The 72,089-nt window shown below is 41.7% G+C and overlaps 1 protein-coding gene across 1 annotated transcript; it reads right to left on the bottom strand.

The window, feature by feature from the left end:
- Positions 1 to 14,115: 14,115 nt before the first annotated feature.
- On the bottom strand, positions 14,116 to 49,088 carry TESPA1 (thymocyte expressed, positive selection associated 1). The gene is made up of 11 exons (XM_014834303.3): positions 48,552 to 49,088; positions 38,959 to 39,166; positions 37,974 to 38,016; positions 31,097 to 31,146; positions 30,457 to 30,510; positions 29,675 to 29,711; positions 29,303 to 29,401; positions 27,465 to 27,673; positions 25,093 to 25,901; positions 23,875 to 23,968; positions 14,116 to 14,899 (listed from the first exon to the last, which is right to left on the bottom strand). Exons 2-11 carry the CDS (start codon positions 39,119 to 39,121, stop codon positions 14,655 to 14,657), a joined length of 1,803 nt encoding a protein of 600 aa, XP_014689789.2. The 5' UTR covers positions 39,122 to 39,166; positions 48,552 to 49,088; the 3' UTR covers positions 14,116 to 14,654.
- Positions 49,089 to 72,089: the final 23,001 nt, after the last annotated feature.

Raw genomic sequence — 72,089 nt, forward strand, 5'->3', positions numbered from 1 at the left:
ATACAAATTCCCTTAGCTTTTGTTTATCTGAGAAAGTTTTTATTTTTCTGTCATAGCCAAAGGATATTTTTGCTGGATAGAGAATTCTTGGCTGAAATTTTTTGTCTTTCCAAGATTTAAATATGTCATTCCTGTCTCTCCTAGCCTGTAATGCTTCTGCAGAGAAATCCACTGAAAGCCTGACGGAGGTTCCTCTTGTTTTCTTCTGCCTTGCTGCCCTTAGTATTTTTTTTGTCATTCACTTTTGCCAGTTTCACTACAATATGCCTTGCAGTAGGTCTTTTTACATTGATATATTTAGGAGATCTAGTGGCTTCCTTCACGTGAATTTCCATCTCCTTCCCTAGGTTTTGGAAGTTCTCTGCTATTATTTCTTTGAACAAGCTTTCTGTCCCATTCTCCTTCTCTTCTCCCTCTGGAATACCTATAATTCTTATGTTGCATTTCCTCATTCAGTTGGATATTTCTCAGAGTCTTTCTTCATTTCTTTTTCGTCTTAGTTCTCTCTCCTCCTCTATCTAGAGCATGGCAATATGTCTATCCTCAATTATGCTGATTTGCTCCTCTATGATGTCTGCTTGAGCATTCAGGGAATCTATATTTTGTTTTATCTCATCCATTGTGTGTTTCATCTCTAATATTTCTGATTGGTTCTTCTTTATGGTTTCAATCTATTTTGTGAAGTAGCTCCTGAACTCGTTGAATTGTTTCTCTACAATCTCTTTTAACTTGTTGAGTTTTTTGATGATAGCTATTTTGAATTCTCTATCATTTAGATTACATATTTCCATGCCTTCAGGACTGATTTCTGGGTACTTGTCATTTTCTCTCTGGTCTGGAGAGTTAATATAATTTTTGATACTGCTAGAGGGAGTGGCTTTGTTCTTTCACATGGTGGTATTATTTGGTCATAGTTACCACCTATTGCCACTGGGTGGGGGTCAAAAGCCACTTATTCTGAGCCCTCTGCATTCTGCTGGATCCCAGGTGCTGGAACTGGTACAGGGCGGGTAGGGGGAGGGGTGCTTTCTTCTGTGTACTCTCAGGATTACTTGCTTGCCCCTGCTATCTGCTCTCCTGGGGTGTTGGCTTGATGACATCCCCACAATAGCTTTCACTTCATTAGGGGACTTTCCTTTAGGCTGTGAGGGACCTCAGGGATCTTTGATGTTCCTGAGAATGGGTGCATCCTCCCCCATTCCCTCCCTCTCAGAGGCTGCATGCAGTCCCAGATAGCAGTCTTTTGCAGAGGGAGTGAACTTTTCTCTTACCCTGTTCCACCTCCTCTGAAGGGTGTTTAAGCCTTTCCACCCTCCAACATATGGCTGTGTGGGTCTCTCAGACATCTTTTGTGTTGTGTTGTCCTCTGTTGGAGTATGAACATCTTTTTTGTTGTATCCTGGAGAGGAGAGATCACTGGGAGAGGTCACTCCACCAGGATGCTGACATCCTCTTCCACACCAAGGTGTGATAGACTTTTTTGTAAAAGTTTTTATAGCACCAATGACAGGATTTTATGGACATTTCTTCCTGGGGAGTAAATTGAATTAGGGCAGTTACTATTCCCTGCTCATCATGTTCAATCAGCATGATATCATCCTAATGAACTAGCATGATGTCATTGAAATGGAGAGAAAATTAAGGTTTTCTGTAGACTAGATTAAGATATAAGCCAGAGGAGCTGATAATGCCCTGAGGTAGGATATGGAAGGTATATTGCTAGTCCTGCCAGTTAAAAGCAAACTGTTTCCAATGGTCTTATTTAACATGTAGAGAGAAAGAGAAAATTATTTTTCCAGATTAATTCCTGCATACTAGGTATTCATTTCTGCTGCAGAAATGAAAACGTATCTGGTAAGGCAGCTGCAATTGAGTTTATACTAATTAAGTTTATAATAATCCACTATCATGCTTCAATATCTATCTTCTGCACAGGCCAAAGAGACAAATTGAATGAGGATGTGTTAAAACTCACCGGGTTTTTTAAGTTCTTGGTGGCATTAATCTCTACAATCTCTTGAAGGATGTGGTATTTCTTTAGTTAACTATTTTGATAGATTCAATTAACATACACACACGATTACATTTTCTTCTATTGCTGATAACCTCTATTTTAATAAGTTGGTGAGAGTTTAGATGAGGGAGTGATGGAGAGAGGAGTAGGCAAAGAGGGGAAGAGGCAATAAACCAATTATCATCTTCTATTTTTCCAGAAAATATACTTTGTTTTGCTAAATTTCTTATATAATGAATAATAAACTTAATAAGAAAAAATATGTATTAGTAAACAGATCCCTGAATAAATTGCAGTGTACTCTCAAAGAAGTACTTGAAATTGAGAAGAAGTGTGAAGTTAGGTCCTTCAAGTGAAGTGGATGACAATCTGATTCTGCTCCCAAGGTAGCAAAAATCTATGTTATATTTACTCACCCCTGAACAACCAGGTAGGAAGCCCAGGTATGAATCAAGATTTATTTGACTGTAATATTCAAACCTGGTTATGAAAAAGAACTTACATATTCATTCAACTAATATTTATTGAGTGCCTGCTACATGTAGGCCCTGGAGACTAGAATCAGAAATTCATTGTTAAATTGTCAACTCTGGTCTTCAAGTGGAAATTGTGGGGAAAGAAGTGGACTTGATATATAGATCAGAGAGACCTCCTTCTTTTCTAAATAGGCAGAGAAGAACTCATCTGTGCCCCTACCAGGTTTGAAGACATTAAATGAAGCACAGAGATAAAATGAACATCAAAGTACAGTTTGAACATATCACAACACATATAGCTCTCCAGGAAAAAGGATTGGAAATCTTTGTAAAAACTTGAGGTCATAGTGATGTTTTCTCACAAGACTGAAGTGTCTTCCTCTTATTTAAACTACAGGCAGACACTATAGACAATTCCCTATGGTCAAGATAGAGCAAGGTGTTAGTTTAAAATTGGAAAAAGTAAATGTAAAAGCAATGAAGCTGAAGAGATAGGAAAAGCTGAATCAGGAGAAAGGCTTTTGTGCCTCATAAAGGACTTTTTGACTTTATCATGAGGACAATAGAGGCCTATTGAAGAATTGAAAAATACATTTAAATATTTGGTTTGTTGTGGAGTTTAGATTGCAGGGAGTGCACATGAAACACCCTTCAGGCCTCTGCTATGTTAATTTAAGAATTGAAGGAGAGAAATGGATGGATTTGAATAAAATTAAAAATGAGATTACTTATGGAATGTGTAAATAAGTGTAAATGTAAACATGATGCTCTACGAGTCTGTTTCCTTTCTATTAAAAACTCTTGGCTACACTAGAGCACAGTCCTGAGACCCACAAAAAGCTTCATATTTCTGTAAGTAAGTAGAATCTGTATCACCTCACTTCCCATCAAATGCAGGGAATCCTCGGGCAGAAAGCAGAGAGAACTGTCTTTTGCTCTGAAAGTCAGGTATGGTCTGTGCCAGAGCCTTCTCTTGCAGTTGACTGTAGGAACCTGTCAAGGAAATAAGACCCTCTCCTTGCATCTGGGCATGCATGGAATAGAAGAGTGTGATATTTAGAGATTTCCTTCTACACAGGTTAGGGAGAAGGCTTAGAAGTTTATATAGATCCATGTGAATTTTGCAGAGAATGTGAGATGAAACAAGATAATCAACATTTTCCTCTATGAAATAGGTACACTTTCTCTACCTGATGTGAAGGCCATAACTAAGTTACCTCGGAAAGAGAGAAACCAATTCTTGGTGAATTTACTCTTTGTCAATTCAAAGCAAACCATGTACATTCAGGTGAAGTGGGTGTTGACAATCTGCATCACAAGGACTTATAGATTACTGTCAACAAAAAAGACTCCGGTCAGGGAAAACCTCTGCCCCCAAAAGAGGGGAAATTCTGAAAAGATGTTGGAAAGAAGTGATTATGTTAAAGAGATTGCATAATTTTAGGTTATTCTGATGAATGAATAAGGGCTGGTCCAAATAACCCTAAGTACCCTACTAGACAATAAAGAATTTACCATAAATTCTAATTTGGACTAAAAACCTCTTAATGTTCAGGTTCCTTTTATACAGCAGTATTTACCATTCCTCCACAACCCCAAAAGCTGCCTAAGAGAGGTCGTACTGGAATCCTGCCCCTCTCTTTAGATGAGCAAAGATTTTCTTTGTGGATTAGAAGGTACCTTACTTTTTTCTTGTTATCTCCATTTTTAACTCACATTGAACTTGAAACATCTTTTCATTTTCTGTACTCCCCCAGTATGGTTCCTCCTCATAGCTGTAGGCTCTGGGTCTTAATTTTCCTTTCTCACTCATCCAGATTCTTGGCAATTTATACTTGACACTTTCAATTTCATTAAAATCAGTAAATAAGGCACTCGGTATGATCCTGTCCATATCCCTAACTCCATAGTTTATGTCCATATATTTCACTCCTCTGCATCTGTGATTGGAATCAACATCATGTGTTTCATCTACTATCCTTTGGGAGTTGTTGAAAAGTGCGGATAGGCAGGGTGGTAAAGCCAGCTTTTGTGGTCTCAGAAGAATGGCATTTGGTATCCTCTTCCGCTCACTGTCCCCCAAGGAGATTTTGTTGTCTCCTTCCCCGTATTCAGTCAATCTACTCTGGGTACCTCTAAGATACAGGCTGAACAGGTGGAGTGTCAGGTATACTGCACAAATATCATAAGTAACATATATTGCTTCCCATAGATTCTTCCATTGGTTAAAGAAAAGAATGAAATTTGATATTGGATTAAGGAAACAGATAGTGAAAGTAACTACAATAGAAATAGGAAAAAAAAAAGATAGCAATAGTGCCAGTATTAGCTACTATAAATAACGGTAGCTGTTGTAACAGATGAACTCTTAAATTTCAGTAGCTTAACATAATAAAAGTTTCATATGCTTATACCACAGATAAGTATAGGTCAGCAATGAGGCTCTTCTACAGGCATTCATTAGGACACAGTCTCCTTCTGTGTAGTTACCCCAAGATTATCTGGGGATTTAGAGTTGTGTACTGGATACAGTGCCTCTGGTGAAAAGACGAGAGAAGCGAGACAGTATAGAGAAGGTGCATTTAATCACCTTGGACCAGAGGTGACACATATAATTTTTACTCACATTATACTGATGAAAACTAGTCAGATGGCACATAGAGATGGTCACTTTTGTGAACTACTCATAGATATGGCCAGTTGAAGATAAGAGCCCTTGACCTCTCTTAACTGTGAGGTCTTAGACATGTCACTTAAGACTTCTAATTTCATCCTCCTTTTTTGAAAAATGTGAAACTAATAAGACCTATCTCAGAGTGTTGTTGGGAGAATCTTACTACATAAATGTTAGGAAAGGACTCTGAGATAGTGAAATGTCTTCAGCAAATATTTGCTATAGAAATGCAGCCAATTTGTGTGAAAAAAAGAAGATATTGGAAAACAAGCACTCTGTGGCAGGAAAGATGGTTCGGAAAGGCACCCAGATTGCTGGCCTAATAAGTCTACATAATGGTCAGAGACATTGTACAGGATTGCACCTATATCTCCCGCAGCAAAAGTTTGTTGAAGCCTACTCACCTGGGCACAGTCTGTGGGCTGAGGACTGTAATATGCAAGAACGCACAGGAGGGAGAGGAAGTGCTTTTTTCTCTTTCTGCAGATGCTTGGCTCTTGAGTCAGCGTCTAGACAACATGTCTTTAAACTCTTGGCATTTATGTCCCTTTCTTCACTCCCGAAGCCACAGATTTTATTAAACCAGCACATTTCTCATAACTCTGTAACTTTCATAATGACACCCCCCTCCCCAACTTCATTACAAGATACCACATCTGAATATCTTTGGGCAAACTAACTTATCTACGTAAACACTAGTCTTTTTTTGTAACACATTTACACTAATTTTCCTGTTTCTGATCAGTTATGATATTCTTTGAAGTATATTACTTGTGAATGCAAGAAATCATATTGGTGAAGAAGATTTAAATTAGAGACAAAAGTTAATATTGGTATTATGCTTCATTAAAAAATTTAGCAATCTCAAAGCTGTTCCTTTCCTCCCAAGAAAGTGTCTAAAATTCACAATTGATGATATTTTCGTCCCCTACCTCCACCCATTAAAATAGGGCTGAACTCATAGAAACAGAACAGATTGGTGGTTGCCAGAGGTCAGGATGGGGGCTGGGGGAAATAGGTAAAGGAGATCAAAAGGTACAAACTTCTAGTTATAAATTAAATAAGTTCTGAGGATGTAACGTGCACCATGGTAACTATAGTTAACAATATCGTATTGTATGTTTGAAAGTTGCTGAGAGAGTAGATCTTAAAAGTTCTCATCCCTGATTTACACTTGAATATCCATCTGTTTCTCAAATAGCTCCTTGTGCTTCTGAGGAAGCTGAATCTATCCAGGACTCCCTGGGTGGAGCAAGCAGCTGAAACTTAAACAAATCAGTGAATCTCAAATCTTCAGTAGCAGTTGATTGTTTAGGAACGGGGGGATGGAATGAGCGGCAAGTGACCCGGGCTGAGCCAATCACACTGAAGTCCAAATCTTTTGCATTGAAATAGGAGAAAGATTCAGTGTTTGTGTTGTATGTACCAGAGGAAGCATTTATGAACCAGGATTGAGTGGCAGTCATTTTTAGATTATGAAAGGCAAAACGCACTGAAAATAGAACCATCATCAAAGAAGTGAAAGCAAGAAATGGAAAGAATAAACTGCTTTGGTCCCATTTGAGCTGTAAACTCAAGCCTCATCTGAAGACAGTGCTACCTCTAAACTTCCCAAGCACAAGAGACAATACATTTCCATTATTATTTTAGACAGTTTGAGATTTTTTTTCTGCATACAGGATTAAGAACCATGTTGTACAAACATAAGGTATTTAAAAAATTACTAACCAGCTCGTAGACTGGTGACTGGAACATGATGGCATTTATCTTAAAAATATTTTTGTATTAGTAATAATAGTTAATCAGTGTTATGTGTAACAATAGTAAAAATTAGCTATAAAAATAATGGTCATTTACGTCTTCAGGTTCTCGATGAATGTGGACAGGACTATCAGGACCTGAGCATGGGTTCAAATGGGAGCTAGTTGAACTTTATCTTTCCCACCTGCCACCGTTTTCCTTCTTAATCTCCAACACCTACAAACACACAGTTCCTGTCTCAGTAGAAGACCCCTGGCTCTTGAACTTGTCCCTTTTGACATTTAAACAACCAATGCTTCTCTCATTCACCATTTAAAGCCATCTCTCATATTTCAGCTCCTTTACAGGCATTCTAAAGGGGTACTGCCACCTTGAGGGAGGAAAAGAGTTCAACCAATTTTCTTTCTTGGGTAAGACCCGGGAAATTGGTCATCTGGCATTATTAACTACCCCATTCCACTCCCAATACTTCTCCTGCCTACAGGTATATGTGATCTTTAAGGGCATTTCTCAGATGCCATGAATTCTTGAAGTTTTTCTGAGCTAAGGAGAATTTTTGTTTGTTTTTGTTTGCAAGGAGTTCCAAACAAGAAATTTACTGTAGTGTCTTGCTCAGTCACATTGCCATGTTGCTTTATGGTGATTACTGACAATTATTCCCCCCTTGGGTTTAGTCTTCATTCTGCTGAATCTTAGCTCATTTCTCTCCTCCCATTCTTCAGAAGGGAAGAACAACTGTTTCTCATTCTTCACAGGTGACAACGTGGCTTGGATACATAAGCAATGACTCGGTTCTCACTCAGTCTTCAGCTGAGTCTTTCTTTAGCTCTTTCTTCAGCTGGATCATCCTAGTGCCCACTAGACAGATTGAAACAGTCCAATTTATTTTTAAGGCACCTTTGGCAACAGAGAACTTAGAAAATTCATCTCACCCGTCTCTGCATATGGGCAGGATCACTTCCTGCCATGCAGAACAATACTCTTTCTTCTTTTTTTTTTTTTTAAGGAAGATTAGCCCTGAGCTAACTACTGCCAATCCTCCTCTTTTTGCTGAGGAAGACTGGCCCTGAGCTAACATCCGTGCCCATCCTCCTCTACTTTATATGTGGGACGCCTACCACAGCATGGCTTTTGCCAAGCGGTGCCATGTCCGCACCGGGGATCCGAACCAGCAAACCCCGGGCTGCCGAGAAGCAGAATGTACGAACTTAACTGCTGTGCCTCCGGGCTGGCCCCTATTTCTTCTTTTGAAGCACTAGGATCCTCAAGGAGAGGGACTGAATCCTAGGTTTCCCTCATACTGTTTCTTCAGATAGCCACTGAAGCCCTACTCAAATTGCTTGCCTTCTTCCTTTGGGTGTACAGATAAAGGGAAAGTCCCATTGCCTGTCTTCTAGTAGTTTTAATATACAATGGGAGATAAATTTTATTTAAATGGAACAAATTGGGAGCTACTTCTGGTGTAAGAGCTAACATAGAGTTTATTTTAATGTATGAGAAAGGCTTTACTTTTAACCTGAATCTTTGTTGCTCTTGTTAAGCTCATGAGATGCAAGTATTCTTTACAGTTAATTTAGGGGAGGATGGCACAAGTGGAATGAAATAAAATGGTGAAATACCTCATGACCAAATCAAAGATTCTGAAATTTCACAAGATTGTAACCTATCATTAACTCAATAAAAAAAAATAAATAAATCAAAGATTCAAACAGTTAAGATTTGAGATCATCTAACCTGACATCCTCATTCCTCCTTTATTCATTTATTTAACAAATAGACTCTAATTCATCAGGTGCTTTTCTAGCCTTGAAGATACAACAGTGACCAACCCAGACAAAATGCTTTCCCCCATGGAGCCTATATTCTAGGAAGGAGAAAGAGACAATAAACAAATGAGTAAATATAGAATGTTAACTAGTATAAGTTCTGTAGAGAAAAATTATAGCAGGAAAGGGGTATACAGATTATGGGGGCTGCTACAGGTGTAACAGGTAGTGGATGCGGACTCTGAGGCCGAGAGACGGAAAGAGACTTGTCTAGGGTCAGGCAGCAGGTGAGAGTCATGACGAGGCAGAACCCAGGTTCCTCACTCTCAGTCCTGTGCTCATTCCTCCATTCTTCCTGTGTATGCCAAGATCAGAAAGCCTCCTTATGAAGGTCACTGTGTCCCGACTCATGCTGATGAAAGTCAACAGAAAGAAATGCTGCGCAATGCACTTTTCTTAAAACATAGATACAGTAACCCTGATTTTGATTAGAGTATAAAATTTGAACTTACAGGTAAATTTGGAGAGGAGTAGGATATTGAAAGAGAACAGCTGTGCCTCAAATGGTAACTTATAAAAAGAAATAATAGAATGCCTTATTATATATATGATTTACAGTTTGCAAAGCACTCCTTTATTCTTTTATCCAATCCTAACAACAATACCCTGAGATGAAAGCAGCCTTCACATTATTATTCCCATTTTTATCAGATGAAGAAACTGAATCCCGTAGAGAGTAAGTGATAAAGTTCACTTGATAAAGTTCACAGAATAGTAGGTCACCCCCCATGGCTGTGACTAAGTCACTCTCCCCTAACCAGTCTGACGTGTGAGGAGGTAATGTGCGTAAGGGTGTTAACACATGCAGTCATGCTCTTTATTTGCTTTCCTGCACAGAAATCATCTGCTTGCATATGACTGTTTATTGGTGACAAAGCTGAGTCATAGCGACGTGTATGGAAGGAGAAGCCTGTATTAAGTAATGGTAACTTTATCATGCACTAAACATCTGAGAAAGAAATGTTCTTAGGATAGAAGATTGCTACAAAACAGTTTCACTGGAATTGGAGTCATTTGCCATCCAAGCTCAGGTCTCCTGTCATAGTCCCGTATGGAAATGTGTCCTGATGGGGACAGGACTGAGGAAAGATGGATCAAGCAGAGATGTCTTCTCTGGCCACCCCCATACTATTAATTCCGATTCTCACACCAACAAAGAGGTGGGTATAGCAGAAATGGTCATGCCAATCAGCAGATAACACAATAGTCATTTTGGATTAGGTCTTAACAAGAACCGAACGCCAGCCTTCTCCGCCCCCAGAAGATTCATGTCATTAAGTTCATTTGGTTTACAAAGACTGTGAAGTTAGTTTATGTTTCCTGAGACCTGCGGAGCTGTGCACATGTTAGAACAGGCAGCAGAGTGTGCACAGAGCAGGGGCAGGAAACTGGCTGCAGGTTGAAAGCTTGCCTTGGAAACCTGCCTAAGAATACCAACTGATGCCCAGGTAATTGAGACTTCCAGTTGTTTCATGAGAAAATACTGGTTTCTTGTATTAAAGGCAGCATGACCTCAAGAATCAACGAATCTCAGAAATGGAAGAAATCTGAGACATCATTTTTAGCATTAATAATTTCAAATCCTCCCTTAGGGCTTAATAACTGAAGGGCACTCTGCTCTGCTCTTTAGATAGAATATCTCATTTAATGCTTACTGCAAGCTTATGCAGTGAACATCATTATTATTATTATTATTGAGCAGGATGGCTTTAACATTCCCTTCAAATTAACTAAACCTTAGGCAAACCGAAGTTAACTAAACTTTCTTCCTGACTCTAGGCCCCTTCCTCCATTTTTCTATAGCATTTACTTTAGAAAACTTGCCACTGTAAATTCTTCCTCTGCCCTTTTGAGATGCAAATCTCCTTCCAGTCTCTTGCCAGTTTTACCACTCAGGGACGTCTTTCTCAAGGACAGGGAGCCATCTCTTTGAAATGTAATCAACAAAGAAGACTACCACTGTTATCTCCCAATTTCTAAGGGAGACTAGGACCCTAACATCAGAGGACGCCTAGCTCCAAGTTGCAAAACTCTCTCCAGTTATAAAGATATGAGAGCAATTTTCCCTTTGGATAAAGCCAATCAGCAAATACAGACGGCCCTCACCACGTCCTCAGGTCCTCCAGTTCTTTTCCATTAGCTCATTCCAGCCCTTAAAAATACTGTCATCCCTGCTTCAGCAGCGTTGAGTTCAGACTTTCCCCCATTGCAACAGCCGTAAATAAAGTCTTTTTTTGCCTCTTTAACTTTGTCTGGTGTAATTTTTGCTTTGACATTATCCACAGTTTACTGATTAAGAATCTGGGCACAGGAAAACTGAGTAACTTGCCTAAGGTCACACAGTTAGTGAGTGACTAGATTCTAGCCTTATCTCCTCACTTTACTGACATGCTGATGCTGTAAGTCAGGGCTTTCTATCTCATTTGAATCCTGCCTAGAATAAACATTGCTGTGTTAAAAGCACTTTTATACCATTATTTCATTTGCTACAACTCAGCAGACTAAACAGGACAGGTATTTTATCTTTATAGTTGAGACCTTAGGGAGGGTAAACACCGGGCCTAAAGCACACAGCTGGCTAGCGTAAGATCCCAGTAAATATGTTTGTTCCCATGAGTCTGGGGCCCCAAGGTTCAGGGTTCAGTCCTCACTGCACTCTGGAGCTGTGAAGCTACCTACTTCCAGATACCGGGGCTGGGCTGACTTGGAATAACCACCCAATCCTTGGATTTTAGCAACTCTGGAAGCTTACACCTTCTCATGTCAGCTCAGCACCTCTGGTCCCTCTCCGTTCCAACAGTCCCTTCTCCCCTCTGCCACCCAACAGCCTCCAGGGGCCTTTCTGCAGTGTGGAAAAGCCATTTCCAAAGCCTTCCCCACCCACATTACTTTCCTTGGAACCAGCTCCCTGTAAGGACCCTGTCTTTCCCTAGTTTCCTCTTAGAATTCAGTTAGGAAAGCCAATTTGTATATGAACACTTGTCACTTTGCCTGTGGGACCACAAGTATGAGCTCCAGCCTGTTTCCTGCGGGTGCCCTATCTCACTTTGGCGTCTCTTCTCTACACAGGGCTTTCTAGGTGATCCAGGATGGCACTGGGGGCGATGGGAGTGGGTGGGAGTAGTTGTGGCAGACAGCAGTCAGCACTGAAAGGCGCTCGAGAGGATTGTGCGGGAATGCCTGGAAAGCACAGAGAAAGTATCTAATGGAAAAACGTCCCCCACTCACGGCCAGGGTTCCCCAGCTGTCGTCATGGCCGCCAGCGTCTGGTCTTAATCAAGTTCATTTCCTTCCTCTAGGCCTTTTTTCTTACAGTCAGAGAACTGGGCTAGTCATTTCAAGCTGTGATATTCTATGATTCTCCGCCCTCGGTTTTCCTAGTGGGAATGAAAATATTAACCCCTTTTCTGTTGGGCTCACAGGGGTTTAGCAACTCGGTTGTCCTGGTGGGCGGGACGCTTCCAAAGCAGAGCATAGCCGGGATCCGGGAGCACTGCGGGGACTACAGGGCTGCGCTCCACTGAACAGCCCCTGGATTGCCAAGCGTTGAATCCTTTTCTCCCAAACGCAGCGCCCGACCTGCCCTCCACTCCGCCGCTCTCACCCACATCGGGGACAGGCGGGGACTGTGGATCGGCCTGGGGGCCTGGGGGCTATAAGCGGCTGTCCTGCTGCGCCCAGCCCGGGAGCTCTGTCTCCCCCGCACCACCCCCACCTCCCCTTCATACTGGGGACCGTCGGTGGCCAGGGCGTCTGGCAGAGAAGCCTGGTTCTCCTCAGGAGGAGGTAGAGCCGAGGTAGATGCTGGAGATAGCTTAGGCGAGAGAGGGGCTGGGGAAGCTTTTGTTCCCGGGGGTAAAAATAGAACCTTCCGCAAGGGATGCTGATTCACCGTCTGAGTTCTTCCGGAACTGCCCCGGAGGGGAAGGGGAGGCAGAATGCATTGTTTCTTTTCCTCCCTCCCTGGTATGGCCTGTGCGGTCCACCGGGTACTTCCCGCGGACTGTGTGAGAGAACAGAGCCTGAGGAAGCAGCTAGGGAACAGAGGAGGTTATCCGGTCCACATCCTACCTCCAGCATGCTATCCCCGTCCCCCGCCAGACGCGCTCCTCGGAAGCCCTCAGTTGTTCATTCTTGTATCTCGTAGTAGCTTCTGGCGAAGCTGAATGTGGGGATTGCCTCGTTCTGCAGCCCCAAACCGTTTCCTCAATATGCTGTTAGTCTCTTAGGCTCGTTAGATGAAGTAATCCCAGATCCTTTTGTGCTCTCTCATGACCAAGGTGGCCTGAAGTTCCCCTCAGCTTGACTAAAGTTTGGACAGGTTTCTTTCTGACACTAGGCTCTGACCTCCGTTTTCTTAGAGGATTTATTTTAGAAAGCTTGTTATTGTCAATCTTTTCTCTGTCCCTTTGAGATATAAGTCTTCTCCCAGCCTCATTCCAGTTTTACAACCCAGGAAAGTCTTTCTCTACACCTGAGAACCATCTCTCTGAAACGTAAACATCAAGGAAAACAGCAGCCCTATCTTCTTGCTTTTGTGGAAGGAAGGCTAGGAGCCTAACTTCAGCAGGGCCCCTGGCTCCAGTTGTAAAACTACCTCATGTCATGAAGGTACCAGAGATCTTACTTTTCCTTTGGGGAAGGCCAATTAGGAAACACAGATGGTCTAAGCTTCCCACTACTCCAGCTCTTAAAAACTCCTTGTCTTTTTTTTTCTTTTGTAAAGATTTTATTTTTTTCACCTTTTTTCTCCCCAAAGCTCCCCAGTACATAGTTGTATATTCTTCATTGTGGGTCCTTCTAGTTGTGGCATGTGGGACGCTGCCTCAGCGTGGCTTGATGAGCAGTGCCATGTCTGCGCCCAGGATTCGAACCAACGAAACACTGGGCCGCCTGCAGCAGAGCACGCGAACTTAACCACTCAGACATGGGGCCAGCCCCAAAAACTCCCTGTCTTTTTGTTTCCACCTGGCTATGCAAATTAGACTTGGTCTACACTCTGTGCTCTCTCTCCTATCGCTGGCCATAGAATTGGAATAAAATCAACCTGTGTTGCCTCGTCATATCTGGTATGATTTTTTTTCTTTAACACTCATGGTTATGCTTTCCCTCAAATCCCTCTCTTCTGGTCTTTGCTGTCTTGTGATTTGTTAGTCAACCAAATAATGCATTACTACAAATGTGTGCGTGGGTATGCGTGTTCTCTCTCCCACTCTACTAAAATTTTCTTGGAGGAAAACTTGTCTAAGATGCTGTGTACCACATACAGCCCGGTAGAGCACTGTGGGTGCCCAAGACCTGTTTGTTGACAAAACATTTTCCATCCAACACAAATAATGACCGTTAATTCTCTTTTAAAAATGCCGAGGTTTAAAAATATTTTTATTTGTATTGTTTTCTGCCAGCAGAAAATACTGTGAACTTTTTTGCAGTGGCCAAGAGGAGGGATCCTGAATTCCACTCATCTCTTTTCCTAGGAAGATACAAAATTTGGGATAGAGGGAGAAGCTGATTTTTAAGGGGGAGGCTCGAAGTGGATCTCCTCAGATGAGGCCTCAAGAAGACAAACAGGACTGTGGTATTGGGAAGGACTTCCTGGAATTTAACTGGGGGCACATAGGGCTCTGCAGAGGCTCAGAGGGAGTCCCCCTGCAGATTGCACCAAGGTTTCAGAGCCCGACAGTGGGATTTCTCCTTCCTCACCTAGCTTGAGCCCTTTGAGAGTATTCCAGTAGCAACCCTTGTTCCTCAAACTTGATTATCCTTAAATTCTCTAACTGCTCTAGGCAGTGACAAAGTTTGGGAGAAAATTAACTCTTTTTCCAGTTCACCACTGTCCATATCATGTGTTTCAATACCCACATAGTAGAGAAACCAATGTGCAGAGAAATGAAGGGACATGCCTAGGGTCTTTCTCTGTGTGTGCAGTTTACAACAGCGTCAGATGTCAATTCCAAGTCTCTCAGGCTGGTCTTCCTTCCAGTGTACCATGCTGCCTTTCTCCCGCTGAGTTCAGCAGTTTGTAGGGCCAGGGAGCAGGAGCTGGATGTTGGAGGCTGTACAACCTCCTTTAAGAAGAGGTGGGAATTAGGCTCTTCTGTGAAGCCACTGCTGTCAGAGCATGTGCTGTGGTGGTGGCGGAGGAAGCCTGTGATGGGAATTAAAAAGAAACATATCATGCATTTTTGAGGCAACTTTGGGTACTGGTATTGGTAGAAACTTTCACACTCCACCTATGGAAATGTTTATAATAAAGTTATTAGCAACAGCAGCAACATCAAAGAGTCATGTCACTTAGACTTTCTTTTCTTCTCACCATAAAGTGAGATTTCTGAGTTTACCTCTTATTTTTTTATGCTTATAAAAAAATTAAAAATAAAAAACTTTTATCCTTATTCTTTTATATAGATTGCTGAGCACTGCTGGAGAAAGTTACAAAGCCATTGCCATCCATGTTCTGTATCTTGAACTGAGCCTTAACATTGCTCACCTATTCAAATGTTAACACGTTTCTCTTAATAAATATTTCTCTTGTGCTTTCTCTATAGTGGAAATCACAGGTATTTACTACCTTCCTCAAATTCCCTGCCTCACACTTCTTAGTGGTGACCCAATAGGAAAAAGAGAGAGACCAATAGGCAGAGATTTCTTGACTTCCCTCTTCAGGTGAGCAATGGAACTATGTTCACACCTGTCCTTTTTCCTTTCCTCTAATGTCAAAGATCTGTACCTTTAGCTCATGGCTAAACCCTCCAAGAGTGCTTGGGATCTCAACTCATTCCAATTCTTCAGAGACCTCAGATCATTGCTCTCCCTCCTCTCCTGACCCATGGCCTCTCTCACCCAATGATTCATCCTTCAGCAAATACACATGCTGAAATGTTCCCCATGCTAGAAAAAAACTAAACAAAACACTCCTTAGAGTCTCTTGACCTCTTTACCCACTTTATTTGCATAATTTCCTATTCACTTTTCATATTAATATTTTAAAGCCCCGTCACACAAGTAAAAATACTCTTACTAAGGTTTCTAATCATTATCTAGTTGCAAATCCAATGGTATCTTTGCCTAGTCCTTCCTACTGGATATTTTGTGACGTGTTCCTGAAGACTACACTCTCCTTCTTAAAACAAACTTCACTTGGCTTCTATTTGAAACTTTCTTTTTCTAATCAATATGGCTACTCCTTTATGGACATCTTTTGTTTGATCAATCCTTAAGTATTAATGTTTCTCAGGGTTCCTTTTTCACTCCAAATTCTGACTCTGCATACTTTCCCTAGCTGAATTATTATTTCTCATGCCTTCACCCAGTATAAGTGAGCATTGAATTCTAAAGAACTCTATCCTCAAATTCATACATGCAGCTGCCTTATGGACGTCTCCATTTTAGTGTTTCAGAAGTACTTTATATCCAAATCTGAACTCATCAAATTGTTCTAAACTTGAAATAGACAAACAAGATTACCAGATACCCTTTCAGTACAGTGTTAATCTTGAGTTCCTATTTACGGGGCTGTTTTATTACTCTGTAGGGGCAGATATTACCTTATAAATTTATGTTGGGTAGAGGTGCAAATAATTTCTTTCCAGTGTAACCAATAATCCCAGAGATTAGAGTTTATGGTGTTGGATATTAACCAGTTTTGCAGCTACCTCAGCAATCTGTTAGGTTGTCAATATGTAACTAGCTTCTTAAATACTCTTTGGACGTGTTCAAACACAGTACTGGTATCTCATGATTAATGAGTTGAATAAAATCTTTGAACATGTTTATCTTACATTTGTGTAAGTCATTATTTTGCCTTTTTGAAAATTATACTTTAAAATATTTGCCTTCCAACTTGTTAGTTCTACTGTATTTTGTTCTTAACAAAAGGACATTAATATTCACTTTGTCATCCAAGAAGAAACCTCAAAATTTCTCTGTTTCTTGTTTTTCCTTATTCCTACCTCCCCAACACAAGTCTGACTGGTCTTAGGCTGAGCCATTGTGCATATTAAATATCTTAAAATTCCACCCTTCTTTCCTTCCATCCCTAGTAACCTCATCTTGTTTCTGGTCATCATGTTTCTCCTCAGTCTTAAATGATTTTCCTTACTCCACTGGCTCTCTGTTCCAACCATCTCCCATACGTCTGCCAGAATGATCTTTCTAAAAGATAAATCTAATTATATCACTTCCTTTGTAAATTTTTAAGTGGCTCCTTATCTTCCTAGACTAAATCAAAACACTTAAAATAGCATAGAAGACTTTGTTTCAAAATCTGCTATCTATTTATCTTTCCTTAATTTTTTTTTGTTAAGAAAGATTAGCCCTGAGCTAACATCCGCTGCCAATCCTCCTCTTTTTGCTGAGGAAGATTAGCTCTGAGCTAATGTCTGTGCCCATCTTTCTCTACTTTATGTGTGGGACGCCTGCTGCAGCATGGCTTGATAAGCGGTGCGCAGGTCCACGCCCAGTATCTGAACTGGCGAACCCCAGGCTGCTGAAGTGGAGCAGGTGAACTAAACCACTATGCCACAGGGTTGTCTCCTCCTTTTCTTAATTTTGATCTTCTCCCATGTATCCCCTTTCTCCCATTAGCACGAGGTATAGTTTCTGAAGACAGTGTGACATTTCATTCCTCTCTGTCTTTGAACGTGTTTTTGCCTCTCCCTAGGATATCAATGTCCGGCTTCTTCTTCTACTTCCCCTCACTATCCTTCCCTTGTTCAACTTTTACTCATCTGTCCAGATTCACCTGGATATGTCGTCCTCTGGGAAGTTCATCTTTCTATATCCCTGTGGCATTTCTTGAATTAAATCAAAATAACTGTTGATTTTCCTGTCATGTCTTTCACTAAACTATGAACTCCAACTATCCTGTGAGTGTTCCAGCTTACTCTGTATAATATTCCTCTTGCCAGTGAGTTTATGAGAAGGAAGCAAAATCCAGTGGTGACAAAGGTAGGGAGGGTATTGGTGCTTAGCTCAAAGGGTTAGGCACACAGTCCGTGAAGGTCAGATCCAAGTACAGGTAGTGAGGCTTGCTCTGGTCCACACCTTCAGCCTGAACTCCTGCACATTCATGGCAGAGTGTTCCGATGAAAAGGACACTGGTTTGGGAGTCAGGAGACCTGAGTTCTAGTTCTGACTCTGATATTAACTACGTAATCACATGATCTTGTTAAGTCACTTTTCTTCTCATGTAGTTTATATGATAATAAGACTTATGCGAGATGATATCTCTGAAAGTGCTTACAATCACTAGAGGCTCTTTCTACCTGAAGGGCTGGGTAAGGTACTGTGGACGCACCTGGGCCTCTGCTCAGCACATCTCTAGGAGCAATGCTTACATTGCAGTCTGCATGAATGTTGACACCTGAAGCTGTGTGGCTTGACAGCCTTGGATATAGCCTTGGTAATCCATCAGAACATTTGAAATGTATAACTTAGAAAATGGGCAATATGCAATGCCAGTGGAGATTATCCTTCTGCCTTCCACAGCTCTAGAGAAGAATGAGGCAGTGAGATAACGGGAAGGCCAAGGAAGAGAAAAGAATATACCGAGAGGTGTAACAACAAATATAAATTGATGCTTAATTTTCCCTATCATGAAAGAAACTTCTCCCTACACTTCCCCTTTCTTATATCATGTTCTTTAGAAAACTTGCAAGTTCTTTGTCTCTTTGAAAGGTATGAAAATCTTTTTTAAAGCCTAAATAAACCTCTTGCCACCGTTATGACACAGAAATGTCTTTCTCAAGGATATGGAAATCATTGTTTTGAAATGTAATCATCAAGGACCATAGCACCCCTATTTCCCAGTGTCCATGGGAGGGTAGGAGTCTAACTTACGTGCCTGGCTCCAACTTGAAGAACTACTTTCTGTCATAAAGATATGAGAAGTTTTATTATTCATTTGGATACAGGAAATTAGCTAACACAGTTGGTCACCCCAGTTACAAGGCAAATCTAGGATGAACTATGTATGACAAATGGTGCTGTCAAGTCCTCTTCCTTGAGGGCTAGTTATTGTTTATTCTGACAACATGTATGTAATGGGTTGTATCTGCTCGGCTATATATGAGGGCGAGAGTTCCTTCTGTCTTTGCAATCTCTTTAGTGGGTTGTCTGTGATGCACGTCATATTCTGGTTTAATCCTTATTCTAAAAAATAAAACTGTTTTCTACCTTTTATACCTTTCTGGAGAGATTTTCTGGGGTGGTAGAAGATTTTCTTTTTAATTATATTTCCCTAACAGATGCAAAACAACCTTGGTAAGAATTGTAAATGAGGCAGAAAAATAATTGTCACATTCTCATGTTGTCCCCTCTCCCCTTTCATATCTCTCCCTACACTTCCTATCTGATAGTCCCTCTTCAGAATTTATTTTGGTATAAAAATAACTGTGCCCAGTGTCATCATCTACAAAATGTGGAACAACAAAATAACATATATCACAGGATTAAATAATATAATTCCCATAAGGTGCCAAGGATAGCATCTGACATATAGTAAGCGCTATACAGTCGGCTCTCCAGAGGTTCTGTGCTGTGGATGGAAAGGACTACCATGGCCCTATCTGTACTGAATAGACACAGACTTTTTTTCTTGTTATTATTCCCTAAACAATATGACAGCTACTTACATAGCATTTACATTGTATTAGGTATTAAGTAATCAAGAAATGATTTAAAGTATATGCAAAGATGCATGTAGGTTATATGCAAATACTATACCATTTTATATACGGAACTTGAGCATCCCCGGATTTTGGTATCTTCAAGGGCTCCTGAAAACAACCCCCCATGGATACTGAGGGATGACTATCTATAAGTATTTGTTATTGTTAATATTATCAGATGGGAAAATCTTACATCAAAGAGCAAGTCTGTAGCTACCTGGCTCACATGGGTGCCACCAAGTACAAACAGATAGTTTTGAGTTACATGCCCAACATTTGGGATTATCTCAGACTAGTTTCCTTCCTTATTCTGTCTTCTGCACCAGCCTCCCTACCTCATCCCTCCTGTCTCTTGTCTCTTCTCCCACTGTCACCAGCAGAGTTGACCATAAAATGAAACCTCCCACCTCCAGATATGATCACTTCACAAAGAGAATATATATTGGCCTGTGCTACTTCAGACCTGGTAAAATAAACAAACAACCATGGAAAATAAAAACCTCCTCCTTGGTCCTACCTCTTATAAATGTGGTGAAGGCCAAATGGTTTAAATTTCAGTAAAAGGGCACCAATAGAAAGGGCTGTGAATATGAAATTCTTGAGCGTGGTGCAAATTGTGAGGAATGATGAGGGTCATTCTTTCTCAGCAACTTGGAGGAAGATGAAGATTTCTTCTCTGGCAGAGATTAAATGAGAGAGTAGACAGGAAGAAAGCTGATAGCTGGGGATCAGATCCTCTTTTAACAGAAAAGATGCCCTTGTGCTAATTACAGAAAGGAACTCATCTTCTGTAGATGAAAAAAAGAGAAATCCCTCTTAGAAGATGAAGACCCTTGAGATTTTAGATGGGGACCTCAATAGAGCTGGATTGCACCCCTCTTTGTCTTTTCAGGTGAATGTCTCTGTGCAGTGTGAGGGCTATACAGCTGGGGGCAGTGGCCGGCTGGGTGCTGCTACCACTTCCCACCCATGCTCGCACCCCTCCTCTGCCTGATAACAAGAAGTAGATTAACACCTGGGACTTGATAAAGAGAGCCTGGGAGAGAATTAGTCTCTAGGAGATAATTACAGACCCTGGAAGAGATGGAATGGGGTTGGTTCTCAGTACATCTGAGGAACTGCCTCACTCAGCTCTGCCTTTGATGGTGGCAAGTGAATTTCTTCCTTCCATATTTATCACACAATCTTTAATCTTGGCAGTCCTGAGCTGCTTTCATAGGTATTTCCTCCTTCCTGTGATCTCGTAAAGGAGGACAGAGGTGGATGGAGAGAGAGAGTTCATAGCCTTGTGGAAGATGATTAAACAGATACATTTTTGTTGTTGCTAGAGCTGTCAAGTGGATTCTGACTCCCAGCCACCCTGTGTACAGCAAAGCAGAACCCTGCCCAGTCTTTTTGTGCCATCCTCTCACCTTCCGGCACTATATAGGCAGTGTTCTGCTGCTACTTACAAACGCAGAGAACATTGGAAAGATTCGGGAAGCACTGTGGCCCTCCGCCTCAGCCAAAGACGCGTCTGTGAAGCAGAGATCTCTCAGTCTGCTAGGGAATCAGAGAAGGAAAATCTACAAATGCATTTCCTCCTTTACCTGAGAGACTAAGTACATGTAATTTCTAAAGTTACTATGTTTCATTGAATCCCATAAGGCGTCTTTTGTAAGACTCATAATTATTTTATATTCTGCTAAAAAGGCAAAAAAAAAAAAGAGGACAATTAAATTGGCTGACAGTGCCAATTGTAAGACCCATTCTATTTTAGAGTTATTAAAATGTGGAAAAATGAATGCCTTAGAATAAGTGAAATAGAGCATTTCTGACCACAATCTCTCCTGCTGTAAGGAAATCCCATCGCCCTGGCAGAAAATGGAATCCAGTTACTTATTTGAAATACATAACTCCTAGTAATACTTTCTCCTTGGCAATCCAATTATAATCTTTCTGTTTACTGACACTTAGTCAAAGATGGGACAGGTTTGTGAGAGGAACCGGGGTCCTGGGTGTTTCACGGATTGCCCAGAAAGGTATAACCGTATAGATCCTGCACACAGCCCTCTTTGCTGGGCATCTTGGCATTTTCTTGTGAGAAGCTGACATCTGCTGGACACATAACACTCTAGCAAAGCTTTGTATTTTAGAGTAAATTAAATTCTTGGCAGGGAAACCTAGCTATGGAGCATATACTCCACATTTTCTATTTAAATTTGGTAAGTTCAGCGGTTATTTTCCTTTTCAAGTGTTGCATGCTGTGGCTGAGACTGCATGAGCTTTAGAATTCAAGCTCACATTCAGTGCATCTTTAATATGTGAGGATAAAGCCCTTCAATTAAACCAGTTGTTCTTAACCTTCTTGGTGCACCAGAATCATTGTCTTTGATACACTGTTCATAAGGATGGCCACAACAACCCTCCCATCCCACATGCTTTTTTACAATGTGACTTTGCCACTCCTATTAAAAAGTAGAGTCTGTTTTCCTTCCCTTTGAATCTAAGTTGGCCTTGCGAGTTGATTTGACCAATACCATGTGATAGAGGGGACATTGTGCAACTTGCAATGTATCCTTAAAAGGAGGCGCTGCAACTTCAGTTCTTGCTGAACTTCCATAGAAGCAAGACGAGTTAGATCACTGAAGAATGGCACCCCACCTGGAGAGAGTGCCTGGCTGACAGTTAGCACCAAGGTTCCAGACATGTGGGTGAGCCTGTTTTTTGACCTTCTAGTTCAGCCCAGCCACCTAGCCAAAGCAACTGCATAAGTGAACTCAGGTGAGACAAGCAGAAGAACATCCCAATAAATCCACAAAATGGCGAGAAATAACAATTTTTCCTTTAAGCCACTACATTTTGGGTGGCTTTGGTTTACTATGCAGCAGTAGGAAACTGTTGCACTAGGACAGCTTCAAAAGAAGAATAAATAATAAGGCCAAGTCCAAACCCAAGAGATTTGCATTTAATTCTATTGGGTGGAGCCTTGTAAATAGCAACTTTTTAAAAAGCTTATGGGACTGAAAGTCACTGGTCTAATTATTTTATGCCCATGAATACCTTTTCTAAAATCAGCAGCAGCAGCAATATCACTGTTCTTATTCCAATGTTACATTACCTTCACACACTCCCTATAAAATTTTGAAATGTTATATAAATGCCTAGTCCACATATACATGTGATATATATATACAAATTATTATTATTATTCTCCTATTTCATAGGACAAAACTAAAGTTAAGTGATTCCTGCAAGATCATTGAACTAGTATGGGGTAGGTCATTTGGCTATTTCCTAAACTTTTTCAGCTACTTATAACATATTGCTGCCATGTGATATTTCTCTCTTTTGTGAGTGACTAACGGGATACATACAGTCTAGGTACCTGGAAATGAAGGTAATGGGTAAGAGAGAAAGAAGTGTAATTAGGGCCCTAAAACTACAGAGAATTAGAATTAAAAGAGTTAGAATCCTAAAGATCTTTATGATTCGGGACAAGTAACACTGAAATTTTGGCGTATTAACCAAAAAAGCTGTCGGGCTAGGAAGTGCCATAATAGTACTAAGGCATCGAAAATGGAGGGAACTCTAAGCTAGATTCAGTTACTTAATTCAAGAAAGATTTCAGGTCCTACTGTCTTGGAAAAATCATTACCCCTGATGCCATGCTCTCTGTGGTCCTAGGGGATAGGTGGTAAAAATACAGGAGACTAATTTCTACTTAGTTTAAATGATAAATCTTTAGCCAAAATGTTCAAAGGTATAAAGGATACCTCTAAAAGAGTTAATACTCAAAACACACCTCTAGAGGAAAGAAATTTCACCTTTATAGCAATAATTGCCATGTGAGACTCATTGTCTTCTTTGAAGAGGGGGAAGAGAGCCATGTGCCTCAGACCCTGGCTGCCGAGAGGAACTCAGAGCCTACAGGAGCATAGCTGTGAGATACACTGAAGAGTCTTCCGTAAGTCCCAGGATGTGAGTTGATTAGAAAGAAGCTGAAGGCAGGTGCTGGGATACAGATCTCCATAGCTGGTCCTCACCTGTTACAAAACTTCTGCAGAGTCTCAGGCCCCGTGCAGAGCTAGTCAGCCAGAAACTCTGGGAGGTGGGGCCCAGGCATCCATATTTTAACAAGCCCTCCAGGTGACTCTGATGCTGTAGTCTGAGAACCACTGATATAGAGAAGTATTTATTCAGCCATAATAGAATCATCTGAGGAGCTTAAAAACAAAAAATCAGCTACTGGTTTCTATGCCATACCAATTAATCAGAATCACAGGACGTGGGATCCTTCATCGTAGGTATTTTAAAAAATCTTCCCAGGTGATTACAGTGTGCAGCTAAGTTTGAGAACCACTGCCTGTGTGTGTGTGTGTGTGTGTGTGTGTGTGTGTGTGTGAGAGAGAGAGAGAGAGAGAGAGAGAGAGAGAGAGAGAGAGAGAGAGAGAGATGGAGAGAACCCACTTACTTCCTGAGTCTTTGCCAGAAAAAGTCTGGTAGATGTGGGGGTGTCTGGGTCCACTGGGCCAACAGCTCTCCTCCTCTTCACTGTTGCTTTGCACCTGTAACCAAGATCCCAGCAGAACTCAGTCAGGGCCAGTGAGGGGAAGGTGTGGGATGGCCGGCTGCTGTAGGGGGAAGAGGCCGATTGTCCTTGGGAGACCTAGCCTCTTCTCTTGTGGTGGGAAGCCAGTAGAGAGGAAGGCAGGAACTGAGATGCAGCTCTACATTCAAAGAGAAGTGACACACACACACACACACACACACGATAATGCAAATCACCACAGCTTCTCTTTGTGGCAAGGATTGGAGAGCTTTTCCAAGAGACCCCGGCACTTGATGGCAGTACTGTCTATAGGCCCAGGCAAGAGGATTTTACGGTCCATGAGATGAAGGCTTGGTGGACCTAGAGGATGTACCCATCTGGCTCCTGCACTACCCCTTTCAGACCATGCTCTGGTTACCAAGAATCCCCAAATGTGCTGCTCGAATGGCCCCAAGCCTGCTTCAGGGAACTGCACTGACTTTGCCTGGCGTCAGTTCTCTCAAGGGCTGACCTCTCCACTACTGTCTGCACCCCCAAGCCTGAGTGATGACCAATAGATGGCTATTTGTGTGGATAGGGGGTGTGTGGCATTTGGATATGCATGTTAGGGTGTTCACACACGTGTGTGCAAGTCTCTTATGGTGCAGGCAGGACAGGTCTAGGCATGGGAGGAGAAGGGGACGGGCCAGGGGCTGGAGAGTGGCTCTGCTCACACTGCTATGTTCTAGCGCAGAAGTCTTAAGAGTCTGAGAATTCTAGATTTGAACCTAGACTTCCAGGTTCTTATGGGTACACATTTGTCAAGGTAGAAGAGAACATATTTCATTTAATAGTGTTTAGCTTACTGTATAACTGGCCTCTATTTGTACTCTTGTGTGGACCCCACAAATGATAGGGGCAGGTGTGCTTGATGAGAAACTTCAGTGAAATCAGATCAGATGAGGAATTAGAAAAGCAGTTCTGGGCTCTCTTAAGAAACTGGGCTTCTCTTCTTCTGTGTTAACCTACTACCAAAGGTTTCTGAATGTAACTGAAGAAGTGGTATATCTGGTGAGGACAGGGAGCCTGGATTCCCTTTACCCAAGGCAAGAATCTACCACCTTTCTCTACCAGCCCCTCCCTCACCTCCAACCCACTCACCTCCTCTGAGTCAAAAGTGTCCCGCAGTTGCTGGGTTAGAGATTGGTGCAGTTCTGGTCTCTCTTGACTCTGCTTCCATTTCCGCTGGATGGCGGACAGGTCTAAAGACTTAGACTTCCTGCCCATGGAATTCTTCTGAAACAGGCTCTTTCTTGCTCTGCTCTTCCTTTTCCAGAAAGTCTCATCGTTGGCTGAATGGGCTTCCTTATTGGTGGCCTGTAGACCCCACAGCTCTCTCTTTACCTGTGCAGAGTCTGTGCTCCACTGTAGATCTGCTCTGGCTAGAGAATGTGTGCAACAAGGTGCCTTGGGGTTAAAATCCAGAGTTCGTGATGATGCTTGCACTATGGACATCCCCTGCTGTCCATCCTCTTTAGGGCAGAGGACACATGGACAGGAGGAAGTGGGCAGCTTTGTACCCTTGATGGGGGGCACAGGATCTTCCTGTGAGCCTGGCCCAAACCCAGGGTCTTGCTGGAGGACCAGCTTCTCTCCTCTCACTCTGTCCATCACTTCCCACACCACTTGGTCCAAACTATTCCTTTTGGGAGTATTAGGGGGTGGTGAGAGCCGATCTCGGGGGCATGTATACAGGCACATTTTGGAAATGGCTTTCCGGAGGCGCTCTCTGGGTGAATGAGGTTCAGCTTCTGGAGCCAGAATCCTGATGGATGGCACATCAGTTGGGTTGCAATTCCAGAACATGTGGGATGGTGTGAACTTTTGGACAGGTGTCTTAGACACATAGGAATAGAGACAGAAGAAGGCATCAGCAGTGACAGCCAGTGTTTGCACCTGCTTGAACCTGCCTGGGCACAAGGGTTGAAAATGGTGAGTCTGGGGAGTCATCAGCAAATTATCTCTTGTATCTCTCCCCTCAATAGCCTTCCTAAAGCTCAAAATTTAGAAAAAAGTTGCCACTTTCCCCACTAGTGTTTCTCCCATTTAGATTTCTGACATGTAGGATCCCCTTCTTGACTTCCTGACTCCCCATCCCAAATAGATATTTTCCTTTAGCCCAAAAATGAATTCTATATGGGATGAGAAACTTTTCTATATCTTGATTTGGTGTATCCTTTCTGCTGTCAGTATATTCTAAATGATAGCCTCTATCACTGTGTTTACTTTAGATGAAAAACATGACAAAAAAGGGCAAAACCAACATTATTTTCTTAGACAGTAACAAAAGGGTTATAGAAGGCTTCTCTATAGCAACAAACTTGAGGGTTATTAACTACTATGCAATGGACTAGGGTAGAGAAATTTAAATGGACTATATCATTTCTACTAGACCTTGCTTCCCAGAGTGTGGTCACTAGCCCAGTAATATGGGTATTGCTTGGGGACTTGTTATAAATGCAAAATCTCAGACTGTACCTCAAGAATTTTAACAGTATCCTTTGGTAATTCATATGCACATCTGTCGTTGAAAAGCACCATGTATCTATTAAACTGTAAGCTTCCTAAAGGCAAGAATCACGTTCCTGTGGTGAGGCTGTGATTCTTCCAGAATTTAACACCTAATTATGTACCTGGCACGTAAAAGGAATTCAATAAATCATCCTCTAACTTTAGTATGCATGGGAATCATCTAAGGTGCTTGTGAAAATACTCCCGCTGAAAAGCTTTGTCTCAGCATGTGGAGCTCAGGAGTGTGGTTATATCAAGCTTTTAAGTTGAATCTGATGCAAAGAATCTGAAACAAAACTGTCAGAAACACTATCATCTTGGGGGTGTAGCAGAATATAATTTGAAATATGTTCTAACATATAGAATCAAATAGAGTCTTTTATCCTTCATCCAGGTGGAGAAGCCCTCTCATGTCTTCCCTTAGAATGGAATCGGCATGACTTAAATCCTTGTTTCCCTGGATGTGGTCTAAGGATTACACATAAGAATCATCTGTGTGCTTGTTTAAAATAGACATTCCTGAACCTCCTCCACTCTGGAGGAAAAGCCTACAAATGTGAATGTTTTATAAACTCCCTGGGCAATTTAACATATTTAACTTTGAGAACCACTGCCCTAAATGGAAATGATTTTAATGTAGTGGCTACAAATGGGGAACATTCTATAATTCCAATTGAGAAATAGAAGTTGGAGATAACATTTAAATAGGTTGTTCTGATTTGATTCAGCTAAAAGAGAGAAGGCCTAAGAAAGCCATAGTAATATGAGGTCTCTTGAAGACTGTTTCTTTAAGCGAGAGGAGCAGATGTTAAAGTTCTCCATCTTCACTGAAGACAGCCTAAGAAGAAGAGACAAAGGGTCGAGCGAACCTGACCAAGAGGAAGTAGGATTTGGAGCATTGATCCCTGTTAATGTCTGGAGGCTGGGGGAGAAGTAGAACCCAGATCTGTGGTAACACTCACTGGCCAGCATGAGGCAAGGGTCCTCCATCTCAATCCTCCGCACCTGGGCCTTCAGGAAGAGCTGGAAATCAATGCCTTTTGCCTGAGAGGGGGTGGTGAAAAATCGGGAAGGAATCCTAGATGTGTCCTTGTGGTCCTCTTGGCCAAAGCCCAAACTGAAGAGGACATCTTCTGCATCTTCTTGCACCTTGTCCAGAATCTCAGAGATGCTGCAAAGAGGGAGTTTGGGTAAATGGGGTAATCCAGAGTATCTAATCAAAGTGTCAGGAAACTTAGATATCTTTCTGGCCATTTCTCTACCTTCCATGTGGCTTTGAGAAAAGCTTTCACTTCGCTGAACCTAAATTCTCTGTCTGAAACATGAGAATTACAATCCAGCTCTGGCTTAAAAACTGAATACAATTCTATCAATGGATAGATAGAATGAATCCAATGAACAATGGATTCCAAATGAATGAAAGTTTACTATGGAGGGATTTGAAAAATCAAAAGCAGTTATAGATGCAAAGAAATCTTGTGGTTGTGTTATTAGCCAGTCAGTTTCCACTCACACAAACTATGATGTAGCTGGCTTTGCAGCTTACTACCCAGCTTGCCCCAGTGGTTGTGTGGGACAACTAAGCAATGAGTGTGTAAGGAACATAAAACTCATTTTATTCTTACCCTGAGGGTGAAAATTAATCAATATAGGTATTTTCAAAAACTGATTTTGAGAAGTAAGCCCCTTGATAGCACTATTTTCGGGACAGAAGCTCTGCATTACAGAAGATCAAGCTGTCTCTCAGAATGGTACCAACATGTATCTGCATCCAAATCTGTGTACTACCCAGCTGGGTGACACTAGAGCTCAGTGGCTACGCTTCCAAACAACAGTGGGGATCGGGGGGCTGTGGATTAGTATTTGAGACTTTGAATAATCACTGTCACTCTCAGAAAGGATGCTGGGCTTTTTGATCCAAATAGGTACCATCTTGTTTAATTAATAGGTGGATAATTGGAATTCCTGGATCTACTCTTGTGCTTGCCTCCTACATGCTGGTTTTATCTCTATGGTCCTAAGTCTGCTTACCTGAATTATGGGCATAAGACTGGATCATTGGTACTCCACTATGGCTTCACATTAGAATCATCTTGAGGGGCTTTAAAAAATATGGATATCTGAGTCTCATCTCTAGAGATTCTGGCTTAATTGAACTGGGGTGTGGCCAGGGCTAAAGCTCAGTGATTACAAATCACTAAAGATAGTTACATGGGTAATAAATCTGAGAACAAGCTCTCAAATTCAAACTTTGACTCCAATTTCCAGACACTTTTGATTATACCACACTAGTTTTCATCACTTTTCATCTTGTTTTAAAGTTATTTGTGTGTATATTTTGTTCATCCTATTGGATTGTTGAGCTCCTTGTCTGGTTGTCTTTTTCAAATTCCATGCGGTCATTGCTTGGCCTGCATTAGGGGATACAAAATTGCCTGGATGACTCAATGTTTTATTGCTTCAATGAACAAATCAACTAACCAATATGTTTATTGATTATTTATTGAGTCCTTATTGTAACTCCAGGAACAGTGATGGTACCAATACTACACTTCGTGGGGTACAAGGTTTAGTGGCAGAAACACCTATATTTCACACATATTTTACACATAGAATACAGCTCTGAGCAGTAGATTCCTCTGCATCCTTGAAGCATAAGTAAGGTCATACTTCTAAAGTATGTGACTACATAAAAGCTCCAGAAAGAAATCCCAGAAAAAATGGGCAATGGATCTCAGTTCCATTCTCCTCTGCCTCTCATCTTCCCCACCCTTACACCCCTGCCAAACTTGGTACCTACCTTGAACTAGTCTTGTTGGTCCCACCAGTCATGCTGCTAGAAGCCAGACTGCAACCAAGATCGAGTAGCTGGCAGGGCCGGGCTGTCTCCAGGAAACACCTGCAGGGATCAGAGCCCATGTCATACTAATCTTGTAAGCAATCTGCACCCTGGCTCTAAGACATGCCCTGCTGGGCATATTCACTCCCTGCTGGGTACCTTTGAACCAACTACTGTAAAAACTCAGTCTATGGCCTCATTGCCAGTTGGAAAATCTCACTCTCTATTGTGAATCTCCAGTTCCTTGTCTTAAATCTCTTGACTCTGACACCTACCCCAGTTCGGTAGCTCCTGAAGGAGATATCATTCAGCCTGGCTGAACCTCACACTTACCTGGAGAAGAGTTTGCCATTGGTGGCCAACAGTGTGGCTGGACAGGAAATGGAACAGAAAGGCAGAGAGAAAGTTAGAAGGGAAAATTAAAATCACCTAAGCTGTCTCTCTGAACTTAAAACTCAGCCACCTCTGTTCCCCTCCACCACTGCTACAGGCTACCTGCACCCTGTGGACTCTGCTCTTTATGGGAGTGTCTAAAGATTATCAAACACAGATCTGGAAGGGGGACAAATATAACTGGCCCCGAGGCTCTGAACTTCTGAACCATGACTGGTGTGTAGGCAACAGTTTCTCTGTCCTGAGGAGGATAGAGTCATTCAGTCCTCCAGACCAGTGGTCCTGTCCCTCAAACGTGACTCTCTACAGGCCCCAGGGGACACTAGTAGGTTGCTATACGTCTACCCTCTATTCAAGCCCTAGGCTTCCTGCAATGCAGTCTCTTTCCTGTACCCAGTACTCGGGCTGCTTATACAGAAAACAGTTTCAAAGATGTTTGGACAGCCAATGTTATGGTGATTTTATATATCTTCCCAGGGGCCAAAGGAAAGCTCCAATGATGGACCAGTAGACATCACGACAGGCTGGTGAGGAAGTATTTCTGTGCACATGACATTTTTCTGAGTTTTACATTAGATCATAATGAGACTTCTTGTTCCCTACAGATGAGACCCCAGGGATGGGCTGCTTCTTTCAGCTGTTCTCTCCTTCCATTCTACCCTTAATTCAGCCAATGCATAGCCTCATCCTTGGTGCCAATCTCAGAGAGCTGTGCCACTTACCCTCTGCTCCAAGGGTCAAGTCATCTTCAAAGCTGGTTCCATGGCTGGGGCACCCTGTCAAACAATAAGGCAAAGGTCACCAAAAATCAGGCTTGGACACACACACACATAACATCTGTATACACGAACATCTACAACCACGCAATCACATCAGACATCTACACTTTTGCAAAACTATCCCTAGCTATACAAACACTACCTCAGAAATCACAGTCATATTTTGATTTGGAAAGAATCACAGAAAGACTCACCTATAATTAACCTGTCCTCTATATCACATAGCCATGTCCACAGTCCTCTGCCAAATAGTAAGCACATGAGAGGGTGCACTCACACACATAAACACACATTGTATAGAGCTCTTCCCACAGCAGCGATTATTAGCTGAACAACCACTAACAGAAGATAATCTTTGAGTACTAGTCAGCCTGTGGGCTCTCAGCCAATGCTTTCTCTATCTTTTGGACCTTCTGGACTGCCTTGTGACCACTAATAGGCATTTGGCAGACAGTTAAAGACAGTCAGGATTCTTACGCATGCATATGTGTGTGTGTACACATGCACTCATATGTGCACATGCACAGCCATACCCCTCTCCAGGTAGAAGAGCAAGAGAAGAAAGAACAGAGCCCATACTCACCATTGTAGATTGACTGTCCTGCTTCCTCAAAGAATCCTTCTTCAGAGTATCTAAAAACCAAAAATAATCTTATAGGTTGAAACCATTACATTTTCCAAGGGTCTTTTCCTCAAATATAAGTTCATGTAATTTTCCAGTGACAGTCAGTAGTATTTAAATTACTTTTATGTTGAAGAAAACTAAGACAGAGTGGTTATTTGACTGACAAATTCATAGAGGTAGTGAGGGGAGCTGGGACTGGAGTTCACTGCATTTCAGGTTGTGCTGCCATTGCACTGATCCCATTGTCTAAAGTCAGCTTAGCAACAGTTCTCCAGGTAAAATCCTAGGTAAAATAGGAAAGAAAGAATACAGGAATAAAACCGGAGAATTACATTTATAGAAGCAGGGATTTGTGTGCCATAATTTTCACAACACGAATACAAATACTGAGGGACTGGCCTGGTGGCATAGTGGTTAAGTTTGTACTCTCTGCTTTGGTGGCCCAGTGTTCATGAGTTCAGATCCCAAGTGCAGACCTACATACTGCTTATCAAGCCATGCTGTGGCTGTGTCTCACATACAAAACAGAGGAATATTGGCGCAGATGTTAGCTCAGGGACAATCTTCCTCAAGCAAAAAGAGGAAGATTGACAACAGATGTTAGCTCACAGGCAATCTTCCTCACCAAAAACAAAAGAAAACAAATACAAATACAGAAATTTTAAAAAACTTTTAGGAGGTCGTGTTATCCACCCACACCTCCTTCCTTCTCTCTGAGCCATGTTCTTGCTGAACATCACGTCTTCCAGGAAGTAGCAGAATCTGCATCTTGGTTAGAGATTTTATTTTAACTTTTTGAGATATGGTCTTATCAAACATTTACCATCTCCATAAGAAGAACAGACAGAAATCAGCATAAATGGTAGTGAGAAACTGAGTGCTCATATTATCCCTTATTATTATCATTTTCATGGATATAGGGTCTGTAGTGATGTCCCATCTTTCATTCTTGATATTGGTAATTTGTGTTTTCTCTCTTTTTATCTTTGTCGGTCTTGCTAGATGGAAGAAATTCTCTGTCTAAACAGGTGAGTGAAGTAGTCTGTGAAAAAGCTTTGAACAGGAACCAGAGCACCTGGATTCCAGTCCTGGTTCCTCACTGCTGTTATATTCTCAAATATTACGTAAGGGAATTGGGATGCCTAGATGTTATCAATTTCTAAGTCCACTTCAAGGACTAATTTGTCATGAGTTTTATAGAGTTTGCTTTCCTGAAAGTTTTTAAAATGGAAGTTGCACATAATGCTTTGAATGTAATCTCAAACGGAGGCTGGAGCAGAGAAGAGTTGTTAAAGTGGGTTTACCAGGGAAACCGACTGGATGCGTCCATTAGAGATGGTCTTAAAGGAGTTTTCTCCTTTATCAGTCTCTAGTGATCCAGACAACTCAGGCTAATGGAGTATCACTTAAAGAAATTTTTAATAATGGGAATGGGTTTACTAATTCAACATCTGTAGATCAAGTTGTGTTTAAATTTTACAAAATAAACCACTACATTTGTAGACATCTTTTCTTGGTACCTTCCTTTCAATACTGAAAAAATCAACCATGTTTTCCCAAACCTGAATTTTTGTGTCTTCATGAAAAATCTACATCAAGGTACATTATAAAACATGAAATGATACTCAAGCTAATTAAGAATGAGTAACTCATAATACAATTAGAACTACAAATATATACTTTCTTCCTAATAGACAATTACATAAAAATATATACTTTAATATAATACTACAAACACATAACATTTATACTATTACAAATATTAGCATAAATTAATATTTACTATTACTACTAAAAACACTATGATGACTGATATAGTCAACCACTAGAACACTGAGATTTACTATTGCATTTAATGCTTGTGCTGTAGCTACACAGTAATGCAACTACTAAAGCCCTCTATTATTATAACTACTACTAAAACATCTACTATTCCACTTCTAGGTAGAGACTCAGTGGAAATGCCTCTATATGTCCACCAAAAGAAAAAATAATATTCATAATAACCCAGAATTGGGAGACTCCAAATCTCTAATTATTATAAAATGGATAAATGTACAACTTAATCCTACACAACAATAAAAAATAATGACCTATTGCTGCATGAAAAACATGGATGAACATCATAAACATAATGCTGAGCCAAAGAAACAGAGATAAAACAGTACGTATTGTATGATTCTATTTATATAAAGTTTGAAAAGTGCAAACTTCTCTATGATGTTACGAGTCAGGGTACTGGTTCTTGGGAGCAGGCTAATGAATGGAAGGGAACAGAAGGGGCTTCTGGATGCTGGTAACGTTCTGCTTCAGGTTTCATGGATCTATTTCTTTTGAGAAAATTCATTGTGCTATATATTTAATACGTGTTTATATTTCAGTAAAAATTTTATACTTCAATATAATTTATATGACTATTACTTTAACAGCTATATTGAGGTGTAATTGACATGCAAAGAACTGCATATATTTCATGTGTACAATTTAATGAGTTTGGACATATCCAAACACCCATGATTCCATCGCCAATTAAGGTAACAGACATATCTAACATCTCCCAGAGGTGCCTTGTTTCACTTTGTCTTTTTTGTTTGTTTCGAAATAAGAACACTTAACATGAGATCTTAACATGAGATCTATCCTCTTAACAAATTTTGAAGTGCACAATACTGCATTGTTAGCTATAGACACTATGTTGTACAGCAGATCTCTAAAACTTATTCATCCAGCATAACTGAAACTTCGACCCATTGACTTGTACTACAATTTATATTAAAAAGAAAAATGCTAGTGATATGTATGCTATACTTCAATAAAATTTTCATTAAGAAATATCACTGATAAAATTCCTGATTTGTCCAAAGCAAAACTTGGTATTATACATTAGATACAAGTTCTTGCTGGGTGTTCATCCTTTATGTTTTTTCTCTAGTTATGCCTTGGCAGGCATGTCCATGTTCTCTGTATGAGGACCAGCCCAGGGTAAGCCTTTGATAGTGGGCTTTTCCATGTGTATGTGGACTCTACTGCAGGAGAATGGATGTAGGGCTGGACCTACTGATGCCTTTTTCACTAAGTGTGCTGATCTGAAACTTCATGGCCATCACCAAGTCCCAGGCAAGTCATGCATTATTGCTTAGGACATAAAACCAATGACTAGACACTGGATCTACAGCTGCTCCTCTCTCTCCATCTTTGTGTTCACAGGGCCCTTAGCATCATTTCAAATCTGAACTAGAAAAGCCAAGGTCTGCTCCTCCTATGTACCCAATCCACAAACAAAGAGGAGGGAGTAAGATTGGATTGTGAGAAGTAGACGTTTTTAGCTTCTTCTGGCAATTTCTATAGGTCTCACTTGCAGAGATTTAAGCTGAAGTCCACACAGACAATTTTTGGGTTCCCAACTCTATCTCTGATGATTCAAAAGAAACACATTCATGTCCTAAAAAATCCCCTGAGAGGAAAGGGGGCTGGGGGCTGGGCACAAAGGGTGAAGTGGTGCACCTATAATATGACTGACAGGGGCTGGCCTGGTGGTGCAGCGGTCAAGTTCACACGTTCTGCTTCTTGGCGGACCAGGGTTCGCCAGTTCAGATCCTGGGTGCAGACATGGCACTGCTTGGCAAAAGCATCCCATGTATAAAATAGAGGAAGATGGGCATGGATGTTAGCTCAGGGCCACTCTTCCTCAGCAAAAAGAGGAAGATCGGCAGTAGTTAACTCAGGGCTAATCTTCCTCAAAAAAAAATAAATATGACTGACGATAATGTACAACTGAAACTTCACATGGTTGTAAACTATCATAATCTCAATAATAATAATAAATAAATCCCCTGAAAGCTTAAGAGGAGAAAGAAAAAGGAGAGGTGTAGTTTGTACAGATATACGTGATCTAAACCTGCAGCAGAATGGTCTGCCTATAGATTCAATTACAGTGAGACACACTGACACAAGTTGTCCAGGAAGTTGGTGAGCTTTCTTGGAGAGCTTGTCAGGAAACAAAACCCTCTTGTGACCAGAGGGTGTTTGGCATTGGAAAGAAAATGGAAACTATACGGTCTTGAAAGAAAATTTGAAGAGTGCCTCCCTGGGCACCTGTCAACAAGGTGGACAGATAACCAGTGAATGTGGGCTCCTTGTCCATCTTCTTTCCTCTGTGGTCTTGGCAGCCTAAGGATCAAAGACTGTGGTAGCTCAGAATGTCATATTTAGAAAGTATTTCCCTCCTATCTTCTTCATTGTCTATTATCAAAATCAAGCGTTCTCTCATTATCATCGTCATTCTTTAATTTTTCTGATTTTCCCATACAATTCAAAATATTACATACGTATTAGGGAGGATTAGAAAATAGAGAAAATTGGAAATATTTTATAAACCTAATAATTCCCCTTCCAGAGACAAATCTAAGCATGTTAATAGACTTACTTGTGACTTTTTTGGAATTTTAAATATTGAAGTTTTTTCAACATACAGAAAATTAAAGAAAATATGACAGATACCCTTGCAGTTATCCCCTTATTTTAAAAAATGTAAACATTTTGTCATATTTGCTTCAGAGCTGTTAATAAAAAATAAATAAAATATTAAAGATATAACTAAAGTCTCATTTTACTTCCATTCCTTCCTAGAAATAACCACTTACCCTAGAGTTCATATGTATTACTTTTAGAACTACTTTTCTGATAAACAACAATAAGAAATTTTCACATGTTGAGGTATATGGGGTGGCTATTCTGGTTTAAACCTGATTTTGCGTGAACTAAGGAAGCCTGACTTATGCCTGTCAAACATACATTGTATATCTGCTTAACCATTGAAGTAAAAATGACGCATTCTATACAGAAACTGAAATATAACAGTGTACACTGAAATTTACAGAATGTTATGAGCCAATATGACCTCAATCAAATAATTTTCAAAAAAGAATGCATTAAATATCATCCCAAAGTATAAGAATGCACTTTTCGAAGATAAGAATGCATACTTCCTTTCCTAGGACACCAATATCAGTGTTCCTGAAGATAAGTTTCATTCTTGGACATCAGAGTCATGTTGACCTGCTAATCTGTAACTAAATATCTCTTTGAAACTTTGATGAATATGTATCCTGCGTGTTTGATGTATGTTCTTTGTTCTAAGAAGGTATAAAACTGCAGGAAACCGTGCTTCTCTGGAACACTTTCTTCGTTTGTGGAGACTGCCTTCCCTGGCTAGTGTTCTGCTTGACTTAAGTAAATTTCACCTTATCTCTCTAGATGCTAGATAAATAGACTTATTTTGTGAAATTTTAAAGTAGCATAAAGCCCCTCCTTTATAAACTTCACCACTCACATAACTACTATAGAGAATAAAACACTCATACATATATCATATCATTTAAATCTCACAAGAAACTTTTGAAACTTGAGTATTCTAGTTCTTCACTTTGTAGGTGAGGAGTCTGCCATAGAAAGAATTTCAGTTGTTTGCTTACACTGGGTTACACAGAGAGCACAACAATCAGGCTCAGATCTTGGAGCCTTTTCACTCACCAGACTACCTCCCCATTTTGGTTCAGGGTTTATCTTTGTAGAATATAGCGGGGAAAGATGATTTCTGGAGTTTACAGTATTGTGTTTCTGTGAATTTATTCTTTTCAGCCAGTATATTTGAAGTCAAGGGGCATATTTTAAACTATTTGGCACTCCTCTAGGACATTTAGACAATCAGACAGTTAGCAAATGCACAGTCCATACTTGTTGATGTGAATCGATGCGACCCACGAGTAGCTAATGAAGTAAAGACATTAACTGAGCCCACTGGTTCTCCTGTACGTACCAGGTGAAGCATTTTAAATCCTAGGACTCTTCTCACACAAACCTGCAAACATTCCTCTTACCGCCATCCGTTTACTTCCTTACACTTTGGTTACCTTAATTGACTTTAAAGTCAATGAATTGTGAACCAGATTAGGACATAAGGATGATATGTTTTGTAAACAACAAAAATACAAACTAAATCCTTCCTGGCATTACTTTCCAGGGCAGAGTTGAAATAAACAACCTTGTATTATTCAGTGCTATTTATTTCCTACCAAATAAGCAAGGACGGGTGTATTTATATATTAATTAGATTAAAGGCTATATATAGCTTGAAACATTCCTGGAGGGGAAACAAGAAGGAGGTAAGAGTTATAAATTCTGAGAATTCATTATTACACAAATGATCAGACTTAAATAGGTCACAGAATCTTTCTCTCTGCGTCTGGGTAGACTGAGCCTAAAATGGTACAGGCTGATGGGGTGTGAGGTCTTATAGTTTAAAGTGTTTGTGAGGGAAGAGATACTACATTTTGCCTTGAAGTACCTGCTCCAATTCTTCATGCTTTGAATGGCTGGGGTAAGCCCTTAGCCCTTCTTCCTGGGTTCTGCAGTAGAAACGGGCAACATAGTGATGAATTACTCTGATCATAAGAACATTAGGTTTCTAACTCTTCCTTTGTTACATAATGTAAGACTGCAGTCTGAAGGGAAAGGTGACGGAGGAGGGATGTGGGACCCAGCCCAGCCGTTCCCCTGAGCTGCAGGCTTCCATCATTCTTGGCTTTAGATGAGATCCACCCTATACTTCCAGACCTTCCCCCTAACTTGGTCTCAGGCCGGAGTTGCAGTTGATTCACAGTTCCCATCCCCAAAGTCACCCAAACCCTTACGAGCCCATCCCCACTGCAACCTCCCTTCTGATACTGAGATCCAATTCGAACCCATTTCCTTGTCTCTGAGTTCCCAGGAGTCAGTGCCTGTTGTACACCCAACCACCAACCACATCCAATCCCATTGCCTCTCAAGCACTCACCCACAGTCCTGCAGCCAGTCCTCAATCTTGCTGACTGGATTCCCTAGAAAAGGCAGACATCAGCACACTGAGAACTGAAGGAAATCAGACTCCGCCTGCAAGTCACCCCATTCCGTCAGTTTGTCCTTATGGAAGCCACGTCATGAATCCTTTTTTCCTCCATAAAACTTTTCTTTAAGATATAGAGGAAAATAACCATGTATAAAAATAGAGGATATTTCTTCTCTCTCTGACTCCCTGCCCCCTTCCTCCCAGGACCTGGAAAATGCCCAGGATGTCAGGCCCGTTGCTTTCTTTTCCCCAAGGTTTGGGAACAAGGGTAAATCTTTCTACTCAAAAAATAAAAAAAAAAAAGAAGAAGAAGAAGGAAGAAACAAAAAGAAAAAAGGCACAATATTGTGTGTGCTTTTTGTTTTCTATGAAATAAGCAAGAATTGGTTTATTAATATAAAATTAGTTTTTTTAACCCTTGTGTCTATAGTCTCATCTGAGTCTCAGAGAAGCTCTGAGAGGCTTGTAGAAAAGTGACTACTATTATTTCAGGTATTTCTTCTTCAATTACACAAATATGCCTTAGAGAGGTGAGTGACTTGCCAAAGGTTACACAGCTTGTTAGTGACCAAGTTGTGGCCAGGGTCCAGGCATCCAGATTGAGTGTAACCTTGTTACACAGACAAAATAGAAACACCCCAAAGCACTCACAGAGAACCCTGGCCTTGGTCCTTACAGACAGCTTCTCAGGATGATGCAAAAATTTCCTCTTTCTTTTTCCTAATCTTACGCCTGTCTGTTTCTCACATAATTCATGTCTTGCATTACTTTACTCTTCTTCGTTTAAACTCATTTAAACCAGTCAAAATGAGCCTCCTTGAAGGCCTAGTCTAACCAAGGGACCCACTGCCCACCCTGCAGACCTGTGCCTGCTGCCACCCGTTCCTCACCACAGACAACGTGGAAGTCTGTTTAATGCCTAACTACCTCTTACCTTCCTGGAAAACATCATCCAGGCTGGAAGGCTCAGGATCTGGGACATCCTGCAGGGCAGCTGCAGCCTCCTCTTCCAGGATCTGGGTCTGCCAGTGACGGCTCTGACGGAGCCAGGCCCGCCGTTTCTCCCAGGATGTGGGGCTCAGCACAGAGCCCTCCATGGCCCTGGTTCAGACTTCAGGGCCTCCTGCCACACTGATGCTGTCCTGAGTGTTGAAATACAGTGATACTCTCTCATCCTGTGTTCAGAAACCACCACGCCCAGGGTAGCCCCCCTCTGCAAAAAGGAGCATGACTCTTCTGCCCAATCAGGAGAAGGGAGGAGATGTCTAGCCTTTCTTCCATCTTCCAGAAAAAGGAATGCTCTGAAAAATCTAAACACCAGGGCATGTCTTTCAAATCAGTAAGTCTGGAAACTTCAAACATCATATGATTTAAGGGACATTGAGACAGCTCTTCTGACTTAAAGAATTTTCACTTCTCATGATAGCCAAAACGCTGTATTTGAAAACATTTCTCTTTATTCCTGAAAGATTTTGTCTTTCAGAATCTTCCATTGAAATTAAAATACCTTTAAATTCGCAATTTATAAAATTTACTTTATGTGATCCTTATAAAGACATATGAAGAAGTCTCAGATCTCAAAGGTTAAACAGATTTTTTAAGGTCCCACAACCAGGACATCACTCCAGCTACAGTCATTCTGGGTTTGTTTTGTTTTGTTTCCTCTTTTAGAAATTAAGAGTCCACATCAGACTTCTCTTGGAAAAAAAAAAAATCCCACATTAAAAACAAGGAGACATCGCCTTAAGCCATTAGCAGCCACCACCTTCAGAATCATCATTCTCTGATTTGTCAACTTGGGTTTCTCCATAGCCATGAGTTAATTCCCCTGTTCATCAATGCATTTATATTGCATTTACCACTGCCTAATCCACACCCACGTATTTTTTCAAAAGATACATTCAGATGAGAGAAAAAAGAGGGGAAGAATAATCAGAGGTGTAGGACTAGGTAAATAAACGCTTATCAAGGCTTTTTAGACTCTTAAATTTTTCCTGGAGGCAGAGTCATCCTCTTTTTATCACCTCACAACAGCTCTGGCCGAAGGACAAGTTACCCCTGCTACCCGTCTTTGTGATTTCCCTATGTCACAAGCTTAATTCAATCATTTAATTTCCCCTAAAAGGCACAGGAAGTAAACAGAGAGCCAAGTTGCCGGGGTTAACAAACTCTCCTAGTGCCAACTGCTGTCTCTCCTTGGAGAAAAAGATGTCTTAGGCTGGACCTGAAGTGAAAGAATTTAGATCAGACAGCAGTAATTATGTATTGTTTTTCTTTGGATATGTTCTGTCTGTAGCAAGTAGAGGCATCCAAAACGAGTTTATTGCCCTAGGAATACACTTTATGTTCAGGATGTTCTTTTCAAAAATAGCTATTTTAGTACCTAAATTGTTGAATGCCTGACTAATGACTTTGTTTTTAAGCGTTTGAAGAACAGAAGTCACAGGAAACTGGCACTCTTCTTACTTTTTTTCCTTTTATTTTCTCTTCCTCCAACAGTCAAAAGCATAGCTATGAAGATGAAGCTGTTTATGGCAGCTCCAGGGGACAGAGGGATAAGACAGTGAAGAGCAATGGTCCCACTTCTACTCGTTCACTGTAGAGGGTGTGAGTGTGGCCGGTGGGGACGAGACGGGAGGACAGAGCCTAAGTTAATGAATGCACACTAGCCTCAAATCTTTTTAAGCTCTATTTGGACAACCTATTGAATAGGTAGGTATCAGCACAGAGAAGAAAATGTCAAAGGCTGATTTGCCTGTTGTCTTTAATTCCCGAGCAAATGGAACTCACTTAAATCACAAGGACTCTTCAACTCACAAGAAGTTTTTGATGATTAGGGGAATTTAAAAGGAAGGCAGAAAGGCAGGAGGGCAGGAAGGAAGGAAGGAAGGGAGGAAGGAAGGAAGGAAAGGTTATCTGACTCCCACACTTTACTCTGCCACCTGCTAATGACATAACCTTGGAAAATTCAATCATTTTCTCTGGTCTCAGTTTCTTAATGAGAACATTATAGTCCTAAAAATTGATGCTTTAAGTCCTACAAGCTTCCGGATGTGCCAGTGTACAGCTGAACCCCCAGCGCACCTAGCACAGTGCCTGAATCTCACTAATAGAGATGGTAGATGGAGGTCTCTACTTGGGTTTCAACATCCTCTGTGATATGAATCTAGTCTACATTCCTCCAACATCTTTGAAAATATATCCCACTGCTATAGGTTAATTTCCTCTCTGTACCCTGAAAATGCTTCTCTCCTTTTTAACCCTAGGCTTTTCTCATATTCCTTCCCCCTCCCTCTTCCTATCCCTCAGCCTTTGGCATACTCTACCTGCAAAGCCCAGCTCTCAACCCACTTTCTCCATGAAGCCAGGCCTGGCTTCTACAGCCTACAATAGTCACTGCCACTGAGTTCCTTCTCTGCTTGATTTTCTTCTTCGTTGTTCTTATCATTAACATATTTTATCTTTTATTTGTCAATCTAATTTATTATTTACTCTCCTGATTGGAATATAAACTCCATGAGGATGGAGATTTTTGTCTGAGTTGTTCACTGCTGTGTCCTTAACACCTAAAACAGAACCAAACACATTGTAGTTGCTTAATAAATTCTTATTCTCTAAATGAAAGCTTAGTAGTTGACTATTCCCCATAGGAACCCAGGGCCTTACAGAATCATCACAGACACATGTAGGGAGATCAGCTTCAAAACCATAGCAATAAGCTTATAACTATGTGTTTACTAAGCATGTAAAAATGTTTTGGGTTGGAAGTTGGAGAAAAGAGATGAATTTGAGGGTTATCCTATGACTTGTTTCTACTCTGAGTTCCTATAATTGTGAACAGAAGTTGTATTTTCTTAACTATTCCTATTTGCTGTTCTGTCCGATACACAAAAGTTTTCCTTAATGCAAATATCTAAAGGAAAATGCCTATGGAAACAGAATCCTCAATGCTTGAAAGTTCAAAAGAAAGGCTTACCAATAAATGTTTATTATAGTTGTCACAACAAATAGGCTAGACAAGTTAAGGGTTCTACTGCCCACTGAGAATGACAGCCATTTTCTGAGCGATTTGGGTGAGAATGGAACAATTTCTTCACTTGAAAAAGCAACAATGGTCTCCATGATGGTCTGAAATAAAACGTGCAAGATATATCTAAGCTAATCTCAACTGTGGCAAACTGGACGTGGGACTAGGGAATTGAATAAGTTAATTTTCCCAAATCTCTGTCACACTGGGCTATAGCGACCTGTTCACGGGGCATTATGTGGGAACACCATAAGCACAGCAATATTATGAGGCAGGGAGAAATAGAATTGTCTGGTTATTGGCAGGAGGGGGAAGCTGTGCTGCTGGGAGATAAGAAACTGGGTATTCTTTGTGGAAATCTGGAGGAAGTGGCAAATGACTATCACAGAAGAACATCAGCAATGAGAGTGTTAGAAAGAGTTGAAGGAGGGGTGCACGCTACTGTCAAGATGGCATCTTTGAAGGCCTTGGGGCCCCTTGTAATACAGAGAAGGGCATGGAGATATTTCCTCCAAACAAATCGTTCAAAAGCTTATGTGTACAATGGAGTTTGGTGCAGTACAAACAGCAATGACGAAGAATCAGGCGACTTGAGATTTCTTCCAACTTTGTCCAATGAATTGACTTCTGGCAAGTCAATTAGGGTTTCTATTTGGGCATCAGTGTCATCCTCTAGAAAATGAATTGGTAGGACTCAACGTTGTAAAAGTTTGCCTCCAATACCAATGTTTATAAATTTATTCTAGTTGAGTTTGAAATATTTGCAGGAATTATACCTGTAAAAAATGCGTTTATGTAGGTTTCCCCATAAGAAATAGGAAATGGTCCAGTGGCTTCAGGAATGACTTCCTATTTAGCAAATTCCCTTTCAAATTAACACTGACATATGTGGTTTCCAGACTTCCTGCTTTCACTCACCCAGGGAAGTTGTGAGCCTGAATGAGGGAGGCTGAGAAGGACCCAAAGGAGAGTGATTCCGTCAGGCATTGCTTGCTGACCCCTAGTGCTTCTTGAACTTTTCTCCCTCTTTGCTTTAGCTTACACAATTTCATCCACCTTTCTCTCTACCCGAACAAATTCTATCTACACTTTTAAGGCCTACTCAAGTCATTACCTTTCTCTTACCCACCTCTAGCCACTAGCACACATCCCTGTATCATATTCAATAAGAGATAAGTGGCTACCTTTCTCAATGTTATCCACTACTTCTTGTAACGTGTTCCCTAAATCCCATCTCAGGACAAGCACAGTACCTTCCAATAGAAGGGGCTCAGCAAATGCTGCACCTGCAGATGAGCAAGAACCACATTGATGCTGAGAAGTTATCTTCACCTAGTATATGTCATAGGACAGGTGTTCCTGACTTTCCACGTGGTCTCAAATCCTAACATATATATTTTGTACACCTTGCAGTGAAGAAGAAAAGCCTTGGGACACAGTCATGCGAATCCTTTGTTGATATAACCAAGGGGTCACACAAGTCTGACTGAATTTACAAGCCTTAAACTGTCAAATTCTTTTGTCTCTGAAAAAATATTTTACAGAGTTTTCCATTCTAAGTTCTTGTTCCTTCTGGAATATGACTACTATCTTTCTTGATGCTAGCTTGTACTGTAATATTGTATTTAATCTATCTTCTAAGAGGATGGAAGCCTGAAGCCTGCTGAAATATTTTCTCTGATGTTCCTACTAACCACTCCCCTCCCCTAAAAAGCAACAAAAAACCCACACTGGTTCTACTGCTCCTTGCTGAATCACCTCAAGCCTGATTTTTCCCCCCTGCTATCATTTCCATCACTTTGCCCTTTCCTCTTTCCTACATTTCTCTACAAGTTCATTCCCCAAATATTTCTCCACAATCTGTCAAGTGTCTGGAATCTACTACAACTAAGTAGGAGAGAATTTGCTTTGTTCTGGGGACGTTATAATTAAAAGCAGAAATTGTAGCAGACAAGATTGAAATTGACAAGAGAAATCACCTCTAATGGTTTAAGATTAGGGAATTATTTAAGAGCTTTGAAATGAACATCTTAAAGCAAAAGTCATTAGTAGCAGTAACTTCAGTAGCGGAGAAAACCTCTGTGGGTATGTTATTATTACTATGCTGAGAACATCACATGCTTCCCGTTTCTGTCTTCCGTGTGGTCAGAGATTCGCTATACGTTAACATGCGCAAGTCAAAGCAATAGGTGCTCATAACAGCTGACATGTACAGACTACCTATGTTTACCCATAAAACCTTCTCACAAACCACTTCACTTAATCCTAAAATCACCTGTGACCTGATTATTGTTATCTGAGCTCGGAGAGAGATGTGACCTGTCCAAGGTCATGTCTTTAGGATCTTACTGCTGAGATTTAAACTTGGGTTAGTCTGACTCTAGTTGCGTAGTCTTTCCACTAACAATAGAATAAGAAGATAACCTAAGATCACCATCCAACTGTCAGCAGTAAATGTAATTTGGAATAAAGGAAAGGAGAAACTATCTCAGTAAATTCTCCATTCCACATTTTTTAAACTCTCCATTTTATAGTCATAGAAGAGGCCTCTATACTAAACCAAAAGTAATTTAGACTTGGCTTTGTGACAATCTCAGTGAAGGAAGTGTTGCTTTGTTTGGTTATTATCATCGCTTTCCTTCTTGACTCCACTCAGATGGTTACAAAGCAGTTTTGCCTTCCTCAGGCTAAAAGAGTAAGTTAGTGGTAAGGGCCCAACCAGGTTCCAGTTGAGAGGAGACAGTCTGCTGGAATTTCACGTTACTTTCAGATTGCTGTGGCATTCTGAACATTCACCATTGTTGACAGAGCAGCACAGACCAACCAGAGTTGACACCAGTCACAGCCATGTGGCTGGGTCCTACAAGTGCATGGTTGGTGTGGCACTGTTTTTGTTGTCAGTCTGGGGAATCTTGTGGGAAAGGCTTGGATAGCTGGGTTGTCGTGAGCACTCAGAGAGCTTGGAGCAATGGATATTTATCATAATTTGGTAATTTTACCATAATTAGGTGTGGACATATTTTAATATTTTAACAACCAGTGTGGGCCTACCAATTTGTACCTGTCAAATATCAGCTCCGCTTACAGATATCTCACTATGGAGATATTTTTAAGGGGCCCAGTAAGGATGGTCAACACTTGAGAAGAAAAACTGTAGAAAGAGCCTGGGCCTTGGAATTGAGAAAGCCTTGTTTGGAATCCAGTTCTTTCTACTTACTGTAAGTGTGTCCTTGGTAAAGTTACTTATCCCCTTTAGCCCTAGGTTTCTTCACGTGTAGGGCAGATAACATATCAAACTTGTTGGGTTATTGGGGGTTAAAATCAGATAATGTATATTAAGTCCTTGATATATAAAGGAGGTGCTTAATAAATGACAGCTATTATTATTATTAATCTTCCCTCAGTCTAAACCATTCACTAAAGTTGGAACATTTTTAGGAATAAGGGAAGAAGGAAGAAAAGGAGCGAGCAGGTGTGTGTGTAAAATCCGGATGATGAAGGAAGGATGTTGCTGTTAAGCAGAGATGAAAAATAAGCAATAAATAGGTCCTTCGCTCTGGCCTAATGCCCAAAGGGATCAGAGAGATACCTAATCCTGGTCACTCATTTTGCAGTTGAGGAAACTGAAAGGGAGAGAGACAGATAGAAGCTTATGTGAAGTCACATAGAACGTTATGGTTATAAACGAGACTCAGACTCACAGGTCCCGAGCCCAGGTGTGTGCTTTCTTCCTCATATCACAGCCTTCCTTCCCAACCCTTGGTTTCCAAGATTCAGCCCCACATTTTTCCTTAGCTCTCTAGGCCTCTTCCCAGGGACATATATTAGACAGACCTCTCCTCGTTTCTGTCCGTATTGCACTACACCCCAAGCAGTGCCTGTGAATTGGGACTGAGAGTGAGAACAAGCGTGGGAGGAGAGAAAAAGGAAATGGAGTTTCCATGATGGGGCCCATAAGACCTTCTGCATCTTATCCGCAGTCACAGCCGAGACACACATCACCACTGTTGCCAAGGGCTATGGGGAATCCCAGGACAGCCAACAGTCTCTGTTTATAGAGGACAAACTCCACTTCAAACCAGGTTGACTGGCCCCCATTCTACATACCCCAACCTGCAACATGCGCTCACATTCCTTCATAGGTAGGAAATATCTTCCTAATTTCTAACCCTCTTCCATGTTATTGCAGTTTGGAAGCACATCAGAACAAAAATTATCCTGAGTATACCGTTTGAGCATTACGAGACTTCTATGGTCTAAGGGAGCAGTTCCATCTGTTGGAGGGAAAAAGGAGGCTGTTATCTGATAAATAATACTAAGAAAAATGTCAATTCATCAATATAACACTTTTTCCCTCCCTTTTCACCCCCTCTCTCCCACAAACAAGTTTAGCTGAACAAATACTGAAAGAAGACCATCTAAGACCCCTTTTTTTCTCCTTCCCTCTATTCCTTACTTCCACCTCCACAATGTGGATGAGTTTTATGGAAGGCTTGTAAACTGCTACAGGAAACATTCAAGCCGGACATTGGGAAAACAGTAATCCTGTGCTCTCAGTGTTGGGAGACACTAGTTTTTTTCATGTGGTTGGCCAAAAAAAACACCAAAAATAAGGAACATCAGCTGGTTCGGACTGGTTTACAGATAGTTCAGTCTAGAGACAGGGCAGAAGATAAGCAGATTTCGCCATCATCCAGTTAGTTCCGTGAATTCATATCTTCAGTTCTTCATCCTATTTCCTTGGTAATGAAGCTCTTTCCCTCATGTACTCATTTGCATTCGTCCTCCTTTTCTTTCACAATAGCTACACTCTCTCTTCTTCTCCTCAAAATCTGTTTTTAAGCTTTCCTGCATCTGGCCTGGGTGTGGGAAGAGCGCAGAGCAGAGTGGGTACTGGAATGCCCACTTCTGTCTTGTCCTTTAGGTGGAAACAGAGCAGTTGGCAGTTATCAAGTGGAAATAAATGTCTGCTCCTTCTCCCTTACTGTAGCCCAGAGTGAACTTTGAGAGTCATGATGTGAGCTGGGACCACACTTCCTTTCCGTTCTCTATTAGAACACAAATCATAAACCTTGAATTGAAAATGACTGTCTTGGGTCTCTATGGCCACCACGTAATGCTTAATCACACGATTCCACCTAACTTTCAGAAGACCAAAGGAGTCATGAGAAAGTGCTCTTAGTATGGTTGTAAAGAATTTCTAAACCCCTGGGGTGTCCATGAATAAGAAATCATTTCTTAGGTCTCTTTCTGTCCCCCCTGCTATTTCTCCAGCTTGTTATCCCTGATAATATTCCCAGTAGAGATAATAGTAAACCTGGCTTATCCTCTTCCTAATAATGCTTCATGTTATAGAAGAACCACACCAGATCTTTAGTTCTAATCGCTCAAGACCAATAACTGTTAAGTCTGAAGCTTGGACATACAAGTTGAAAACCTCTAAACTCCAACCTCCTATCCTCAGCACTGCCATATACTGTCTACAATGTCCCCTTGTCTCTCTACTCAGCACCATTTATGGTAGACAGTCACCAGTACTTCCCTGGGCATCTCTTCCAAACCCTTGTGTCTTATCCAATCACTTCTGTGGGGGCTCTTTTATCTTTTCCTTGTTCTGCACCGGGGACCCACTACTTCTCCACACACTGGTGAGTTCAATAGCAAGCAGGGTCACGGGAAAACCCCAGTGCAGAGGATCTTTCCACTCCTCTACCCTTCCAGAAACTCATGTAGATGGTGACATGCTCAGCCTCACTACCACTAAGACAAGGGATGTTGGAGAAGCAAAGACCACCACGCCTCAGGATTATGTCATTAAGTAGTCAACATATCCATCTATCCATCTCTGAGATGTACAGACTGAAAACCAACCCTGACAGGTGGTTATCTATCCTGAGCCTTCCAGTTAGTTTGGCCTGGCGTTGTCCAGCTGTGTAAATTCTCCCTGATATCTAATCCAAATATATCTTGCTGTCGCTTAACTCCTCATCAAATTTCTTCTACACCTTCTGAAGGAAACAGTCATATGCACAAAAAGCAAAATTGATTTAAGCTGGGTATTCCCAACAGTCAAAGTTATGGAGGCTAGAACGGGCCCTGCAAAGAAGCTAAGAAACTTTTCTCCTGGAGAACCTTTCAAAGTTAGAATCAGATAGAAATTTCAGCAAAAATGAGTACAGCAAGACACGGAGAGGAACTTCTCAAATGAGAAAGGTGAAAAATTCCTAAGAATTAATTCAAGCCATCAAAGAAACCCATGTTTTATGATCCTACAAAGAGTACCCCTCTGGTAATGGGAAGGAAAAGAAAGTAGAAGGACTTCCTTGTTCCGAAAGGCACAACAATGAATTTTTTAAGGTGGAATTCAGAGACGTGGGAGATTTCCTCCCAACTCTTCCCTTTTCCTCGCAGCCTGATCCGTCTCTGACCTGTTTCCTCCTATCTGCCAGCACCAACCTAAATCAGTATAGTCTGTAAATGGAGGTGGAAATGGTACTTACCTGTCTGCCGGTAGAGAGCTGAGTTTGAGGCAAAGCGGTTACCAAAGCTGGACCAAGCCCTTCCCAGGGAGCGGGATTGAGGTGGGGACAGGGAGAAAGTATCATATTGCATACTGCACCTTTCTCTCTGTCCTCATTAAACTGCTGTTGCCAGCTTGAAAGGGGAAGCGGAAATGAGAAAACACACACACACACACACACAGACACGCACGCACACATATGCGCAGTCCCCGCCTCCTACCCCAGCCACATCCTTTGCTTTAGCTCAGGAGACTGACTGAAGAACAAAGTATCTGAAGTCACCGAGCTCAGCACTAGGGAGCACTTCCTGTCTGAGTGCTGCCTTGGCCTTTCCAAAACAATGGGAGGCCTTTTCCTCTTAGGGAAAGGTGCAGCCCATCTCACGATGTGTGGATAGGAAAGTCTTCCTCCCATAGAACAGAATCCCACTGCTGCAAATAAAGCTTTCAGTCCCTAGGAGGGAAGGTGTCTAAGGATGGGAAAGCTCTCTCCCAAAAATTATCTCACACTGATCTCAGAGAGCGTGCTTACAGCTTTGGCACACCCTTGAGAGGGCTCTAAGCCAAAACGAGTCTGTTTCCGTAACTCTTTCACACTCTGGTAAATTCCCCAGAAGCTTGTTTTCAAATCCTGCATAGTATCGTAAGCAACTTTCTTTCTGTGTTGATTTCTTAGACCTTTGTTTTTAAGTTCAAACCACTACGAGGTTTTCCTCTTTTTTTAAAAAAATAAATGATGGCTCTCCCAAGGAATTTTTAAAGTTGGACTTTTAAAAATCTGTCACACACTGGAGATGTCTTCAATTTACTGGCTTTCAGTTCCAAGGAGCCTAAACTCTACAGGTTTTCCCCAGTCCTCACTCAGCCCTGAGTAGCATCCAGCACTGCTGACCATCCCTCTCCTTGCTTCTCCAGTATCTCCTAATACTTCCTCTTTGTTTGATGTGGCACCTTTCCAGCTGTCTCCCATCCCTCTTCCCTGATCCTATGGTTTCCTTCCCTGCATCACTTATTTACAAATATTTATCTCAATATTTATTGTACAAGGCACACCTCTAATGTGCTAACCATGACTGATTTTCACATGTTCATTTTCTCCCCCTAATTTTTGGCTATAAATACAGTTGGATTTCTTTTTACCATGTTCCCGAATTCCATTTCTAATTGCCAATAGGATAACTTCATTAGACGTCAACAGTATAGCTATACTATGGTGGAAAGAAGCCTAAGGAAAATACCTGCTCAGCAAATCAAGTTCATTAAGCATTATTTTCTCCAAGGATCATATGAGTAAAATAATAATTCTCTCTGTCTCTTTCTCTCTCTACTACACACACACACACACACACAGGTATGAAAATGTCTAACATATTTTCCAGTACATAGTTGGTGCTAAATATTTGTTTTTTTGAGAATTATCTCAAAGTCAACAAATAAAAAACTAAACCTAGCACTCTATTGGTCTCTTTATCACTATTCTCTTCTGCACAAATTAACTACGAAAACTAAAATAATGGAACTCTTGAAATTCTTTTTAACCCTAAGTTTCTGAAACTCAATATTTTCCTTAACAGTTATTTTCTGTGTGTTGGGGATAGGAGAAGCAACACCCCTACAGGGAGTGTGCAAATCTGTGAGGGCACTTTAATTTTCAGAGTGACAGGAAGCTGCTCCTGTATGTGGTGCCTGAGGATCAGAGATGCAGAATGTCTTCGGAAGCACAGGACTGTTGAGCATAAGGAATGATGGTCCCGGCCGAAATGCCAACACTTTAATCGACACTGGTAGTTTCATGGTCAGGAGAGTAGGCTTTGGAGTCAGACTCTGTGCCAGGAGGTTCTGCAGTCCTGGACACATTAATTAACATCTCCAGGCCTCAACTTCCTCGTCTGCAAAATGGGGATAATCCGTCTAAAGGAGGGGTCACAAAGCTACAGGATAGAGGAATGTAGAGTTGTTAGTCCAGGGCCCAACTCATGGCAAATGCTCAACAAATTGCAGGTATCTTTAAGGCTCTTTAACATAACACTTTCAATTTTTTCCAGCGGGCTCTATGTCTGTATCCATCCAAAGGACTCCACTCATTAGAGAAGCTATTTTATAAGGAAATTTCCAGAGATTTTTTTAATAAAAAAAAATATTGCTATTTTGATTTATTTTTTTAAAAAAGAAATGTTTTCTTTATGAGCAGTTGCTGAAAGACAAGGATGAAGGCCATAGCATTCCCAGGAGAAGGAAGTCCAGGGTATTCTTCTGCGCTTGTCTTGCTCCTCAGTTGTAGAGTGTTTCCCTCTCTCCTCTCTCTCCCTCTCTCGCATCTACCCTCCTCCATCCTTTGACAACATTAAGTGCCTCTATATCTTTTACACTGTAAAGTTCTCTGATCCCATGTCCCACATGCATCCTGAAAACTTAACCAATTTCCCTTTTTGTGCTAGATGCAGTTCAGGATTTCAGAAGGTTTTTAGGAGAAATTGCTCAGTTTCTCCTTTGGTTAAAAATAAAAACTCTTGGGGCTGGCCCCATGGCCAAGTGGTTAAGTTCGTGTGCTCCGCTGCAGGCGGCCCAGTGTTTCGCTGGTTTGAATCCTGGGCGTGGACCTGGCACTGCTCATCAAACCACGCTGAGGCAGCGTCCCACATGCCACAACTAGAAAGCCCCACAACGAAGAATATACAACTATGTACCGGGGGGCTTTGGGGAGAAAAAGGAAAAAAATATAATCCTTAAAAAAAAATAATAACTCTTACACTAAATGAGAAGATGAATTAGAGCTTTACCGCCTGGGTGATTCAGCAGTTTGACACCTCAGCACATGGCCAGTTTGTCATTCTGTGGTGCCCTCTCTCATGTTTTATGGAATTTAGTAAAAACGCTGAGCTTGGAGTAAAAGAGCCACCCGACTTTAATACTCACTGTACGATAGGTACTTAATTCCACTGGAATCAGTTTCTTCTTCTGACAAGTAGAGAAATATTTTCTAAGATTCTCCTGCCTCTAGAAATCTGTAATATGCAATATGCACACACACTATTTTTCTCTACTCTCATGTAGCTATGTGTGGCTTATTATGGAAAATGAAAATATTAAGTAGCAGATCTTTGGTAAATCCTTCAAAAGGTAAGAGGATGCATTAGAAAAAAACTGTCTATTGCAAAACCGAGTAAAAATTGCTTTTGAATAATATTATCCTCCAGACATGTAACCTGATAACACTGATAAGTAAGACAGACAGATGAGCTGGGGAGGGGCATGAGTTCTGAAGCTGCAGAACAGAGAGCTCAGCTGGCAGGTTGCTCAGCCAGACCTGGGCCAGAGCCAGGACAGCTGCCCGGAGAGGCTGTCCCATGGTGGAGAGGCTGCTGCTCACGGCCTCTGCTCTGGGCTGAGCAGCTGGGCCCCTCTGCCCAGATGCAAGGGATCTGCTTCCATTTCCGTTCTCAGCTTTCTCCTTTCTCAGATCCCTGGGTTTGCAAACGTCCATTTTTCACGGAGTCTGTTCCTTCAAATTGCTAATGTGGGAGTCTGAGTGAGTTTGTTTCCTTCTTCTACCAAAGACTCAAAAGTGGGGAGAGAGAGTGGATGGAATCCTAGGCAAGGGTTTTCTGAACTTTCTAAGAAAAGGATCCACCAAGGTCATCTTGTCCTTCTCTCTGCTTCTAAGTTCTGAGAGTAAAGGATTCTAAGAAATGGGATTTGCTAACTTTTCTAACACACTCATTCTCCTAAATCACCCTGAATTGCAAGAAAGTTCTTCTTTCTGTCTTACTATATCTTCCCTATTTTTGAGTGCAGCAGAACAGAAGAGCAGTCTGTCACAGGCCTCTGTAGATGCTATCCCTTTAGAGGTCTGGAATGATAATTCTGTTCAAATTGTACTTTATTGAGTACCTTCTAAGTGCCAGAAATAAGCTGGATCCAGGGGGCTATAAAGAGAAACAATATAAAATGCTATCCCTTGGGGGCTTACTCTCTAATGTGATCAAATAATTTGGAGAATACACAGTTAACAGAAGAGAAACGAAATTCTTTTTTGTGACTTTTGGTGAGGAAGATTGGCCCTGAGCTAACATCTGGTGCCAGTCTTCCTCTTTTTTTTCCCCCCAAAGCTCTGGTACGTAGTTGTAAGTCAGTCTGGTTCTTCTCTATGGGTCGCCGCCACAGCCTGGTTTGATGAGTGGTGCTAGGTCTGCGCCCAGGATTGGAGCCAGCAAACCCTGGGCCGCCAAGTGGAGTGTGCAAACTTAACCACTTGGCCACAGGGCCGGGTCCTGACAAAACTCATTCTTTAAAGCACAATTTCTTGAAACTTTTAATAAGCTGATATGAATTGTGACTCTTCCAGAAGGAGAGAGTTTGTATTTCCCAAACGTATTAGTCTAGTTTTTTTTTTTATTAATGTTATGATAGATTACAACCTTGTGAGATTTCAGTTGTACATTTTTGTTAGTCATGTTGTGGGTACACCACTTCCCCCTTTGTGCCCTCCCCCCCCCCCCTTTTCCCTGGTAACCACCGATCAGATCTCCTTGTCAATATACTAACTTCCACCTATGAGTGGAGTCATAGAGTTCGTCTTTCTCTGTCTGGCTTATTTCGCTTAACATAATACCCTCGAGGTCCATCCACGTTGCTGTGAATGGGCCAATTTTGTCCTTTTTTATGGCTGAGTAGTATTCCATTGTGTATATATACCATATCTTCTTTATCCAATCATCAGTTTCTGGGCATGTAGGTTGGTTCCACGTCTTGGCTATTGTAAATAATGCTGCAATGAACATAGGGGTGCAAGGGACTCTTGGGATTTCTGATTTCAGGTTCTTAAGATAGATACCCAGTAACGGGATGGCTGAGTCATAGGGTATTTCTATTTTTAACTTTTTGAGAAATATCCATAGCGTTTTCCATAGTGGCTGTACCAGTTTGCATTCCCACCCATAGTGTATGAGGGTTCCTTTTTCTCCACAACCTCTCCAACATTTGTCGCTCTTGGTTTTGGATGTTTTTGCCAATCTAACGGGTGTAAAGTGATAGTTTTTTTGAGGAGCATCCCAAGAAAATTACTTTTGGGAAAGTTGTCTTCTGTGACAGTTTTTTCCCGTCTTCTCTAGATTAAATCACGACATTCACGTCTTACTCAGAGGGCTGGAACACAGGGTTAGTTTGACCACCTGGTGAGCCTGTGTTCTCTCTCTCTTCTGATCGAGCCTGTCTATTTAGAAGCACAGGGCCTCACTGGGGTCTGATTTTATGGGCCCATTTTCTTATAAGCGCATTGAGGAGGACAGAGCCTGGGGCCCATGGGATGGGGTCTAAGAGCAGGAGAGGAGGACAGATCTGGGGATTTGGTAGGATGGGGCCAGGATAACCCCATGGACTTGATCTGGGGCAACCTCGGGGCCTTGAAAAATAAATGTGGAATAATTTTCAGGTTGATCTCCTTATCTGGAAGAAAAGAAGGCTTCCAGGAGGGTTTCTCTCCAACTCAGGTACCTGGTACAAAGCAGACGCTCAGAGCAATAGTATAACTGGTGGTAGGAAAGAAAGAGGGGGATGAGAGAAAAGCAATAACAAACTTTCGGGTGAAAGAGCGTTTATGGCGAATGAATATTGGAGAGACTGGAGCACAGCCCAGGGGGTTAGTGAATTTATAGATTTGGGAAACACTTAAAACCGAGGTCTTTGGGTTCAGCACTTTAAAATCTTAAAAAGGACAGGCTTTAAAAGCCACAATAGCAAGTAGAATTTGGAGGCTGCTGTAGACTTGGTATAAAGGAAAACATTATAGGGTGAGCGTGGGATTAGGGTTTAGAGGCAGAGCGTGAGAATTTGGGTTACGGTAACAGACTAGAGGAGGGGGTGGCTCTTTTCTAAGCCCACGCCTGTCTCTCACCTCCGCAAAAGGGCAGCCCTGAAACCCTGAGGCCCTCCCACCAGTGTTGGACTGCATTCTGCAGCCGCAGTGGACTAGACCCTGGTGGGCAGAGAGGACATAGGGGCAGGAAATGGTCTGGGGAGGAACCCAGTGACGAACCCGAGAACAACAAACCAGGATTTCTGGAAAGACGTTAAAATGTTTCATCAGCGTCGTGTCAGTTAATCAGAGGAAGTGGGGTAACCGTCACCTTCTGATCGGAGGGCAGGAGGGGAAATTGCGTATGTGTCAACCCCAGCGCTCGGTCTGTGCAGGAGCCTCAGCTCCAAGGAGAGTCCTCTTTGTTAGGTTTAGAGAAGAAGGAGGAAGGGGTGGAAAAGAAGACAGAAGAGACTGAACCAGAGAGAAGTACAGAGACAGAATCTGAAAGAAAGTAATTCATACGCAAGCGAAAGTGAAACTGAAGCGTAACCACCCAAACTGCGAAAGGCAAATTACTCTGGTTTGCCTCATCGGAGGGGACATCTCATCCTTCGCAGACACCTGCCCCTGCGCGACCATCCTCCTCGTCCTTCACTGACGCAGCTTCCCTCCTCTGGAGCCCCCCTGCCCTTACCTACCTGGGACTAGCGGCTTGCAGGCCGACCTTAGAAGGCAGAGTAAATAGAGAGAGAAGGACATTTAACCCACTGATGGAGCGTTCTGCAGTTACGTCCTGTCGTTTCTGCTACAGGCACAATGAACGACTTTCTTCTGACCTATGTTCGGCAAAGGAGTGACGAGTCAAAAAGCCCAGCCTTTAGGGCTTGCTCTCTGTCTGTCCTGCATTTCAAGTTCCTTAACTGTAAAATGATGAAATGAAAAGAAATAGTCTTTAATGTTCTTTCCGGTGTAATATTTTATGTTTCTTATAATACTCACTACCATTTATTGAGCTAATGCTCTGCGAAAAACAATTAATGGATCTTAACTCTAGTCCTAAAACAATCTGAAAATTGGATTTTATAACCCACAGATGAATCGAATAAGACTTCAAGCAGAATCTGTGTCCTGACTTTTCCCATCCTGTAAACCTCTGCGCTCTCCATGCCCTTCAAACGAATATATTCCTAATGACCACCAGGTGGCAGCCTATCCCCATTCTCCGAGTTCTGCTTGTGGTTACCTGAGCGGAATTCCAGACTAGCCCACTGCTCAGAAGGTGGACCAAACCCAAACTGACAAATTAATCTAGGAGACTGGACAGGCTCAGGGCCTAAGTGGGTAAATGAGGATTTCTTCCAAAGACTGGGCAATTTTTGTTAAGGACGTCCCGGGTTGAATAGGATTTCACAAGTTAAGGAGTAAAAAGAAGGCTGTCTTGGCAGAGATGCAAGTGAGCATAAATACCAAGGCGGAAAATGCAGGACACGTTTGGGAAGAACTGAGTAGCTCACCGTGGCCACCATGGGAGTTGTACAATGATGAAGAACGAGTGGGACGTAGATTGTTAAGATAGTGTGAGGTTAGGTCCAAGAAATCCTTGAATGTCATATTTCAGGATTTGAATTTTCATTTTGTAAACTTTTCTTTTGAAATAATTTCAAATTCATGTCTGAATTGTAAGAAGAGTAGAGAGGACTCTGGCACACCTGTCGCTCTGATTTACAATGGTTAATATTTGGCTTTATCACCTCTTTTATTTCTGAACCTTTTGAGAATAATGTGCAGATATTTACCTACAAACACAAAGACCATGATTTTCACAACTACAGCACAGTTATCAAAATCAGGAAATTTAACATTGAACCAATATTGTCATCTAATCTACAGACTTAATTCCAATTTCATCATTTTCCCAATAATATGCAGAATCACATGCTGCATACAGTGTTCGTGGCTCTTGCCTCCTTAAATCTGGAGCAGTTCCTCAGCTTTCCCTTATCTTTCATGACATGGACATTTTTGGAGAGTATAGTCCTGGTTCCACAGAGTCCCTCAATTGGGTTTGTTTGCAGCTCTGTGTGATCAAATTTGGGGTCCACAATTTTGTCAGGATTATCCTTTCCAGTGCATCTCGTCAGGAAGCACATTGTGTCTGTTTTCCCCTTACCTGTAACTTAAGGTGGTATGTTCTCCTTCTGTTTTGTTTTTTATTGTAAAGTTATAAGTTTCCTTTTTAATTAATAAGTATGTTTAAATATTTTGAAATCACATAAATTTCCTATTCTTTAACTTTCAACTTTCACTTACTAGTTTTAGTATTTTATTTTCTTTAACTGGAGAGTCAAAAAATACACCAAAACTGTATTGAGTAGGGCAGGCTATAATCAGAGCAGTGTTTAGAAATAGCTTTCTGGAGGCCGTGTGTGTGTGTGTTTGTGTGTGTGTGTATGTGATTTTAGTCTCTCTAACTCCTATGCATTGTACTCCTTCAGCCTGGGACTCTGGTACTCAAGTCCTAACCTTCTTCAGGAAATCTTTTCCCCTTGAGCCAAGCACATAACAGTGCTGGTAGACTGGAGAACAAAAAAGGCACCCTTCTTCCAGGCAGGTGCAGCCCAGTCTCAGAGCACGCCCCTTCACTATTTGCTCCCTTGGGCTGGCACCCTTGTGCAAGGCACAGCCAACACAACCGTGAGCGCAGAGGCCAACAGCTCTGGGCTGCATTTTGGGAGCACTAGAATCCACGAGAGGATAAATCTGTATTAAGCTCTCACCACCCACCTACCTCTCTTCTGGGTGTTGTGCCGTATATCCCCTCACTTAAATCTCACAGCAATCTTCAGGGCAGGCATTATGATTCCCATTGCACGGATGAAGAAAGTGAGTTCCAGCAGTCTCAGTGGAAGGCCAGGATTTCATCCCTGGTCTGTCTGATTCTGAAACCTCTCATTTCTGCTGCTTTATGACTCCCTTCCTTGTGATGACGACACTAACACAGCCCTCAGTAACTGCCATAACTAGTTTCTTAATACACATTCTCTTCTCATTCTTGCAAGAGCTTTGGGGGAAACACAGAGCAGAAGCCATTTGCCTCGTTTTATAGATGAGAATATTGTCCTCACAGCTCATGGCAAAACCAAGCTTTTTGACTGGTAGTCCAAAGCTCGCTCCTTTTTTTTTTGAGGAAGATTAGCCCTGAGCTAACATCTGCTGCCAATCGTCCTCTTTTTGCTGAGGAAAACTGGCCCTGAGCTAACCCTGAGCTAACATCCGTGCCCATCTTCCTCTACTTTATATGTGGGACGCCTCCCACAGCATGGCCTGACAAGCGGTGCTATGTCCGCACCAGGGATCCCAACCAGCAAACCCCGGGCCCCAAAGCGGAATGTGCAGACTTAACTGCTGCGCCAGCTGGTGGGCCCCAGTCCAAAGCTCTTCCTCATGACAGCATGTGCCCTCTCCTGAGGAAGGAGGAGAGGATTTGGGAGAGCGAAGAAGACAGGGAATAAAAGCTATCAGAGTGGAGGACGTCACGGGTAGGGAGACCTGCGAAATCAAGATGCCTCTCTGGCTTCCTGGACATGGCGCCCGCAGGCTTCAGGATGCAGGACACATCTGTGCCCTTTTTGGCTCCTTTTGCAGAGCCCGGGAGATTGGCAGGGACCCTAGAGAAGACTCACTCCTGGGTGCAGGGCAGATGCTGAGCAGCTGAGTAAGCAGGACGAGCGAGGCAGGGAGGGCTATCTCCTCCAGCTAACTCGGTTTTCCAGAGGCCCTGCCAGCACTGCCTCCCTCCCTCCCTCCTTTGGGAGGAGAAAGCTGGCTTCTCTCCCTTCTTACTCCCAGTGGCTCTCCAGGCCCCAGAGGGAGGTCTGTGCAGGAAAAAAGGGAGCCGAAGGAGTAACGGAACCTCAAAGTACAAAAGAAAAGGCTTCTCACCTGTTTTTTGATTATAAGCCAGGAGGCCCCTAGGATGGGACAGGGAACAGCTTTGCAGGTCCTTGCAGGAGAGGGGAAAGGTTAAAAGGCACAGAAAAAGTTAACCCTGAGAGTAAAGAATAAGATCCCCAATAAATATCTATATGTCTTCCCACTCCCCAAAATGACAGGCTGAAATGTGATCGGGTCTGGCTTAGGCTTGAAATAAAGAAAGATTTCTATGGAGCTTCAAAGTTTTATGTCACTGTGTGGGTAGACAGACCCGGCAGGTCCATCTTGGACAGAGGGAAGGATGCTATGATGTCTGAAGGAGCAGGGTGTTTTGCAGGGAGACGGGGATTGAGAGAGCGAGCGGGCTGGTGGGATTTGAATCCCTGCTCTGTCATGAACCAGCTATTTGAGTTTGGGCAAGCTACTCAGCCCAGAAGCCTTAGTCTTCTCATAGAACATGGGGCAAGAATAGCGTCCATCTCAAAGTGTTGTGGGAGCGAAACTGAGAGGGTATAGAAAGCTTAGTAGATGACCTAGTGTGTAGTAAATGAGCAAAGAATTTAGCTGCTATTATCACATTTCTTACTCATAGTGAAAAGCACCTTGGGTTGAGGGTGAGAGAAACCGGTTTTTATTTCTGTGTCTTTCAAGATATCCAGTTCTTTTCCTGATAAATAATAGCTTCTTCTCTCCCCATATGTCCTCTGTGCAAAAAGGCAGTATCGTGTGAGAACCAAGTTCTATTTCCAGTTGTGGTACTAACTCATGTTTTGAGCTAATGCAAATTATGTCACTACCCTGAAACGGAGCCTCAGTTCCCCATATATAAATGGAGAGGATAACACCTGTTTTGGGTTGCTGGTTAATAGCATAGTGTTTAGAGTTAGAGAGGCCTGGATTTGAATTGTACCTTCAGCACTTACCAGCTGTATGACTGCGGGCATCATATCTTTCTCACAATTAAGATAATGAAGCATAAAGTGCTTCTCCCAGAGCTCAGCACAAAGCAAGCGCCCAGGAAGTAAAATTAGTAGCTTTTGGTCTGAATGAATTCATTTAAGAAGTATTCTTTTAATCACATTTCTTTTGCCTAAGACAAAAAGAAGATAATGAGAGTGCAATTTTAAAATCCTTATTCTGCTTTTTCTGTTTAGACAGACCCACTGAAAAAGTATCTTAGAATATTTGTCTGGAATTCAGCTATAACCTGCTCCAGCACTCCCTGCCCCACCCCTCCACCAGAACCGCAAGGCCTATCCATCAACTCTCAACCTCACCTTTGTCATGCAGAGTGGACTAGCCCCTAGCTACAAAGCCCCCCTCCCCTAAAACACACCAACACACACACACACACCCTGCACACCACACACATAATTTCTCAAAAGCCAAATTAAAGTCACCGTCCATCCACCGACAGAAGCCTCTTTCCTAGTCCCTTCTCCCAGGGGAATCCTCACTCTCCACTGACATCACCCTCCCACCCCCTATCCTCCAACGCAGGCACAAACCGGTCACCATCCCGCTTCTCCTCCCCTTCTCTATTGCTCGGTAATTATATTCTCCGCCTCCCAGTGTCATGCTAATATAGGCTCCTGGCACAGCTGCCCAGATTAAATTAGAGCCCAAACCAGCAGGCTGACTAATTATATTTTCTGGCCTGGAATTCTCTTCCCCCACCTTTCGGGTCCCGGGCCAATGGAGAGTAAATGAGCACTGCCAATATTTGCCGAGGATATTTGACTCTTCTTGCCTGGGTGGTTTTGTCCTCCCCAACCAATCTGGGCCCCTTGAATTAGATTAGACCAGAATGAGAGAAGAGAGCTTTACTCAAAGGACCTTCCTAAACCCCATCCGTCCTCCTGCGGCTCGCTCAGCTGCACTGGCCACCATCTTCAGGTCCAGGAAGAAAGGATGGTGTGAAACTCTTTCTCAAGATGAGATTCTACTATAGCCCTTGTGGGTCCTTCTGCTCTTCCCAACTCCAAAGGCTTTCCTCCAGATATTTATTGCGACTTGTCCTGCAATGATTATTGCTGTGTTCTTTTCCTTCTATCCCCTGTGGAAGGGAATGCATTCCCCTTAAAGAACACTGTTTCGTAGCTTATCCTCCACTTTGTCTTTCCTTATTCATGGCTAGGACATAATGCATGTTTCAGTTTTCTTACAGACAGGGCTTGCCAGTCCTTCATGTCTTTATTCCACTAACAATTATTGTGCACATCCCTACGCCTCATAGTGAGATGGATGGTAAAGACTGTGCAGGTATAACTCTTGCTTTTGAGAAGAGCAGGGCCTCATGATTGGTCTAAATATGGATAGATGTGCAGATGACTCCCTCTAGAAGTCTGCGCGTGATGCAGTGCTGGCACAAGAGGCTGGGCATAGGAATCAGAAAAGCCATTATTGAAGAGATGATCCTTGAGTAAAGTTTTGAAAACTTATTCAGAAAACCATTAAAGTTAGGACAGGAATCCTAGAAAGAGAGAGTAGAGATATAGAGGCCAGAAAGGCATAGCAATTTCATGACCCTCAATCATAAGGAATAAGACCAAAGGAGCAGCCAGAAGATGAGTCTTGAGAAGTAGAGGAATGTTTTATTTCTGGATCTTTCTGGGCCCTCAGTTCATGTCTCCTTAGCTCAGGGAGAACAACTCCACTTCTCAAAGACCTGAGCGACCCCAGTTAGGGCCCTTTCCTTTGCTGTCAACTTTCCTCAAATTTGCTTGCAATAATCTCTCCCACAAATAGTTGTCCCATTCTTGCACGACTATTTCCTTTGGAGGTGTATTTAGGGAAGAAGCTAAGATTTCCAAAGAATTGAAGGGAAAAATTCTGGCAGTAAAATTGCTAAAAATAAAATGAAACCAAACCAAACCAAAACAAAAACTTCTGACTGGACATTGGATGTTTTTCCGTATAGTCACCAGTCTATCTCCTCTACCTCTTCATTCATTCATTCATTTGTTCGTTCAGCACATATTTTTCCAGCTGTTTTCTATAACAAGCACTATTCTAGGTATGATGCAGCATAGATGAGTAAGACAGTCCTTCCCCTTGAGGAATTCAGTCTAGAGGAAGAGAGACTAAGACATAAATAATTAAAAAGAGGGTACAATGAGAGCGTAGAGGAGGGGCACCATATTGGTTTCCTGGGACAGCCATAACAAAGTAGTACCGAAAACTGGGTGACTTCACACAACAGAAATTTATGGTCTCGGTTCTGGAGGCTAGAAGTCCAAAATCAAGGTGTCAGCTGGGCCATGCTCCCCTGAAGCCACTAGGGGAATCCTTCCTTTTTCTATCCCTGCCTTCTGGTGGTTTGCTAGTGTAGGGACCTGAAATTGGCCACCCCAAGATATGTCTCTTTGGCATCAGGATTATTTGAGGCTGATTGCTTTTGATAAACTGGGACAGAGAAGGAGGAATGGAACTTGCCCTTTGTTAGGACACATTTACATTTGTAAGGTAAATCTCTACCTGTAAAAGGTGCCTCCCTCTCTGTACCAGGAAGAAGAGAGGAGATGACCTTCTCTCTAGAAACTCTTAATCAATGCCAAAGGCAAGGACTTAAATCTGCATTTTATTGTGCTTCTCTGGTAACCTCCTGTAACTGACTTCCCTCCCCCTCCCAACGTTGGCATTTCTTTAAGGATTAAGCATCTTTCCTTAGGCTAGAAACTGATGCTGCACTCACCTGTGGCCGCCCAGCCTGAGACAATAGACTTGCCTCCTGCTACGCCCACCAAGATAGCAGACCCACTACCTGCTGTGTCCATCAAGCACTGTGCTGACAGGGCAATCTTGTGACTATTGTGGGAGGGACATTTCAATCACATGTGAAACACCCTGTTTGGGGGTATATAACCACTCTGTGCACCCCACTTCTTCGGTGCCCTTTCTTCCTTTGGGAAGAAAGGCCTTGGGCCATGGTTCCTCATAAAGCTTTGTTTAATTTTCTCTTACTATTCTGTCTCATGTGAATTTAATTTGTTCTCCGGCCAGACAAACCCACATTTGGGAAGAGGAAATGTCTTCCTCCCCTACACTAGCAATCTTTGGTATTCTTTGGCTCATACGTGCATCACTCCAATTCTGTGTTTCCATGGAATCCCCCCTGTGTATCTCTGTCTTCACACGGTCATCTTTATATAAGGACATCAGTCATATTGGATAGAGCCTCACCCCCCTCCAGTACGACCTCATTTTACCTTAACTGCAACGACCCTTTACATCTGCAATGGCCCCGTTTCCTAATAAGATCACACGCTAAGTTACAAGGTGTTAAGACGTCAATGCATTTTGTTTGGAGGGAACACAATTCAACTTGCATCAGTACCTAACTCTTCCTAGGTGTATCAAGAAATTTCCTACAGGTGGGAGGGGTATTGAACTAAGCTTTGATTCCAGAAAATTAAATAAGAATTAGCCAAAAGGATGATTTAGGGGAGGATGTTCCTGTGGAAGAAATAACATTGGAAGAAGAATGAAGGCACAGAAAGGGCATGAATAGACCATGGAAGTGCGAAGAATTTCTATAGAAGAGAATATTCAGAAATAAAGCAGTGAATGATGGATGTGAGAAGTGTGCTTGGATCAGATGAGGCACTCAGATGTGTATACTTAACATGGTACAAATGAGATGCTGTGTCTTACTTATGGACTTGTGACTTACTGCTCTGACCACAGAAAAATGGGGGCCTGAGCTGTTAGTGAGTGTGCTAGGGGAAAAGGGAAGTGGTGGATGGCTCTTCCTCAGTGGTTGAAATAGGTCTTCTTGCCGCCCTCCTGTCCATCTAGAGGGGCATGGACATCATCTCTGGGCTTCTCTATGAAATATTAATCCAAAAGGAAAGAAACTCTGTCTTATTCCTCTCCTTATTCCCAGCTCTCTGCACAACAGCCAGTACAGTGTACACCCTGAATTTAGGTGGGCTGAATGAACGGATAGAAAGCACGTTTGGTGCCTCAAAACTTTGAGCAGGCCCTGTTGGCCGAGGAATGCACCTGGACTCATGCCTTTTACCCAACATGGTGCCCACTTTACTCCCCTCAGCTTAGCTATCTTTACAGTTGCTTCGGGGAGGGTCTTACAGGTTTTGAGGAGAGACTCACGGAAATCTCCTTTAGCAGTCCCTGTTTGCTATAAGGCTGTGTCGGGAAGTAAAGTAACAGGAGAGCACATGGCAGCAGCAGCCCCATTAATCTGAGTCCCAGGAGTGCCAAGACAATGGTGCACAGAGAGGGAGAACTGATAATCAAGGAAACAAATTAAACTCTCTTAATGCACCTTCTGTGTGTACCTACAGTTGCACTTTCCAAGAGAGGATCCGATTAGGTCTCCTCGCCAACATCTGACAGGAAGTGTTCCTGCTGGGGTTCTGCCCCAGACCCCTTCAGAGCTGACTGGTCTCCTTTATGTATAGCCTGCACAAGGTCTGCCTCTGACCTTTGGTCCAATCAGCTCCATTGTTGAGTTTCAATTTGTATATAAAGCCTGAATTATAACTGTCGATGAAAATAATCCATAACCAATCTATAAATGAAAATTTGGCTGAATTTATTCTGAGCTTAAATCTTAGGATTATAACCTGGGAGAGTCTTTCCACAAAGGAACAGAGCACTCCAAAGAAGTGGGGGTACACAGGATGGTTATATACACTTAAAGAGGGTGTTTCACATATGATTGAAATATCCCTCCCACAATAGTCACAAGATTGCCCTGTTGGCACAGCACTTGATGGACACAGCAGGTAGTGGGTCTGCTATCTTGGTGGGCATAGCAGGAGGCAAGTCCATTGTCTCAGGCTGGGCGGGTCACAGGTGAGTGCAGCAATCAGTTTCTAGCCTAAGGAAAGATACTTAATCCTTAAGGAGATGCCAACGTTGGGAGGGGGAGGGAAGTTGCACCTTTATCTCAAGGGCCTTTTGCTCTTGCCACAGGGAATCTCTAAACCAGATATACAATGAATGCTCAATGGCCTCGCTCAGGCCCTTTTGGAAAGACAAGGTCAGGCCGAATTAGGTTTATACCAAATGGCTTCCTCATATATTCCAATATATCCTATTGCTTGCCATTTTTATTTGTCATAACTTTAGGGAGAATGAACCACTATTGTCAGAAAAGGACAGTGGGCCAAGCAGATGCAGCCACTCCTCCTTTTTTTTGCTGAGGAAGATCGGCCCTGAACTACCATCCATGCCTATCTTCCTCTACTTTATATGTGGGACACCTGCCACAGCATAGCTTGATAAGTGGTGTGTATGTCTGTGCACGGGATCCGAACTGGCGAACCCCGGGCCACCAAAGTGGAGCGTGAGAACTTAATCACTGTGCCACCGGGTCTGCCCCAGACACTTGTTTTTAAGATCCTTTTTCAGTAAGCAATTAACTGTATCAGAAGGAGGTGATCTGGGTCTGAAATTCCACAGCTCTTGAGGATTCTGCCACTTCCTCAGCACGTGCCTTGTAAGGCTTATTCACATTTTGTACAGGCTGCCTTTCAAACTTTCCCTCTCACATGGGTCTTATCTATCTCCCCAACCACTCTGGATAATCAAGAGATTATGAACTTTGCATGCAGGTAAATGTGGGTTAGAGCCCTGCATTGAACTTCACAGACATGCCCATCATTTGGTATTTACTTTCCTCTTAACTCCTCAGTCCTTATCTGCAAAAGATGAAATAATGTTTCTTCACAATTTTTTTTGAATATTTCATCAGAGTCTCCAGAGAAACAAAACCAATAGGATATATACTTTTGTTTGTTTATTTATTTATTATACCAGTTGGCTCACATAATATTATGGAGGCCAAGAAGTCCCACCATCTGCCGTCTGTAAAGTGGAGAACCAGGAAAGTCAATGGTGTAATTCAGCCCAAGTCTGAAGGCCTGAGAACCAGAAGGGCTGATGGTATAAGTGTGAGTCTGAGTCCAAAGGCCCGAGAACTGGGAGCAGCGACATCTGAGGGCAGGAGAAGATGGCTGCCCCAGCTCTGAGAGAGAGCAGATTCGCCCTTCCCGTACCTTTTGTTCTACTCAGGCCCTCAACTGATTGGACGATGCCCACGTGCATTGGTGAGGGTGACCGCCTTTCCTCAGTCTACAGATTCCAGTGCTAATCTCTTCCAGAAAACCCTCACAGACACATGCAGAAATAATGATTTACAGGCTATCTGTACGTCCCTTAGTCCAGTCAAGTTGAGACATAAAATTAAGCATCACAAATACTAAATTAGAAAATGGTGTGAAATTGGCTATGGACATGTGGATTTTCTTTCTCATTTCTTTAGAGCAAAGATGATTCCTAAGAGTTCTTTGTAACCATTTTCCCAGGACCAGAGTTAGAGCAGGCACACAACAGTTAACTTATTGATGGACTAAAAACAGTTCAAATATATTTCCGCAAGAAAATAACTTACAATATGCTAAGGAATATTACAGCTACTCACCACAGCATTGACAAACAATTGCAAAGTGATATAAATTATTATGTGTTCAGTTAACTGGCACTGCCTTCAGAATATGGGAGAGGAACACATAATTTGTTTTTTCCTAACTTTGAAAATGCTGCAGGCCTCGGGAATTGACCAGACCTGCTCTTTTGTCAGTGACCTTCAGAATCCCTCCACTGCTCTTCTCCGCCACTTTTACCCCCAAACACATACCCACCCTGGCCAAAGGATGAGTTACCCAAGAACAAGATGTGGAGATTAGAGAAGGAGGTTAATCTCTATCCTGGCCTATGTGCAGGCCACCTTCTTGTTGGACGTGCTACATTACCTCTTCCAGGAAGCCTGCCTTCATAATGAGCTTATACTTTAAAAACGCCTTTATTCAAAAGGCCGTATATGACAAACCCACAGCCAACATCATACTCAATGGGCAAAAACTGAGCACCATCCCCCGGAGAACAGGAACGAGACAAGGATGGCCTCTATCACCACTCTTATTCAACATAGTACTGGAGGTTTTGGCCAGAGCAATCAGGCAAGAGAAAGGAATAAAAGGAATCCAAATAGGGAGGGAAGAAGTGAAACTCTCGCCCTTTGCAGACGACATGATCTTATATATAGAAAACCCGAAAGAATCCACTGCAAAACTATTAGAAATAATCAACAGCTACAGCAAAGGTGCAGAGTATAAAATCAACTTGTATAAATTAGTAGCATTTCTATACTCTAAAAACGAACTAACAGAAAAAGAACTCAAGAACACAATACTATTCACAATCGCAACAAAAGGAATAAAATATCTTGGGGTGAATTTAACTAAGGAAGTGAAAGACCTATACAATGAAAATGACAAGACCTTCCTGAAAGAAATTGATGATAACGTAAAGAGATGGAAAGACATTCCATGCACATGGATTGGTAGAATAAACATAGTTAAAATGTCCGTTCTACCTAAAGCAATCTACAGATTCAACGCAATCCCAATCAGAAGCCCAATGACATTCTTTACAGAATTAGAACAAAGAATCCTAAAATTCATATGGGGCAACAAAAGACCCCAAAATGCTAAAGCAATCCTGAGAAAAAAGAACAAAGCTGGAGGCATAACAACCCCTGAATTCAAAACATACTACAAAGCTACAGTAATCAAAACAGCATGGTACTGGTACAAAAACAGGTGCACAGATCAATGGAACAGAATTGAAAGCCCAGAAATAAAACCACACATCTATGGACAGCTTATCTTTGACAAAGGAGCTGAGGGCACACAATGGAGAAAAGAAAGTCTCTTCAACAAATGGTGCTGGGAAAACTGGACAGTCATATGTAAAAGAATGAAGACTGACCATTCTTTTACACCATTCACCAAAATAAACTCAAAATGGATCAAAGACCACAAGGTAAGACCTGAAACCATAAAGCTTCTAGAAGAAAATATAGGCATTACACTCTTTGACATCAGTATCAAAAGGAGCTTTTCGGACACCATGTCTTCTCAGACAAGGGAAATAATAGAAAGAATAAACAAATGGGACTTCACCAGACTAAAGAGCGTCTTTAAGGCAAGGGAAAACAGATCGAAAAAAAACTGCACTAATTGGGAAAAAATATTTGCAAGTCATGTATCTGACAAAGGATTAATCTCCATAGTATATAAAGAACTCACACAACTCAACAACAAAAATTCAAACAACCCAATAAAAAAATGGGCAGGGGACATGAACAGACATTTCTCCAAAGAAGACATATGGATGGCCAATAGGCACATGAAAAGATGTTTATCATCACTGATCATCAGGAAATGCAAATTAAAACTACACTAAGATATGATATTACACCCATTAGAATGGCAAAAATAACCAAAACAAAAAGTAACAAATGTTGGAGAGGTTGTGGAGAAGAAGGAACCCTCACACTGCTGGTGGGAATGCAAACTGGTGCAGCCACCATGGAAAATAGTATGGAGATTTCTCAAAAAATTAAAAATAGAAATACCATATGACCCAGACATCCCACTACTAGATATCTATCCAAAGAACTTGAAATCAGCAATTCCAAAAGTCCCATGCACCCCTATGTTCATTGCATTATTTACAATAGCCAAGACCTGGAAGCAACCTAAGTGCCCATCAACTGATGAATGGATAAAGAAGATATGGTATATATATACAATGGAATACTACTCAGCCATAAAAAAGGATAAAATTGTCCCATTCACAACAACATGGATGGAACTTGAGGGTATTATGTTAAGTGAAATAAGCCAGATAGAGAAAGATAGTCTCTGTATGACTCCACTCACACATGGAGGTTAAACATGTAGACAAAGAGAACAGATTAGTGGCTACCAGGGGAAAGGAGGGGCGGGGGGCACAAAGGGTGAAGTGGTGCACCTACAACATGACTAACAAACAATAATGTACAACTGAAAGTTTACAAGGTTGTAAACTATCATACTCTCAATAAAAAGTTAAAAAAATGCCTTTATTCAGTGTCTACTTAATGTGATCTTAGAAAGTTAAATCAGAAATGAGAGAATAGCGATCATCTAGTTCATGGCCTTTAATTGACAGCTGAGGCCCAGAGAGGTGCTGCGGTTTGCTAGAGGTCACAGGGTGAGTTACTGACGAACTCAGATCTGAAACCCACATCCTTTGGCTCCCAGCCAGGGCTTTTTTTCCCATTTGAACTTTGTTGACTTGTTTTCCTATTAAATTGGAGGCTGTTTCTCCTATTAAATTGGAAACCCTCTGAAAGCAAATATTGACTCTCTCTGTTCTTCTTCTGCTATTCCTCAACTATCCCCCCATAAAAAGTAGGGAATTCTGTGTGTACTGTCCAAATTGAGATACTTTTGAGAATGGAAAGGTGGTATTGCTGATAATTAATCCAGGACTTGAGCCAGATATGTATTGGTGAGTGAGTTTATTTTACTGAAGTCCTGTTTTTCTTTTATGCATTTATCTGCGTTTAAGTGTTCCTGTCCTTTGAGGGGCTTCTATCCCCAGTCACTGTAACTCCAGTGAATAGGAACAGGCACTCTTTCAGGTCAAAGTCTTTTTGTGCACACACATTTTCTCTTTCTCTGTTTCTCTCTCTGTCTCTGTCCTTGTCTCTCTGTGTATCTGTCCCTGTCTCTCTCTCTCTTTCACACACACACACACACACACTCTTGTTGTGGAGCATACCATGAGCACCAGAGAGATACCCAGATCTTCGACTAATTTGGTTCAGCAGAGAGGAAAACATCCAGGATAGGCAAGAGGGACTGGATGGAGTAGTTCTGGATGAAGGCAGAGAGGGAAGGACTCACTTCTACATCTTTCATCCCTATTTTAAGCCACTCTGCTTTCTCCTTTTTGCATTCTAAACTAACTCCCTGAATGGATTCTTTAACATTTCACTTCACTATTTCCTCTTTCCATGTACATATACACTTTACAACACATTTAATTCAATTGCTTGTACAGTGGTTTAAGCATTTTAAAGTCATAAGCTTCTTAAGGCCTGGAACAAAGATACTTGTTTAGATTAAAGAATTTTTAACAAGGACTTCTCACTGGAGAAGAGAAATAGGATGTCTCTCATAGCAGGAGGAGTCTAGGACAGGTTGAAACCAAGGTGGACATCCTGACCTTCAACATCAGGAGATCATTCCTAAGAACACTTGTAAAATTAAATATTGCCGTTTTTATTTAAGCATAAATAATATCATGTAATTGGAAATAAACTTGTCAGTCCAATTCTCCACTAGATCCTTAGTTCCTGGAAGAGCGTCTGACAATCATAGGTGCTCAGTAGAAATTTATCCAATGATGTCAGGCTTTCCCACCAATAATGCAGGATTCTTGAGATAACCTCTCACAGTTCTCTGCACCAAATGTAACAACTATGTTTTGTGCTGCAGCAATTACATTGAAATGTCAGACAAAGTTTTCAACATGAAAAGAGCATGCATTCTATAGGAGAAATGAACAAACTGCACGAATTGTGATAATGTAGCGTATGACAGTAAGTGTGACGATAGAGATTAAAAAAAGTGTTCCTTTCACTTACTGGAAGGACAGGCTGGTCTTGGAAGGAAAATCATTGAGGGGGTGGTATGTACCAGAAAAATGAATGGGATTTTAATAAATAGTGAAAATTATTTATAAGGAGGCAGAATAACCTAATCTGGATATACATGAATGGGAGTTGTGGAGATGAGGGATGGAGCACCGGAGGATGAGGGCATCTGAAGAATGGCAGAGAAGCCAGTGACCCCAGAGGAGAGTGTGCAAGCTAAAGGCGGTCCAAGCCCAGGTCAGAGAGATAATAGGACAGGGAGGAGAGGAGACTGTATAGTGTCTTTTAAGTCATTGTAAAGACTTTGTGAGTAAAGTGTGAAGCCATTAGAAGTTTTTGAGCAAAAAGGGGACATAATTCCTACTTCATTGCTATGTTGAGAACAGACTATAAAGACAAGGGATGCAAGCGGGGAGACCAGTCAGGGAGTTATCACAATAATCCAGATGAAGATGACACTGACTCACACTAGAGGAGTGGCAGAAATGGGAGGATTCTGAAGAGATGTTGAAGGCAGAGCCAATGAAACTTTGCGGAGAGTACGCAGATATGACCTCAAGTTCTTTGGCCAGAGCAGGTGGAAAGAGGGGTTTTGTCTGTAGTAACAGAGATGTGGAAGCCTAGAGGAAGAGAAGATTTGAGGGAAGATAAGGAGCTCAGCTTAAGACGTGATAAATTTGAGATATCTCTTCGGCAAAACATGGTGATATCAAGTTGGTAGTTGGATGTACGGGTCTGGAGTCCAGGGGGTGGTCTGGACTGAAGGTATATATTTAGGCCTCGTCACGTTTTGCAAAGAATAATCATATATTGGAGAATAATCATATACACTTAGATGCAGGAGGTTACTGTTGGTAGAGTTAGTATAGAGGCAGAAAAGTAAATTATAGAAGGAACAGAGAAAGTATTGGAATTTCAAAGTCTGTGCTGTGAGCCACCGTGTTGCATTTTATGTTGTCTGTGCCCTAATGGTGTGGAACGTGTCTCGAGAAAGCTGCAGGAGCTTCATTAGAGTTACACATTTGACTAGTAACTTATTTTAAACTTGTAAAACATACTTTTTTACTATAAAAAATAAAGAAAATAAAAATCAAAGTAGTCTACGGCCTAAGTGATAACCATTGTTAAACGTCTGTTGTATTTCTTCCCTTCCTTTTTTCTTTGAATATCTAAAAATGTGGATTCCTCAAAAATTCTACCCAAATAACCTGTGTAGAAGACAAAGCTTAGCTACTTGCTTGCCACGGCCAGGGAGGACACCATCTCGCAAGGCTTAAGGTGGTTTGTGGAGGGACCAGGAGGGTCGGGATATTCATAAGGTGGAGGTACAGTTTCAGAAGGATCTTTCAATGAGAAGAGTGAGAAGATTGGCTAAAGACAGTGGTACAATCATTTAGGGTTGAGAAAGAAAGTAAGGCAAGGATTATGAGGTGAGAATTTCAGCGTCTTGGATGGTAAACAGTCATTTGATACTATCATTCATGTTCATTTAAATGCTTTTGTTTTAAGCAAAATTCCTGAAATAAACAGTAAAGTTATTTGAGGCATTTTCCCTCCTGGGCAAGAGCTTCCTGAATAGGGTAGCCAGGTTAACGTGGCCGGTAAGCTGTGCAGGTGCAGAAAGGCTCCAGTTCTTAGTGTACACTGTAGGTCACTGACATCAGATTGCATGTAAAATTTCATATATTATGTTCTTTTTTATACTTATGCCATTTTCCTATGTCTTGGAAATCTGCTGTAAACACTGGGTAAAAACTGCAAAGTTTTATCTCACGAACACACCTAAATTGAATTAATTATTCCGCTGCGCCCATTTCAGTTATTTCCTGTTTTAACTTATATAAATAATAGAGGGATGAATTTACTTATATGCAAAGATATTTCTGATTTGGGATTGTTTCCTTTAGCGAGATCATTTGAGGTGAAATTACGGGATCAGAGGATTGTAGTCACATCTTAACAAAAAAAGTGGCTGTAAGCGGTGTTTGGTTTTGTTGAGGTTGTTTGCAGATAAGCCCCCAGTCACGGAAGTCAAGCCATCTCAGTGGGTAACCTCACACGAGTCACTCTCCCTATGGATATTTTGTCTTTTTTTTTTCCATGCACAAAATAATTCAGACTTTCCATCCAAGGAAGGAAAAAATAAGGCAGATATTACCAAAAAAAAAAAAAAAAGGCAGATATTTAGAGCTCTCTGCAAATATGAGCTTGCTATTCTTTATGGCTCCAAACTGTCAGAATCTTAAAAGCTGGTACTATCATGTGACACA

This window comes from Equus asinus, chromosome 22 (assembly GCF_041296235.1).
Source record: "Equus asinus isolate D_3611 breed Donkey chromosome 22, EquAss-T2T_v2, whole genome shotgun sequence".
Classification (NCBI taxonomy): domain Eukaryota; kingdom Metazoa; phylum Chordata; class Mammalia; order Perissodactyla; family Equidae; genus Equus; species Equus asinus.

Coding starts and splice junctions, on each gene's coding strand:
- TESPA1 (XM_014834303.3), bottom strand. CDS start 39,121: ATGGAGGGCTCTGTGCTGAGCCCCACATCCTGGGAGAAACGGCGGGCC. Junction 29,712..30,456: donor CTTGACCCTTGGAGCAGAGG/GTAAGTGGCACA, acceptor TTTCCTGTCCAG/CCACACTGTTGGCCACCAAT. Junction 14,900..23,874: donor TTCTGGCAAAGACTCAGGAA/GTAAGTGGGTTC, acceptor TTCCCATCACAG/GCTTCCTCCGCCACCACCAC.